The sequence below is a fragment of the Mesocricetus auratus genome, unplaced genomic scaffold (assembly GCF_017639785.1).
Source record: "Mesocricetus auratus isolate SY011 unplaced genomic scaffold, BCM_Maur_2.0 Super-Scaffold_100018, whole genome shotgun sequence".
NCBI lineage: Eukaryota > Metazoa > Chordata > Mammalia > Rodentia > Cricetidae > Mesocricetus > Mesocricetus auratus.
Window position 1 is genome coordinate 20,727,106 of NW_024429199.1, and position 72,089 is coordinate 20,799,194.

The 72,089-nt window shown below is 39.0% G+C and overlaps 1 protein-coding gene and 1 long non-coding RNA gene across 2 annotated transcripts; one reads left to right on the top strand and one right to left on the bottom strand.

The window, feature by feature from the left end:
- Nucleotides 1-17,362: 17,362 nt before the first annotated feature.
- Tmem244 (transmembrane protein 244) lies at nt 17,363-26,470 on the bottom strand. Its single transcript, XM_005065718.1, has 5 exons — nt 26,435-26,470; nt 26,237-26,322; nt 24,197-24,270; nt 19,443-19,568; nt 17,363-17,430 (listed from the first exon to the last, which is right to left on the bottom strand). Exons 1-5 carry the CDS (start codon nt 26,468-26,470, stop codon nt 17,363-17,365), a joined length of 390 nt encoding a protein of 129 aa, XP_005065775.1.
- A 24,391-nt stretch (nt 26,471-50,861) lies between these two features.
- On the top strand, nt 50,862-62,454 carry LOC121132916. The gene is made up of 4 exons (XR_005869625.1): nt 50,862-50,999; nt 55,800-56,091; nt 61,949-62,000; nt 62,424-62,454. It is a non-coding gene; the product is annotated as an uncharacterized LOC121132916 (long non-coding RNA).
- The last annotated feature ends 9,635 nt before the right edge of the window (nt 62,455-72,089 follow it).

The following is a 72,089-nucleotide window of genomic DNA, read 5'->3' on the forward strand; positions in this document are numbered from 1 at the left end:
AGTCTCTAAGTTACCTCAATTATGACAATGTTTACCAAGTTTTGATGTCTATGTTTCCATCATTCTATCTCCATTTGTGAGCTGCCACTCTTTCATAAGGCTGAGTTTACCTTTCCCAAGTTTGTATGCTGTACCGATGCATCCTCGATGCTTTAACAATAGTCCATAGCCCTATATTGTCTTCATTTTGATACTCAGATTGTTGCAGGCTTTGCCAGGGGGAGCTCCTTCAAGCTCCTGTGTTGCTTTGATACGTCTCATCAGCCTTTTGTTGCTTATTTACTTTTAAGTATCACAATGTTTTCCCAATCTGTCTTGTTCTTTTCCTAATGCAGATCTAGTCTACCTTTTCCTCAAAGATTTCCGGCTCCTTTTAGGGAAGTACAGCTTTTGGAAAACAAGGTTTTGTGTTAAGAGTGCAAGTGTGCTTACTCCTACTTGAGTATAAGTGCTTCTAGGTCATCTTGGAAGACAGGACTCAGGGAGTGGGTAAAGCATAAGAAAGAAAAGATAGGGAGACCCACATTTAACCACTACGTATATAAACATTGGAATTATAGACAGGTCATGTTCATACATGTAGAGACAGACAGACATATCTATATCCATTTATAATTACATGACTATCTTTGTCTCACTGGTTCATATGGCTATCTCTAATCCAGACTCATTGCATACTTCCCACTATCTTTTCTAACCACAAGATATCTCCCTCCCACTACTAACTATGTATATGTGTATTGATTTGTCCAATTGATAGTATGTATAAAAGATAATTAAGCAAGGTTGACTTACCTTTCATGAAGTGGTTATTGATTAAATTTTAATAGTTAGAGGTCTCTTTTGCCTTTAGTATGAAGGAAAATAATCCAGAGATTATGTTCAAAAGTAGCTTAATTTCTCAACTTCCCAGAGTAGTTCTTTGACTGATTTGACTTGTGAATTTCAGCTCCATTGGCGTGACATGCCACTGTGCTGTGCTAACAGCAAGCCTGGGAAAAATGCTTTGTTCTGCTTTGTCAGTACTTTCCAATGATGATTATGGCTTCAAAACTAAGATATATATTTTTTTCCAAGAAAAGAAAGTCTTTATAAATTCAGATTTTTTTCAGTGCTTTCATCAGAAAATGGTATTATTTTTTCTCAAGGGCTCCCCCCATACCAGAAAATGTGGATATTATCATATCATTTTTTATTACACATTTTTAATGCGGGTTGGCAATGCTGGTGCATGCCTTTAATCCCTTCATTCTGGAAGAAGAATACGGTGGATCTTTGTGAGTTCAAGTCCAACTTGATCTACAGATTAAGTCCCAGGACAGCCAGGGCTAAACAGACAAACCCTGTCTCAAAAAAACAAAACAACAACAACAACAAAAAAACCCAAACAAAAATCGAACCAAAACCAAAAAAAGAAGAAAAGAAAAAAGTTTACATGGAATCTTTAATGAAATTTCCACTTTTGAAATAAACTTGCCCTTCTGAGGTAAGTCCTATTTGGTCATAGTGTTATTTTGTTTGTTTGTTTGTTTTAATGTGATTTCTTCTGCTGATTTAAATTTTTATTGGTATCTCTAAGTTATATTTGATTTTTTTATTAGGGTCATCTGACTTCTGGCCTCTGAAATTTTGATATTGGTTTTCAGTTTCTCCTGTACAAAATGGGATCAGTTATGACACTCCCAGCAACAGAGTTGTCAGATCAATTGTGTGGGTGGCCTTGGAAGTGCTTTACAAACAGCAGGACAGGAGGCACACGCTCATTATTACAACAGAGCTAAGAGAAAAGTGAGCGACAGCATGGGTAATTAAAGCTGCCTCAGTCGAGAAGAAATAGACACTTGCAAATATTTCATGAAAGTTGTTTTATAGTTCAATTTTAATAAGTATTAAGGTTTGACTAAACCATGAAGTACATATTCTATGGGAAGGAAAGAACATAAGGATATTGAACCTTTGGTTGCAGAATTCTCTATGTTCCCAGAATGCTGCACTGTAGACAATTGGACACACACTGGTGTCTGCAAGTCTTTGGGGTGACAGTCGCATGTCGAGGTCAGAGAGGGCAGTGGCTTCACAAGCCGCAGAGCCTAACTTAGTTCCTGGCAGGAGCGCCTGCATGGTAAATATTTGGAGCGCATTCTGATGATAGGAAACATTAACAGCCAGCATGTTGTCTGATCCTCTTACCTTCATGCATTAGGTTATTTTAAAAAGCGTTGCTCATATGCAGGGTTTTACACAATGCTGTGTGCATTTCACACAATGCCATGTTTCCTATTCATTATTTCAACCATGTTTCTCCTTCAGTCAAACTACAGCTTCTTTTGATGAGTACAAAAGCCATTTGTTATTAAATATTGTTTTTCTGGACTTCCAGTGAGCTGACCCAATTTTTACCTTGATTTTGAATATATTTTCCGAAGTGAGACCAATCTTCTATTTTTCTCTTTTATATTTGTGCAATTTTTTTTTTGCATTGGTGCTTTGTGAAACTTGAAAATAAACTAGACTTCCTTTACCATTTTTGTATTCTTTTTGAGAATGTCATACATAAATATTGTATTTACATCATTCCTACTGCCGTGCTCGCTGCGCAGCCTGTGTCCGAGAATGTGGCGAGGGTGTCGGAATTGACGACACAGAGACCAGAAGGCTCCTCAAGAAGGCTCTCTTCTATTCCTACTCTGGCTGGTTATTATATACCCTAACACCAGAGGTGGAGGTGGGTGGGTCTGAAGAGGCAGATAGTCTTTGGGAAGGTGGAGGTCAGGGCAGTTCCATGGGCCAGCCCTTTTCAGGAACGTATTGCCCCGGGCATTGTATTGTTTTTAGTAAACATGTTTTTAGTAAACATTGTCTTACAGCTGCCTACTCCCAGGCCCATGGGAAAGTGGGTCTCTGCTCAAGGTCTGGTGTCCCCACACCTACTCCTATTTCTACCTACCTGTGCTCTATCCCCCACCAACTGCTTTAGTGCCCCAATTCCTCTCAATTTTGTGACCTCTTCTTCTATAATTATCACACACACACACACACTGAATTTAATGTAAACTTTTAAAATAAAATGATTTCATATGGGTTTTTCAGACATCCTTAGCATTATTCTCAGTCTCTTCCTCCCTGTTCCCCACATTCCCTCTTTGTTCTCCATAGTACCAGTATCCTACTGTCCCTCTCTGTAGGTTCTCCTGTCCTGCCCGACCCAATGATCCCTTTCTACTTTGCTGGTTTCTGCAGTTCCTCCAGATTATAGGCTCAGATCCAAAGGTTCAGAGCTAGGATCCATAAAAAAGGGAATGTAGTGTTTGTGTTTCTAGGTCAGGGTTACTACACACAGTATGGTATTTCCTAATTACATCCATTTACTTGTAGCTTTAATTTGTTTTTACAGCTAAATAGAATTCCATTGTTTATGTAATCCACATTTTCATTATCGATTCATTAATTGAAGGACATCTAAGTTGTTTCCAATTCCTAGCTACTGTGAATGGAGAGACAATGAACACAGTTGAGCATCTCTGTAGTAGGATGGTGAGTCCTCTGGGTATATGTCAAGGAGATGTATCGCTGAGTTATGTGGTAGACCTTATTTTAGCTTTTCGAGAATTCTCCACACTGATATTCAGAGTGGCTGCGACAATTTCCAATCCCACCAAGAGAGATTGAAGGTTCTCTTCTCGCTGAATACCCAGCAGCATTTGTTGTTGGTTTTTTGTTGATCGTGGCCCTTCTGATTGAGGTAAGATGAAACCTAAAGATAATTTTAATTTTCATTTCCCTGATTGCTAAGGATCTTGAACCACTTTTTGAGATATTTCTTAATCATCTTTCTTTTTTCTTTTTGAGAATTCTCTGTTCTCTGTTCAAATCCATAGTTTATTTTTTAATTGGTTCATTTATTTTCTTGATTCTTTGGGTTTGGGTTCTTTATTTGTTCTATCTGTGAATCCTTTATCAGACGTGTAGCTAACAACGATTCTTTCCCACTCAGAGGGCTTTGTCTTTAATCAGTTCATTGTTTCCTTTGCTATACAAGCTTTTTAGTTTTTATGGAGTCCAGTTTTTCAATTAAGTGACACTTAATTCCTTGGTGAATGGAAAAATCCTGTTTAGAAAACTCTGTCCTATTTCTGTGTCTGTAGGGCCTTGTCTATGCTTTCTTCTTAGCAGTTTCAGTCTTACATTGAGGTTTAGGACTTCTACCTATTTGGAGTTGATTTTGGAGATGGTTATAGGTATGGGCCTAATTTATTTCTTCTTTATGTGAACATGTAGCTTTCTCATCAATATTTGTTGAAGATGCTATCTTTCTTCCAGTATGTAATTTTTGGGATCTTTGTCAAATATGAGATGGTTGTAGTAACATGTACTCCCCTTAGGTCTCCTATCCTGCCTCATTGATCTACATGTCCATTTTTGTGCCAACACCATGCTGACTTTAGCATGTTGGCTCTTTTATATAACTTTATATCTGAATGTTAATCCCTCCAGCTCAGGGTCCCTTGTGCTTCCGTATAAATTTAAGTGTAACATGACTTAATAAAAGACACAGAGACCGACTTTGTGGTTCAACCTAAAGATTGGGAAGCAAAGCAGCCATGCTACTTTTATCTCTGAAAGGACTGAGACATTCCTATTCTCAATGTGGCTGGAGAATGAATCCCTGATATTGACTTCTAAAGACCCTGCTCCAGTCTTTTATACCCCTCTAGTGCTGGGGCTAAATGCAGGTAATCCCAGGTGCTGAGATCATCTTTGTGTGAGCTGTTTCTCTTTAGGATTGGATCAATCTTGTGTACATCTGAGTGGTCTTGGACTCACAGAGATCTGTTTACCTCTTAATCCTTAGTCCAAGGCTTAAAGGTGTGTACCACCACCGCCTAGTTTCTGGCTGCTGATGTGTGCCTGGCTTAAATGGGTTGTGTCTGACTTTGCTTTCTGAATCCTCAGGCAATCTTTAATTAATCATAAATGACCACATTTAAGGATGGATTTTTTTCTATTTCTGTGAAGAATGTCATGGGGATTTTGATTGGTATTGTATGCAATCTCTAAATTGCTTTTGCTAGGATGGTCATCTTCACCATATTAATTGTGTCAATCCATAAGCATGGGAGGTTTTCCCATTGTCTAGTATCTTTCTTAACCTCTATCTCTCTTTGAGAGTTAAAGCTTTCATTGTAGAGAACTTGCACATTCTTGCTTAGGTTTTATTCCAAGGTATGTAATTCTTTGGAGATAGATGTGAATGGGCGTATTTCTATGACCTCCTCAGCATGCTTGTTGTGGGTGTGTAGAAAGGATGATTTCTGCAAGTTGGCTTTGTATCTTGCCACTTGCCCTAAATTGTTGCTCATTTCTGGTTTTCTGGTAGTATTATGGGTATCATTTTCCATAATATCATGTAATCTACAAACAGGGATATTTGGCTTGTTTTCTGTATTTCTATTTCCTTACTTCAGCTAATGCTTCAAGAACTGTACAGAAATGGAGTAGAGATAGTTGATAGCCCTGTCTCATTTCTGGTTTTAATGAGATTGTATCGAATTTTTCTTCATTTTGAAAGATATTTGTAGGCCGAGTTTTTCATTGGGATCAGCAGTCGGTTCTGTCTCACCAGCCACTCCCAATTAATCACATTGAGACTTCTTATTGATCATGAAAGCTCAGCTGGGACAACTTAGGCTTGTTTTCAGCTAGCTCCTATAACTTAAATTAACCTATTTTTATTAATCTATGTGCTTCCCCGAGGCTCATTTACCTCATCTATATACTTTCCATGCTGCTGCTTCTGCGTCTGGCTGTGGAGTCCTGAGACTCCTCCCTTATTCTTCCCAGCATCCCCCTAGTCTGGCTCTCCCAACCACTCTCTTCCTGCCCAGCTATAGGCCAGTCAGCTCTTTATAAACCAAAGAGAGGAATGCATACTCACAGTGTACAAAGACTGTTCCACAGCAGGTATTGATTGTGGATTTATCACATACAGCCCTTATTTTATGTGATATAATAAAGTCCTACTCCCTCTCGTACTTTTATCATGAGTATGTTCAACTTTGTCAAAGGCATTTTCTGTATCAATTTTGGTGATGATGTGAATTTTGTCTTTAAGTCCGTTTATGTGGTACATTACATTTATTGACTTATATATGTGGAGCCATTCCCTCATCTCTAGGATGAAACCAACTTGGGTATGGTGGATGATCTTTTTCCCGTGTGTTTATATTCATCTTGCAAGAATTTTTTATCTCTGCTCATCAGGGATATTGGCCCACTGTTTTCTCTTTTCATTTTTACCTGATTTTGGTAATGCTGGCTTCACTAGGGAACTTCAAAGTGTTCCATCTGTTTCTATTTTTAAAAATAGTTTGAGGAGGATTGGTTGTAAATCTTTCAAAGTTTGGTAGAGTTCTGTGAATCTATCTCGCCCAAACTTTTCTTATTTGGAATGTTTTTATTACTGTTTCAATATACCTTTTCAGTTGTTAATCTCTTCTTGGTTCCAACTTTGGTGGCTTTGAGGAAGTTAGAAATTCCACTTCTTTAGGTTTCTTAACTTAATAGAGTCCAGCCTAGGTTTTGAAAGCATCCCCTTTAATGCTCTGAATTCTTTTGGCATCTGGTTTGATGCTTTCCTGTTTATGTCTGATTCTGTTAATTTGAGTTCTCTCTCTCTTGTGCATAAGTGGGCTAATAATATGCTAATCTTGTTTATCTTTCCACAGAACCAGCTCCTAGAGTCACTGATTCTTTTCTCTGTATTTATTTCATTAATTTCTGTTCTGATTTTTATTGTTCCTTCCTGTCAGTTGGGTTTGGGTTTGGTTTATTCTTGCTTATCCAAATTTTTGAGTTGCATTATTAAACCATTTATTTGTAATTTTTCTATTGTTTATGTTTGCTCTTGTGTTGTTGTTTTTTTAATATTTGTGCTTAGAGATACAAATTTTCCTCTTAGGATTGCTTTGTATTAAGTCTGTCCCAGAGGTTTATTGTGTTATGTTTTCATTTTCATTTCATTCTAGGGATGCATCGATTTCTTCTTGGATCTATTCATTGTTCTGGGTATGTTATTTAAGCCCATAAGTTTGTATGACTTCTATACTCCTTTACAACTCATGACAATGGAAATGTCAGATCTGGGAAGATCAGTTTCCTCTTTGTTATTTAGGGGTTGTAGTTAAAATCAGATTTTTGCTTTATAAATCAGATTTAGAATCATCAAGGCTGAATCCTTAGTTGATCATACGGAAGTTGGAATATGTGGGTTGGGGGAAATAGAACCGAACCTATTTATGGTAGACTCTGTGACTCAAGTTGACCACCATTCTCAAAAGGCTCACACTGCTTCCAACTATTTTATGCTCATCACTTTCTTATCTAATTTCCTTATGCTCTCTCCACATCTGAATGACATCCTTTACACATGCCACTTAGTTAAATCTAGAAGCATGTAGGCCTGTGTTTCCAATTCTCTTTCAGCCATGGTGCTCTACAGAATTTTCTCTCCTACATTTTTTACTTGTAGGCTCTATTTAAATGCTTGTTGATGTTTCTCAAGATTTCTTCCATAGTTTAAAATACCATCTATATTTTCCATCCCCACTCCCTGTGATGAATTTTGAGTGCACTTCTCGATGCTTTTTTATGTCATTAATTTTTCTCTTAAGTCATATTTATACCACTAAATATCTTGTGTACTTATCTTTTTATAGAAATGACTGAATTTTTCACTTCCATGATTTCTAAATTTATGTATATAGAAATACTCTCTCTCTCTCTCTCTCTCTACACACACACACACACACACACACACAGAGCTGCTTTTATATGATTACCAACTGTTCTCATTGCAAATATTAATATTCCTGTTGAAGGAAAGTATGAATATTTATATATTTGTTTTAAATTGCTAGATTTTTCTCTCTCTGTCGTTGAAATTATTTCCCATTTTAAATGTTCTTTCTTTCACAGGGTCATACTTTCCCAATTGACTTGTGATTTTGAGAGATCTGCGATGTGTATCTCATGCTGTCTTCTGACGTATGACACTATATCTCCCTCGAACTCCCTGTCCAGGTGTTCTGGAGGAGTTCTGCAGTAGCAGCAAAAAAGACAGAGGAACTCACCAGTGAGACTGAAGCCCAAACAGGCAAAAAAAAAAAAAAAAAAAAAAAAAAAAAAGGATTCTTTCTGCTCCCTGCTCCCTTTTATCTGGGCCCCTAGCAGAAGGCATCACCCACATGAGAGAGGGCCTCCCCACATCAATTAAGGCACTCCAGACAATCCCCTCAGACATGCCCACAGACCAACCTGATGTAGACAATCCCTCAACGAGGCTCTCTTCCCACATAATTCTAGGTTGTATCAAGTTGACAATTAAAACTAACCATTGCACACAGCTTCACTTGAGAGGGTTTTGAAAAAAGAGCTCCCCAGGCTGCTGGGCGGAAATAGGAGGTGGTGTGGGGTAGGGTGGGGTGGGGGCACAGAAGGTGTCTCCAACCCTCATGGCATTGAAACCACAGAGTAAAACTCAGTGCTGAAAGTCACCGTGATCCTAGGTCTAGGAGAGCAGCGCTTATGCAGGAAAGCGGAGCTAACTTCTGTTCCCACACGTTTCCTCGACTGTGATAACCTGGATACTGAAGGTGAGCTATGCAGAGTCCTTCTAGGCTGTGAAAGCCGTGTCAGTTGATCCAGGGACAGGGGTGGGGTGGGGCGAGGTGATAAAGGGTGAAGAAAGACGGCTTAGAGTTCAAGAGGACAGAAATCCTTTTCAAGGTTAAAATCACTAGCAGCTGATTGTTATTTTCTGTTTTGAAAATCAGGGTCAACACTTTTTCACATGAAAATCCAGTCATGAAAGAAAAAAAAATCAGCTTTCAATCACCGATCCAACCCGGAAGTCACCACAATGTTGTGTATTACTGGATGTCGCCACAACACTCCACAGCCCTGCTTCCTCTTTAGATGAAAACCGTCACACAGTAACAAACTGGGATGCATTTGCTTTATAGTTGCTGAACAACTGGGAATATTCACACAGAAGAAAGTACACATAGAAGAAACATCAGGTGAGTAAGTAAGAAATAACAAATAGGAAAAATACAAGTTTATTGTCTTTTATTAAAAATGTACAACATTCTCAAATGTTTTCTGGGGCCTTTGTGTGGACAGTAGGAGCTTCCTGGAGAGGAGTCCAGTGGACTCTGCATGAAGCCATCTCTCCTCCACTGACAATTCTTCTGTATGACACGTCTGCCGTGCCTTGGCTGTGTTTGAATGTTCCCGGGTATTCGGGCTCTAATGCTTTTAGAACATCATCTTCAGGAAGCACATTTATTTTTTCCTTGGGATGTTTGATGACAACAACAGAAGTACCTCATAAACCCATCTGCCGTCACTCTTACAGGACAGTCTCTACAGTTTCCGTGTCTCTAAAGAGCATGAGATGAAAAGGGTTCAGTTCTGTCAGTGAGGTAAATCTGTGTACGGAGCCCATGAAGCTTAAGATGGGATCCCAGGACAGCCAGGAAAGGAACAAACAACCTTCCTGTATATTTTGTTATTATCAGGAAACTTCTTTAACAACAGTTCTGTTAAGTAGAAAGTAATTAAAGGACCTTGTGTGGGGGATTACACTATAAATACATACATTTTACATTAGAAAAGACATTCAAAGGTATCCTTGTATTGCTAGCATATCTTTCCTGAAATCATGTGTCAAACACCAGGAGGGATTCTGCCCACTTATAACAATGGGATACCAGAGAAGTCATGAAATGAGGATGGCCTTTGCCCCCTGCGAGATTGTGTGTAGTATAAGGCAAGCAGATACTTAGTTGATTTGTTTGAAATATACATGTTTTTTGCACTAAAATATGCATTCTGGTTTATTTTTATTTTTTTGTGCATCAAGGACTGTCACGGAGTCATTTTAGCAAAGGAAAAAGGAAAACCATTATTCTTGGGAATCAGCAAGATTAACACGATGGTGATTACCTGAGCAGGCAGAGTTCTAATCCTAGAAATAAACACGACAATTAAGCTGAGCTGCAGAACAATGAGATATTAAGATTGGAGTCTGGAGAGATTGCTGTTCTGATTTAGTAGTGGAACGTAATTCTTATTATATTAAAAAGTACTTAATCAACCAAATCTTTCTTAATTAACAAATTTATTTAGGCACTTTCACTGTTTCTATAAATTTCCTACACGAGTGTGCATTTTGGAAGCTCATACTCCACCCTCAGAGTCTTCAGGGATGGTTGGGTCGCTACATTTCTCCTGAAGCAGGATTGAATTTTGTTAGGTCCCTGACAAGTCACTTTCCTGCATGCTGCCAATGGAGTTTTAATTAGGAGACAAATATCATCATTGGGGGGCTTTCACAGCTACCATATGCTGGGATCATTAAGGATTAAAAAAACAAAACCCTTCACTTCAGGTTTTAATTTGTTTTTAGATTTACTTATTTTATTTTATGTTGCATGACATATACATACATCATGTCCATGTAGTGCCTGGGGAGGTCATAAAAAGGCCCCAGATGCACTGTCACTGGCATTACAGAGGTTGTGAGCCACTGTGTGGGTACTGGGAACCAAGCCTGGGTCTTCTGCAAGAGCCGCAAGGGCTCTTTAATGCTGATCCATCTCTCCAGACTCAAGAGTCATTTAACGGGCTTCATTCCTCTTCCCTCCTTTTAAAAATTTAAAGATTATGTATGGTTCAGGTCCCTGTTCAAGCATCAGCTGGGTGTGGTCGCTCATGCCTTTGATCCCAGCACTTGGGAGGCAGAGGCAGGTGAAGGTGGATCTCTGTGAGTCTGAGGCCACCCTGATCTACAAAGAAAGTTTCAAGACAGCTAGGGTTGGTATACAGAGAAACCCTGTCTCAAAAGACAAAACCTTGCTACATGTGTATGGGCATTTTGTTTGCATGTGTGTGTGCCACTTATGTGCCTGGTGCCTGTGAAGATCAGGGGAGGGCATCCAATCCCCTGGACCTGGAGTTAAAAAAGGATTGTGAGCTGCCAAGTAGGTGCTGAATTTTGAACCCATGTCTTCTGGAAGGTCAGCCAGTGCTCTTACCCATCTCTCCAGCTATTTCCATGATCAAATGTTGTAGAAGAAATTAGCAGGAAGAATGGGAAAATGAATGGAAGTCAAAAGCTTATGGGAATACAGAGAAACTAAGAAGCAAAAGAGGCAATAGTTTGACGTGTTCACAGGTTCAGGGAGAGTTAATTTTCTAAGCCAGTAACTAGCCATCACAACACAGGCTACAGAAGGTCATCTGAAATATATAAAGTTAGAGCAGCATTTCTGAGTGAAAGAATGTTTTTATAAAAATGAATTTTCAGGGTTAAGAAAAAGACTTACCAGAGAGCATTCTAAAAGATGGTTTTGTTTCTTTTTTTTTTTTTTTTTGCCCCAAATGCATGTTTGTGTATGTGTGGAGGTAGGTTGGGGGTGTGTTCCTTCCCTGTCTCTCTTTGTGTGCATAAGTTTCAGTTGTAATCATGGTGCACTTCTTTTACATCAAGAGATATTTTAACTCTATTAACAGCAGTACATGTGCCAGGTGGTGATGAGGCACACCTATGATCCTTAGGAGTGACAGGCAGAGGCAGGCAGATCTCTATGAGTTTGAGGCCAGCCTGGTCTACAGATCGAGTTCCAGGTCAGCCAGGGCTGTACAGAGAAACCCTGTCTCGAAAACCAAAAAACAACAACCAAAAAGTGGTAAATGCTAAAGACAGCTAAACAAGTCAATTCATCTCAATTTAAATCCAGTTCAATAAGAGCATACTGAATGGCAATGATGGAATTAATGTAGAGCTGACAACACAAAGGTGTACACAGTTAAAAGCAGGCTCCAAACCGTGGAGACCCTTCTCACCCAGAATGCGGCCCACAGAACCATAGCACTAGCTAGCATTTTATGAGTATTTCTACAGATATAGAATCTTGGGCTCCAGCCCATCCTTTCTGAGGCACAGTCTGCGATGGTACAAGATCCTCAGGTAAATTAAATGTATGTTCATTTGTAGAAGTACTATAAGACCAAAGTCTGGTGACAGAAATAGAAACTGATGTTAATTTCAGAAGTGTTCTAGCCTAGAATAAATACTGTGCTTCAATAATGGAATCTAATTTTGGCGTAGAGATTTGCAGCAATTTCAAGTCTACCCTCTTCTGTAAGTGCTTTCCATCTAACTATGCTAGAAAAAAAACAGTGCACAGGGTATATTACACTTAAAATTCTCTCAACTAGTAACAGATTAGTGTAGCAGAGCCATGGGAAGGTTACTTGGAATCCATGAAATTAGCATGACAGCATCTGTGGGGAAATTGTTGACTTGTTCACATAGTGTGTGAAAGACTATGACGTGCTGAGACAAATATGTTCTGCTGAAGTCTGAGAGTCAAATAATTCTTTTTTAAGAAATCGTTTTATTTATATGTGTGTATGTACCTTAATATGTGTTGTGCAGTGTAACGTGTAGTCTTCCCGCCCTCTGCCTGGTTTCTACAGCTGTCTCAGCCCCCAAATAACACACAAAACACTATATTAATTATGAAGCTGTTGGCCGTTTGCTTGGTTTCTTATCAGCTAACTCTGACTTAATTATCAACCCATAACTGCTAATCTGAGTATTTCCATGTGGTCTTCTTTTATGGGAAAAAGTGTTCAGACCTTTTACTCCTCTGGTGTCCTACATCCTGACTGACTGTGCCTCTGTTTCCCAGAATCCTCGTAGATTCCTAGTCCCACCTATCTTGTTTCCCTATTGGCCAACAGTGCTTTATTTAATCAACCAATAAGACAACATATACACAGAAGGACTTCCCTTATCAGTGCATCATATGTTTGCAAGTTCCCATAGAGCCTGCAAGAGGCTATCAGCTTCCCTGGAACTGGAGTTCCAGGAAGTTGTCATCTGTTTGACATGGGTGCTGGGAATTGAATCTTGGCCCTCTTCAAGAACACAACATTTTCTTCAGTACTGAGCCATCTCTCCAGCCCCAAGACACGACAAATATTCTTAAATATTGAACATTTTTCTTTAACAACAACATTAACATTCTTCAGAACTGTTATTCCATGGAACACATTTTTCAGAAACGTCACATTTTAGAAGTTTTGCAAAATTTTGCTCATGAATTTTTTACTAGGTTCATTCTGCTCTCCATTAACTTCTGTGCTTTTTATAGTTATAAGGTATACTGAGTGATTCATTCTGGGACACAGCTCTGACATAATATTTATAGCATAGTGATTCCAAGGTAAATGAATCCAGTTGTACTGTTAAAAATTATCCAGATCTGGATAGATAAAGTTGTCTTTGAACAAACAGTATGCTAAAATCTGGCCTCCGCATATCATTGAAATTAAGCCGGAAACTGCAAGTAAAAAAAGGAAGTTCTGGTTAACTGCCAGTAATGAATAATTCATTGGTAAGAGTATGAATAAGAACAATTGCCATCACTAAAATAATGTTCCTGAAACTGACATAGCATTTGCAATGAAGTCATTTACAGAATCAGTGAAGAGAGAGTAGCATATATTCTGGGGCTGGTAAATCATTGAAATTTAGAACTTTCTTCGGGGAATAGGCACAAATCAATAGAAAGGAGCCCTTAAAACTCCGCAGTTCTGAGACGGGATGTCAGAGCTCTTGCCATATAATTCACAATTCCTAATTCTTTCAGTCTTTCTGCCTGCTGTGTGCTTGTGTTGTTACTGTTTTCTTGTTGTTTTAGACAGGGTCATGCTATGCAGCCCACGATAGACTCAACAATCCCCATTCCTCTGTCTCAGGGGTGCAACATTTGAGATGTGTTTTACCAGACCTGGCTGATAATTTTGTTTTGTGATATTACTGTTACTGCCTATATTGCTACTATGCAACACATGCACATACACACACACATGTGAGTATAAGTGATCTTTTTAATAGTGGTAGAAAACAATCCACATCAACTTTAAATATGGGAAGAGTTTTTAAAGCCAGAATTCAACCTATCTGTGCTATTTGGTTTAATGAAAACAGTTTTAGTTCTTGTTTCATTTGCCCGGTGATTCTTGTTTGCTTTAAAATATAGATCCAACCACTATTGATCCAATTATAGAGTTCTCATAAATCTGCTGCTCCCGCTATGCCAGTAACAGCACAGTGCCTGTGACAGGTAAGGTGCCCTGAGTAGTAGCCGAGAGGATTACTGGCTTCCTCACACAGAGACACAGATCCAGTGAAAGACTCATTCAGTGACAACCTACCCAAGATACCTAGCCATTTTAGTCAGCTATCTACATTTCTCCTTAAAGGAAAGCGAAGATGACAGTGCCAGGTGTCATACTGTGACTGCTGTCTGAACCATCCCAGTTATTAAAACAACCCCAGATATTAACACTGAAATCCCTTTAACAGTTTATTATGTCCAAAAGTCCACTTTCTCTGGCACTGAGTTAGCATTCTCTGTGTGCAGGAGACGGCCAGGGCCTGGTGCAGTAGACTGTGTGTTGTAGATGCAGTCAGAAGGAAATCATTGCTTTCACAGTGTTAGTTTCCTATTCTGGGGATAATACACAGGCCTGGCAAGCACTCCACAGTTGTGTGCATCCCTAAACTCTAGGTATAGCCCCCCATCCCCATCCCTTTTGTTCATTTCAGCACCTGTTTTTTGAAACTTAGTAAAATTTACATCTTTGAAAGACTTGTGTCAGATAAAACCTCAGTACTTTTTCTATGTGTTATCTGAAGTACTAAATGATACTGCAAAAAAGTAGAAAGTTAAGACTTTAGCCTTATGGATATGAAAATAAGTAGTGAATACAGATAATACCGGCTGGCACTAGAGATAATTCACTGTTGTTGACAACAGTTGGCTGAAGTGAAAGAAAGAGCTTGACTCCTTTTTGTTTTTTCTTATTTTCTAAAGATTCATTTATTTTTATTTCATGTGTGTGGGTCTTTTGCCTACATATATGTCCTGCACCACATGCTTATGGTGCGCACAGAGGCCAGAGGAAGGCATTGGAGCATCTGAAACTGGAGTTACAGATGATCGGGAGCTGTCACGTGGGTGCTGGGAACTGGACTCAAGTCCTCTGCAAGAGCAGCCAATGTTCTTAGCCACCAGTGTGAAAGCAAGTATTGAATACCAATAATACCGGCACTAGAGATATTCAGTGGCCATCTTGCCGGCCCATTGGTTTACTTTCTTACTACACACATGATCAGTGAATTCAGTTTCCTGTGTGAGCAGCAAAAATAGTTGTAACGTCCCCATCACCTCCTATACTATCGTGGAAATGACAATGTCTTTTTTTTTAAGAGAACAGAGTGTATCAAAAATAAATGTCCAGGGTTTGATTATGTATAACCTTGGAATGATACTTATTGAGGAGACCACAACAAAATTATCTTCATTCTCCCCCTTTATGTATAAGTATATAATTATATAAATATTTACATGAAAGTGAAGTATCATGTGACATAATCGTAGTAAGACATTTAATATTTGTAATAGTATACAAAATGATTATTTTTAAACTCTCCAAGAGTTAAGATTCAACAGCTTCCCTTAAAATACACTGAAATATGTTCCCGATTTGAAACACAAATGCACTGGCTACACTGAGGGAAAATCTCTGGTACTTCTTGTCATCTCATTAATTCTCTCCATATTTATACAACAAATACATATTAGCACTATTATGGGTCAGGTATCCTGCTGGGGGTTGTATCCTGAATATGCTATAAATAGCCCTTAAAAGTTGTTTCAAATACTTGAAAATAAATAAATAAAGGCATCCTATAATTTTCTTGTCAAAAGTGAAAACAGAAATGTGCTATTTTTCAACCAAGCCTTGTTTCCCAGGTATAATCTTGGATGTTTTGTCATTTGACTAGATGAGGAAAAACAGTTCCAGAGATGGGGGAGGCCTCCCACAGCAGCTGATTCCAATGACCATCCTACCTTCCGTTTGGCTTTCCTGAGCAATGGGCAATGCTGGAGGTAGCTGCCTACATACATTCTGTCGTTCTGCTCTCTCTCCTGTGCATCCTCAGAGAGCTCTCTGCAGGATAGTCCCAGGTATCTACGTGAAGGGGCCTTTGGTGGTGGTCTGTGGCTCACAAAAATTGTGCTACGTATAGGACTCACTGTGTGGATGCAGAAACTCACTCATCTTACTGCATAAGCTTCATTTGCCACATTTGAAAAATTAGAATGTAATACCCCACAGAACTGTAGTAAAGGTTAGTGAGATACATACAAAGGTCCTGGCTTATATTAAGTAATCAATAAACCTAAATATTTTAATTCTGTGTGAGCCATTAACACTGAGTAGCAATACCAGAATATGTTTGGGTTTGCCTGCTGTTTGCAAAACAGATTGAAACTATTAGACAAGATTATCGCCAAATCAAGAAGAATAATATTTCTTACCAATTACATAATCTTTGTATTTGGAAGCCAAATACAACAGATTTATAAGTAAATAGTTTCCATACTTGACAAACACTGAAATCTGTTTAGTGATGCCTGGCTTCGCTTTATGTGGTCGCTTATTAATATAAACAAATGGTGGAGCTGCGACACCACTTCTCCTTCCTGACTTTCTGATCATTCCATAATATAATTAAGAAAGAAAACTGACACCAACTGTCTCATTTCCTGCACATTTGCTGCTTAACTTGGTTTTCCTACTTAAGATTTCTAGGGGATCCGACTCCAAGACACTCAGATTTCAGATTCATTTGTTTAGAACTAAGGAGGACTAAATGTGGGCAGCTTTGGTTTTAAGTTAGGTGTTGCGTAATTAATTTAAAAAGGCTCGGAATGTTCTGGATTTGAACTTCTGTGGGCCAGCAATGCTCATGCTGCCTGGCCTGATGCCACCCTATCTAGACCAGCTGTACTTCATGTAGGTCGTCAGGATCGCTAGGAATGAATTCTGCTCTAGGCCGATTCACTTCCACTTCTTACATCACTCTTATGTTGTTTAGTACATAAAGGGAAATTTACAGAATTCCTTCATAGGTTCGAATTATATCAAAAAGAGAAGCAGAGTATAGGTGTGTGTGTGTGTGATCTATTTTTAGACTCAAACATATGCTAACAATGCAGCATATATGGTGTAGATTATATGTGGGCTGTCCTGTTCTGGGAGTAGGTATGAGCCAGAAAAGATAACCAGTAGATTCTATCCTTAACAATACTGTATTGTTTTTATTATTTAGACATCATCATTATTAACTTGAAAAAATGTAATAAAATTTATGCCCAAGGTGAAGTCTATTCCCAGCATTTATTCTACTTAACATTGTTTCTGCGCATTAGAGGATCTAAACTTGAGCCATTCCTGTACCTAAAGCAGCCCACCAATGTGAAGTCAAAGGGAACTCCAACATAACTGCAATAGAAAAAGGAAAAACCTAATGCTGTATTTCATTTACAAAAGCATGCATTTCTATTAACTTATCAAGAACTATTATGTTTGATCAAATATATCCATAAAACAACATTTTTTATCTAAAACCAGGCAACCCAAATTTGTTATGCTGTAGAGAAATAGTTCTCAACCTGTGGGTCAAGACATCTTTGGGGGTCAAACTAATCCTATCACAGGGGTCATATGAAAACACATATATTTACATTATGATTCACAACATTAGCAAAATTACAGTTGTGAAGTAGCAACAAAAATATTTTTATGGTTGGAAGTCACCACAAGAGGAAATGTATTGAAGGGTCACAGCATTAGGCAAGTTGAGAACCACTGCTGTAAAAGGTCATTTATTTACCAAGGTGAATACGTGCACACCTCCCATAGGAAGAGTACCCTTGAAGTGAGGACACCTGGAGATCATTCTGTAGGAATGAGCAGTGGTGATGATTCCAAGACTGTCGTAAGTGACTGGTACCTTGCATCCTAGGGATGTTTGAGGCACTTCTCTTTTGTTTTGATTATTTTGAGAGTCTTGTTTCATAGCCCAGACTGGCCTAGAACTCATGATCATCCTATCTTTGCCTCCTAAGTGCTGGGATTACAGTTGTGTACCACCACATTGCTGGCTTTGATCTAGATGCATTCCATTAAGCATTTGTTAAAACAGATTCTACGTGGCATGTGTCAGACAGCATGATAGCATTTTTTTTCTGGTTCCAGAGTTAATAACTCATCTTAAACTTATGGGTCGAACCATATGATGTTCCCACATGTTTCCTTTAACAAAATAACTATCTTGTGACTATCTTACAGAAAAGTTAGATCCCTAGGGCACAATGGAGAATCTGAGAGGGCTGTGGGAGGGGGGCTGTCCAGTGATTCTCTGAGAAGCTGATGGAGAGCTGGAGAGCTTGTGACTGATGATACTAAAGCTAGAAGATAAATTGACTGGGACTTACTAATGGCAGTGAATCTGGCAAGTAGCAACTCGTTTGGACATGTGTGCTATTCAGCTGGTGGCAACTCATTCTATCCATATATCAGAGCACTAGAGATACAAGACTGGTTTAACTTGGTGATAAGCAACAGTAACATTGAGATAGACCATGCTTGAAAATGATCCACACTTTGGCGAGTATTCTTTTATAAAATTAAATAATAATAATAATAATGGAGGGTAGAAAAGGAGACGAGACTAGAATGGTGAATAGATAGACAAATGAATGGCTGGAACTATCTATCATTCCCTGAGTAACTGTCATGTGCTAACTGCTACTCAGTTTCTCAGTATCTCATTGAAAGTTTACCACGTCTCCTCACCGTTGCAGTGAAGGAAATCTCTGCGAGAGATATGACTAGTTCATGACTACCCTCTCAGTAAAAGGTAGAACTGCAAAATGAGTGCATTTTAATTTTGACTCCCAAGATCACCAGTAAAAAAAATCATTTTATAAATGATATTCCTTTTTAATGTTTATCCCCCCATATGTATGTGTGTGTATGCATGCGTACATACACATTTTAAGGGCACCTAGGAGCATGCCATAGCACACATGTGGAGGTCCAAAAATGACTTGCCAGAGTTAATTCTCTCATTTCCATCATGTGGGTCACAGGAATTGAACTCAAGACTTCAGACTTGGTGGCAAACAACTTTACCTGCTGAGTCAGTCATCTTGTAGACCCAGAACTGGAACCATTAAAAACTAACCATTGGCTCGTAAAAACATTAGATTTTCTACATTTCCCTATCTTTGGGATCAGGGAAAGGTTTTGGAAAGAAAACATTTCTTAGGGATTCAAAGCCCACGGTAGTTGACTGTGAAGAGGAAGATTTGCATGTCAGTACAGCCCTGGATTGGAAGACATGGTCAGAACCATTCCCTGAGTGCAACGTGAGTTGAGCTCTTAAGAGTAGTTTTTGATACATTAGATGTAATGCACTTTCCTAGTGTCCACTGTTTTATCTTGCTTACCAGCTGATGTGATGATTACATGAAGAATCGTCATGGAAATCGCATAATCCCAAACCCATTCTTCTACAATCAGAGCAAAAAGCAATCCACAAACAAAGTAGGTGACTTCTGTTGAGACTGAAAGAGCTGCAAGCAGAAGAATGTGACATTTGTGTTTAGAGCATTTAACAATGTTGAAATGCAACTAACACAAGGTCATGATACCTTGATCTGCAAGGAATTATTTTAAATGCATTTTTTATTTTGCAAATTTTAGACTTGCATACCATATTTATACCATTTTCGCTCTTCCCTCTCATGCCTCCTACCTTGTCTCCCCATCCCCCAAAATGCATGACCTCTTCTTCTTTAATTGCTATTGTTACATATATATGCACATGTATGCATGCGTATATACAAATAAATATAACCTGCAGAGTTCATCGTCTGTGATTTATATGGTCACCTAAACAAGACCTGAGGAAGGGCATGATCAGTTGATCAGTTGACAAGCCACCATGTATGGGGAGCTACAGGCAATTAGTGCCTCCTGAGAGAGAGAGGAAGAATCAGTCTTCCCCAGGGGGAGCTGCCTGATAGGTTATCCAAGATCTAGTGGTCACTCCTAATACATGCACATATGTACAAAGAATTTTTGATAGAAAGTTTACAAATGTTCTTTCATCCAACTTCAAATATGATAAGAACCTCTGACATTTTATATCTTCATTATCCTTACATTAAAAAAATAACAAAATAGAATTTTTTGCAGTTTTTACAACACAGTCCATGCATGCATGTGAATCTAATTTTAAGAGATAATAGATATTAATGAAGTTAATGAAAGAATTCAGATCTGAGTTTTTAGAAATAAAAGATGAATGGGTTTATTCAGTGGTGATTTTCTTTTTTCTTTTGGTAGACACAGCGCTTAACTTGGAAATAAGTTCCTTTGTGCTTGTGGAATCATTTGGTATGTTCAGGTAGCCATCTGAGAAGCAATATTTATCACCATAGGTGAAATAAAGCCTCATCAATGATAGGTTGGAAGCACTTCTAAATCCGCATAGGAGTTTTCCTCAATGAGCATAAAAAGAGAGCTATTTACAGGTCAGAACCACAATTTTTGGTGCCTGGGACATGTGAAGAGACAGATGGCTTTTTGCCTTCTGTCTTTTGCCTTTTTGGTGACTTTTAAAGATGATAATAGTTTCAAGGGCAAGACCCATCCAACTTTAACAAATGTAATTGATATACCACCAAAGTCCCTTTGTAAATAATACCAGTCCCATAAAAATTCCCTTTCCCTCACTTTAAAACCTATCAGATGATTGGTGTGTTCATATAATCCCGGAATCAATAAATGTAGGCAGGCAAATGTGATACTTTGCAGAGCAGAAAGTAAAATAATCACCCTATTTCCTACCATGTGGAGGTAATCAAACCAACAAGTGCAGGAGATAATGCGAAAGACATCTAGCAAGCAAGTTCCAGATGATGTCTTCTGAAGTTATCCTTCATGTTCCTCTTCAGTCTTATTTCATTTAACTCAATAGGTTTTGGAAAGTGAATGGAGAAATGGAGAATTCACATCAGCCTTTTTTTCCTGTGGCATGGGAATCCCTTTGACTATTGTAAATCAGGTCAGCCTGTCCATCAGGTCAGCCTGTCCTGTACACTAAAACCGAGGAAGGAGTATTGTGCTACATCTTCTTGAAGTTACCTAGTACACATCCCTCCCACTTCCTCGGCTTTTTTTTTTTTTTTTTTTTTTTTTAGACAGGGTCTGACTATGTAGCTTTGGCTGGCCTGGAATTTGCTATGTAGTCCACAGCAGCCTCAAATTTACAGACATCCTTGCCATGCCCTCCCCCCCCAAAAAACTTACAGAAATCCATCTGCCTCTGACTCCCGAGTTCTGAGATTAAAGGTATGTGCCACTACATTCTGTGTTCTAGAGATATTTCTATTGTCAACATTTGATTTTATAAATTAACCTAAAGCTGCTTGGAGAAGGCCAGTTTTGTCTTGCACAAGATGTACTTATTTGCATGTATTGTTAAAGAACACTCAAGCTTTGCTTATAACTTGAAAGCAAACACAATTAAAAGTACAAAACCTGGGGTCAGGGTACCGGCAACTCAGTATCACCTTTACAGATGAAGAGTTCATGGACATCGAGCAGGGTTGGAAATAGTATACCGTTTTTATCTAGACTAACCTGTGCAATACAACAGAAAGATATTAGTAATCAAATAGTCTCACTGGATGCACATTTCCCAATGCCATTATTAAATCTGAGCTTCTGAGTAGCAGATTTGTTGAAACAGACCAGAACCTTGACCCTAACTCCAAGGCGAAAGCTTTGAGATTGCCAATAAACCTATCTCCTAATCAGACAAGCCTAGATTCTCCAAGCAACACAGCTAAAGAGGGCTAACCTTTATCCTGCAAAGTCCCCACATTAAAGATTTAATAGGTTAAGAACTCTGGTAAGTTTGGACAAATATTCATGTTTCCTAACAGAAACTAATAATGCAACCTGAGTTAGACACCCCAGGACCTTTACTGACCTCTCCTGTCTGTAAACAATCTCCTCCACTGAGTCTGTGGCATCCCATCTTCACTGTCCGTCCCAAAGGCAAGAATAAATAGGAACAGATGGGTTTTAAGTCTTTTCCCTACTCCAAACATATGTATGGTCCATACTTGACTCTTTTTTGGTTTTTGGTTTTCTGTAACTAGCTCTTTATCATTTTTGCAGAGTCTCGGTAGAAAAACTCAATTCAATAGGGAAGTGCATGAAGAGAAAGTTAATAGCATGCTTGACATCTTCTACCTTGTTACAATAAACATCTCTTGTTCTGACAGATTCTTTGCTACTGAAAATTGAATCAATAATGGCCCCCAAACAAGGTTATCCATTGGAAGAAGGCATTCTAAACTTTTTATTAGAATTCAGTAATTCTAGCTGACCAAGTTTCCTATACAAATCATATTTACTTGAAATCTGTTTTTTTTCTAGCTTCAGGCAAGTTTGTGCATTTCCATAGTTTTCCCCAGAAAAGATCATTCTGCAGTTTCCTAGTGAATTTTAATGTTTAAAGAATCAAGAAAACATTTTTAAAATGTAGGATGAAATTTAACATAGTATTATGAATAACTGCAATGAGAAAATGCATTTATAACTTATTTCCATTTTCTCTTTTCTATATCCAGGTGTTCTAAACTCTCCTGAATTGTATGTTTTATTTTACAAAGAAAAATGTTAAACTTGAGTTTTCTAAAAATGAAGCAAAATCTTCATGAATGCCCCAAAGCAAATGTGCTTTGTGTATGATCAGAACAAAGGGTTCACCTACTAACACACCAGACTTGCAAAATCATGAGGTACAGAGTATTTCTTGTGCAAACATACCAAATTTAAAAAGGGTAAGTTTTGTCTAAGTATATTCTTTCTTAATGTTTCCTCTGAAGTAAAGTGGATTTTTTTTACTTTTTAATTGGTGCATGATAATCGTGAGTATTTATGGAGTACAGAGTAGCATTTTGATTCACGTATGTGATGTGTAACGGATAGTTCAGGCTACCTGGTAAATCTCATCTCAGACACATATTATTATTTCTTTGTGTTAGGAGCATCCCAGTTCTCTCCTCCAGCTGTTTTAAAATACCCAATTAATTTCCCCCTCACCCCAGTCACCCGTCTGTGCAATAGAATATTTCCTTTGCTACAAAGTCGGCATTGTTTGGAGAAGAAAAATAAAACAAAGCAGAATGTGCAAAGCAGCAAATGAAGGTTCTGTCACCATCGCTGGGTGAGCACGGCTCGCTGCAGAATTCTCTAGGTGTTTTTCCCACGGATACTGGTGTCTAGCCCTCAAAAATGAAACGACACCATACAAACTCCTCTCCATTCTGTTTCATATCTCATAAAGACTTTATCTATCAGGACGTTGTCATTTCTCTTCCCTTTCTTTCAAATATATTTCCTGAAATAGGATACATACAGCATGAAAGCAGAATACATTAAGGAGAAGCACACCAGCTAATGGGAGGCAGGAGGAGATGAGGGAGGACAGTTGGGAGAGGTAAATGAATAAAAGTATAGTGAGAGGCGTGCATGGAAATGCCACAATGCTACATATATATGTGCATGTATATATGTATGATGTATTGTGTGTGTTCACCAATAATAAAATGAAATAAAATTTACATAAGAATGTGAGAATTCTAACTCCCTGCCTGCATTTATGCCTTTCTTTCTTTCTTTCTTTTTTTTTTTTTTTTTGGTTTAATGAGACAGGGTTTCTTTGTGTAGCTTTGGAGCCCAGGCTGGCCTGGAACTCACAGAGATCCCCCTACCTCTGCCTCCCAAGTGCTTTAATTAAAGGCATGCACCACCACTGCTCTGTACTTACGCCATTCTTATTCACACCCTAAGAACATTCACCTAAATGTCTTTGTGTTATTTATTGTGTGTTGCATGCATGTGAGGGTCAGACAACAACTTGCTGGAGTTGGTCATCTCTCTTTATCACATGGGGTCCATGCTTCCGCCTGGGTTTCCCGACTTCACTGAGTCACCTCGATGGCTCCACCTTAAATGTTTTGATGAGACTTTTCCTAAAGAAGTCAGATGTAATATACGGAAAATCAAAAGAAAAGCATAATGTTTTCCCACTTTCTGCTTAACAAAATATTTATTTTTGCTTCCATTTCATCCACTTATTGATGAAGATCAAAAATAAAAACAAAAAACAAAGATCAGTTACCTTTATAATTTGTGTTGAGCCATGAAGGGTGTGTTTTGAAGTCAAATGGTGCCAGGACATCCAGTTCCCACACCCTGAGAGTTTACAAATGAAAAGTTTGCTCTGACAGAGACCATTCGGAGCCAAACATTGAAGCTTTGTAACCTACCCTTCACATATGAGGACAGGTCGTTTGATTCACCTTTTTGAGCAGTTTAAAAATGCCTGGCAGGATGACCACCAATGAACATCTTATCCATATTGCTGTCTCTGCTCAACTAAATCTGCTTTGTCAGGACTGGAGAGATTGCCTAGAGTTAAGATTGCTTTATTGCTCTTGCAGAGGACCTAGGCTCAGTCCCTACCATTCACCTGGCAGCTTGTAATCTTCTTACCTTCCATGCCAGAGACTTCCCTTTGGCCTCGGTAGGCTCCTACACAAATGTGGTACACATAAACTCATTCAAGCACATACACCTATTAATAATGATGATGATGATATTTAAATCTACTTTGATCATTAAGCAATCTTAATTATATTTGAGGTTTCAGCTGTAAACTTGGTAGTTCTGCCTAGTGTGTGAGGAGAAATTTTAATATGGAGAGAACAGGGTCTTGGAAGCCAAAAGACACAAATCTAAGCCTGTGTGATAACTGTGAACTTGGGCAAATTATTTAACATCTCTGGGCTTCAGTTCTTTCTTAAAATTTTTATTTATTATTTATTTATTTATTTATTATGTATACATTTTTCCTGCCTGCATACCAGGAGAGGGCACCAGATCTCATTGTAGATGGTTGTGAGCCACCATGTGGGTGCTGGAACTTTAAAACTCAGGACCTCTGGAAGAGCAGCCAGTGCTCTTAACCTCGGAGCCATCTCTCCAGCCCCGGGCTTCAGTTCTTAACCATAAAGAAATTAATCTGTGAGATCCCTTCCTATTCTTAAACTGAGTCTATAAATTATACCCCTGGACTAGAGATTGCTGTGAGGATTGAAATCACAGACAGCTAGTCAACAGCTTTAAGATCCAGTTACCTCAAATTCTTCACCCCTGTTGGGAATGGTAGCCGTCACCCAAAAGCTCAGTTCTTGAAAAGTTAAGGCTGGAGGACTGAGTATTGGAGCTATTCTGATCTATGTGGCCTGAGTCTGTCTCAAAACAAACAATAACCAACAATTAGCCTAACATAACACTAATTCTGCATATAATTTGAGTTTTATTTCATTTAAAGCAACAACAACAACAAAAGCTATTATTTGTTTGTTTTTATCGAAACAGGGTTTCTCTGTGTAACAGCTCTGACTTTCCTGGAACTCTCTTTGTAGACCAGGATGACTTCAAGAAGATCCACCTACTTCTGTCTTCCAAATGCGGGGATTAAAGGCATGTGCCATCATGGCCAGTGATTTGTAATCCCAGGAATAGGGAGGTGCAGGCAGAGGCATGGGGAAGTTTGGAGCCAGCCTGGACTACAGAGACATTCTGTTTCAAGCTTCTACCCACAGAAACAAAGAAACAAAAATTCCTCAACATTGACTCATGTTAACTCAAAATCTTGAACTCCTGTGCTCAGAGAGTCATGAAGAGTAGCCACAGTTCTTACTATCTCTAGCCCAAGGCCACAGTTGAGATTGTGTGTATGCACCAGACATTCCTCTGTGGGTTTGTCAGCAAGCATGCTGAGTAACATTCTTTCCATTACAAAAGTCGGTTACAATCCAATCTTAAGTCCAGCATTTTTTAGAAAACTCTTAAATGAATGTGGGCTGTCTCTCAAGTGTTGTCTAGTACAAACGCTCTGATTCAACACCAGCCCTAAGAGCATGGTTTCTCTTTTCCTGAAGTATGAATAATTCTGCCCGGTTCTAGCTTTTGTCATGGTAGTGACTTTGTTCATGCTTAAAAGTAGAATGTTAGTTTATATTTACTTGCAAAACAAAAATTTAGGTGCCACTGGGAATCTACAAGTGATAATCCTTCAAGCCATATCAAGTATAAGCTCCTTTTATTTCATGTCCACTTTTAAAATCCCATTCGAAGACAATATACCATTTACTTGAAAGTCAGGCAGCACATGCTCAGTGACAGGCAGTAAACAGTGTAGAATAAGATGACACACACCAGAAGGTTCAGCAGCACGACCTGTATAGAACCAGGCAGAGAGATCTAAAGGTCTGAGCTTTTGGGAACAGTAACTTGCTTCACAAAGAAAAGAAAAATAATTAATGTGTGGCATTAGTAAGCTACATCTTACTTGGAGACTTGTGGCTGAAAGGGACTCAAAGTACATGGTGACAGTATGGCAAACAGAAAGAGCTGTGGCGTCACACCATGACACCAAGGATCAATGCAGTCCATAGATCCATACCACTTACCCTGCATTCTCCCAGGCAAACTTCTTACGTGCCAACTGTGTTAGTCACTCTTCTTGTAGCTGTGACAATACTTGACACAAAAAGCAGCTTGAGGAAAGAAAGGTTTATTTGGGTTCACAGTTTGATGGTACAATAATACATCAGGGCACAGAAGGCATGGTGGCAGGAGCCTGAAGCAAGCTGATCATACTGTGTCTGTACTCAGGAAGGGGATAGAATGAACACTAGCACGCAGATGATTCCTTCTTTAGGTACAGTCAAACACCCCAGCCCATAGACCTGTACTGCCTGCATCTTAGGGGGGTTATGCAACCTTAATCAACACAGTCTACACATCCTTCATAGGCATACTCATAGATTTGCTTACAAGGGTAATTCTAGATTCTCTCAAGCTGACAATCAATGTAGACTCTCACACAAATATTTATATCCTAACTTGACTTAAAATACTAAAAATAATAAGAGGTCATTTTAAAATAACAACCCTTCCTGCACACATATAATAACAAAATTAATGACTAAACCCATTTGCAAGAAATTTGAGGACAATTGATTAAAACACAGTAGATGATCTTGAAATGGACCTGTCCACATGTGAGCCTCACCAAAAAGCAATACAGATTAATGGAGACCAATGGATTATTCAATAAAAGATGTGAAATTGTCTGGCTTCCAGCTAGAAAAAGAATCCCATTAGATTCCAGTCTTGTACCAAACACCATAATAAATTTCAAAATGGATTAAAGGCTTAAATGCCAAGGAAGAGATTGGGAGAAAATATTTGAAACATATATATCACAGGAAATGGCTTGATATCTACACTATAAATTCCTACAAATAGAAAAGGCAAACAAACGAATAGAAAAATGAGCAAAGCATATAAATGGGTATTTCATGTGAAGAAACACTTAAAAATTCAAGAAACAATAAAAAACTCCTGAACTCATCATCTATCTTTAAAAATACATTCTTAAAAATGTCAGCATTTCACATGGGAAATTTTCTATTTATTCACCCTGCTTTTGAATTTGCTTAAAATCATTTTTTGCTCAGCCAACACACAATACTTTCGGAATCAATTTTCCCTGGATAATAGATTCACTGGATTCATCCAGTCTAATGGGCTGGGTGAAGAAGGCACTCTCCACTAGAAACAAGGGAAGTCCTCAGTGTTACTTACCGCATGTGACGTTGACATACAAGACAGACTTAACAGAATTACCGACGGTATATCTCTTTCAATTATCTAAAAATGAATGAGTAACCTTGTCTAAGAGGACATATGACATACAGACTCTGAAGTTCTGGGACCTTTCGGACTTATGCCTCTCAGACCCACCCCATTCTTCTCAACCCCTCCTAATCTCGGCCTTCGTTTCCCCTACACCTGCCCACCAGAATTCTCCCTTCTACCTTCCATTCTCGCTCCCACCCTGTCCTTTCGTATCTCTTACGCCCTACCCTCTCCTCCCTATTGACTCTGAGTCTCTTACTCCAACACTTAGTTTCCTTTATTTTCTCTCCAAAAGAGGGCCACATTTTGCACAAGTATATGTGTGTGTTGTACATACGTGTACATGTCTGTGTGTGCATGCGTATGCGTGCGCACATGGAGGCCAGAATCACTGTGAGGTGTCTTTTTCTGCCACTCTCCACATTGTTTTCTGAGTGAGAGCCTCCTACTGAATCCATTGATTAGCTATCTCAGCTCTGGGGATCAACTGATCTCTGGTCTTCTGCTGGACCTATGGAGGCACTTCCCCATGCTTGGCTTTTTACACGAGTTGGATCTGAACTCAGACCCTCATGCATGGGCAACACACACTTTATCAGCTCAGCTACCCCCCCAGCTTCTTGCACACCTTTGCACATGTTATTTGCACAAAATAACACATTTCACGCTGATATTGTCACATACAAACACAACTAGCTTTGATCACATTGCTGACATTCCTCTTGATTAGCCCTCTTCTCCACAATTCCCTTCTTATTCACTAACAGTGTTCTTCCTCCTCCTTTTTCCTTATATCTCTCTCCCCATTCATCTTCTTCAGATTAAATATATGAGAGGTTACATGGAATATATGTATTTCTGAGTTCAGCTTATTTCACTTATTAAGAAGAACTCAACTTCCCTGAAAAAGAGGTACACTCTTTATTCTTTAAGTGGATTTGTATCTCATTGTATCTATGTACCACATTTCTCTATCCAGTCATGCATTGATGGGCAAATAGGCTAATTCCAAACCATGACTGTCATGAGTGGTACTACCACAAAGATGCACACAGCTATCCACCCTGTGAGATGAATTTGGTTTCTTTGTATATGAGAAAGGCATAGCTGAATCATACATCATTTTTTATTTTTACATTTTGAAGACTTTGTAAGCTAATTTCTATAGTAGCTGTACTAACTTACATTCCTGAAATGTATAAAGATTTTTTTCCCACATACTTGCCCACATTTGATGCTCTTACTTCCATGGATTTTATTTCCTTTTGTTATAGCCATTCTGATCTTGGTGAGGTAAAGCTGAACATAGTTTTGGTTTGCGTTTCTCCGATGGCTAGTGTTATTGAACACTTTTTCATATATCTTGGGTCATTTGTACTTCTTCAGAAAGTATTCATTTATTTATTGATTAAATAGCTTTGGTCTTTTGACTTTTCAATTTTTGAGTTCTTTAGATAGTACCGATATTAATTACATCAGATAAATAATTTGTGATCATGTTGTCACATTCTGCAGTCAGTGTCTTTATTCTTGTTTTGCATGTGCTGTGGTGCAATTACTTTGCCAATTAGTCCTAGTATTTCTTGAGCTACGGGGGTCTTATGCAGAATATGCCTAATCATGTATCTTTTTTTTTTGGTTTTTATGAAACAGGGTTTCTCTGTATTGTTTTGGAGGCTGTTGGTCCAGCCCCACCCTAATCATGTATCTTGAATGGCTTGTTTCTGTTTTTCTCTGTTCGTTTCAAGTCCTACATGATGGTATTTATAGCTGACTTTTGTACAGGGTAAGAGAAAGGAATCTAGTTTCATTCTTCTAGACAGCCTTCCAAGAGCCAGTTTTGTTGGGTAGTTAAGAGCCTATTTCCAGGAGTAAAGTTACAATATCATAAACCTTTCATGGCATCTCCTAATTTTTTTATTATTGAGGAAGAAGACATTTGGATGGACAATTACCAGGGTCACTTAAGTGTAAGACTCAACTCAAAAGCAGTTAGAAGTGTTGGTTTCCTAGAGATGGATTGTGACCAAGATAATGTGAAACTTTTGACTGTGTCCTCATGAAAGCTGCCTTAATTAGTTCCCAACTTTTGAGATGAGTGTCAGCAGAAGGGAAAGGGATGTGTGACACATTGCAATTTTGGGTTTCTTTGGCCCATAATTCTCTTGAGTCATGTGACTTTGGTTTTGCTGTACTCATTATACTCTAAGTTAGCTATATGGCCTCTATTTGAAATATTTCTAGGTGATTGCTTTATTTCATTTTAATACAAAATGAAATGAATAATATATACTCTATGCTAGTATATTTTCAAACAACATGAATCTATTTTTATTTCTATGTTAACAATGAGGTTTCAATTTATTTTAATTTTGTAATGTAACCAACTTGCTATGCAATTTTGCTTTCATAATCCATCAGACTATGTGCAGAGAAAATTGACAAGTGCTAAATTCATATAACATTTTAGAACTGGCTTTTAGAAGTTAAATCATGTTTTGTGAGAAAACATATTTGTTTATAAATTTTAAAACACATGCTTTCCCCAAAGACTTATAAAACATTGCATATAAACATGATATTAAAAGAATACATTTTACTGTGAATATGTAAGTTTTCATAATAAGGTATCCTTTTGTAAGTAATTACCATTTCTATAAATTATGAATCCAAATAGTAAACTTTTATTAGGAGATTTATTTGCTTCCAGTAACTTCATTTAATCTCTGCTGTAGACAGTCTCCAAGAGCTAACCTAACAGACAGTCAGACCATGACCTTCCCCTGCTTGACATCAGTCTATGGCCCCACACTGTTATTAGGATTCACTTAAACCCCTTACACATTTGACAAATAGCCACTGAGTATGGGTAGCTGTGTGAGATGAATTAGACATACCCTATGCCAAAAAGACCCAGCCCAGAAACTCTTCTTAAATGTACATACATGGACTTTCCTCAATGATCTGTTAAAATGAAGATTTGGGAGTTACAGTCTGAATTATAGAATCAGTAGTTCTGAAGTTAGACCCAGGAATTTTCATTTCTAGTGAGTTCCCAAGGAATGTTGAATCTGTGCTTCTCTGATCATGTTTAGAAAGCCATGATGTAAAGGTAATGATAAGAAAAGAGAAAGCCACAACACAGAGAAGCTCTGTGACTGAGGGGTGTTCAGCATGCTGCAGAAGTCCATGCAAATGCCAAGGGTGTACAGATGTGGGGAGGCAGGCTTGAGGGAGGGGCATTTCTACAGGAAATACTTGACAGTAAAATGTATCATAGTTTCATTTTGTATCTGACATTATACGCGCATTACCTCATTCAAGCCTTGTAAAATTTCTGAGTTAGCAAGTTGTAAGTGGAGAATGGTTACTGATCTTAGAGCCATCAACAAGGTAATTCAGCCTATGGGGTCTCTACAACCTGGGATGCCGTTACCTTCTCTAATTCCTAAGGATTGGTCAATTATAGTTATAGACTTAAAAGATTGTTTCTTCACCATACCGTTACAAGAAAACGACAGAGAAAAGTTCGCCTTCACGGTACCTACCTATAATAATTCCCGTCCGGTACAGAGATTCCAGTGGAAGGTACTACCTCAAGGTATGTTAAACAGTCCAACTTTGTGTCAATATTTTGTGAATAAACCTCTAGAAATAATTCATAAAAATTTCCACATTCGTTAATATATCATTATATGGATGACATATTATTGTCTGATTCAAATAAGGATACTTTGGAAAAGATGTTTGAGGCAGTAAAGGAAATTTTGCCTCGCTGGGGATTACAAATTGCCCCAGAAAAAATACAAAGAGGAGATTCTATTAACTATTTAGGTTATAAAATAGATGCTCAGAAAATTAGACCACAGAAAGTACAGATCAGAAGAGATCGTTACTGGACACTTAATGATCTTCAAAAACTATTAGGAGAAATCTTTCAATTACAGACGATTATCGGTGTAGAAGGGCATGATTTAAAACACCTGAAAATGGCTTTAAAAGGAGATAAAGACCTAAACAGCCCACGAGTACTATCAGCTGAGGCTGAAAAAGAATTAGAATGGGTAGAAAAGAGAATATTAGAAGCACATGTGGATCGTGTGGATCCAAATCTGGACTGTATTCTGGTTATTTTACCATCTAGAGAATACCCCTCAGGAATATTAATGCAGAGGGAAGACATCATTCTAGAATGGGTATTTCTGCCACATAAACAGAATAAAAAATTGAAAACATATATATAGAAAAGATCTCTGATTTGATATTAAAAGGTAAATTAAGGCTTCGTCAACTGACTGGGAAAGACCCAGCTGAAATCATTGTACCTTTAACGAATGAGGAAATTTCCTCCTTATGGAAGGATAATGAGTATTGGCAAATAGCTTGCAGTGACTTTTTGGGAAGTATTAGTAATAACTATCCCAAAACAGAAAGAATCAAATTCATAAAGAAAACAATTTGGATTCTTCCACGTATCATGAGACAAACACCTATTTCTGGAGTTCTTACCTTCTACACGGATGCAAACAAATCAGGTAAGGCAGGGTATAAATCAGGAAATATAAGTAAAGTAGTTCAAAGCCCTTACAACTCCATACAAAAGGCAGAGTTATATGCCATTCTCATGGTACTTAAAGACTTTACAGAGCCTCTCAATATAGTCACGGATTCTCAGTATGCAGAAAGAGTTGTCTTGCACATTGAGACTGCAGAATTTGTCCCTGATAATACAGAATTAACCTCATTGTTTTTACAATTGCAGGAAATCATCAGAAACAGGACTCATCCTATATATATAACACACATCAGATCCCATACAGGTCTGCCAGGTCCTCTGGCACAAGGCAATGATGAAATTGATCGTTTATTAGTAGGTAATGTGTTGGAAGCTTCAGAATTTCATAAGAAACACCATGTTAACAGCAAAGGTTTAAAGAAGGATTTTTCTATTACCTGGCAACAAGCCAAAGAAATAGTAAGAAATTGTCCCAGTTGCTCATTGTACAATCAAACTCCATTACCAGCAGGTTGTAACCCTAAAGGTGTTCACAGAAATGAACTTTTGCAAATAGATGTATTTCACTTCCCAAAATTTGGCAGTTTGAAATATGTACACCATACTATAGACATGTTCTCAGGCTTCCAATGGGCTACTGCCCTCAGCTCTGAAAAAGCTGACTCTGTTATTACACACCTCTTAGAGGTGATGGCTGTTATGGGTATACCTAAAACAATAAAAACTGACAATGGTCCAGCATATGTCTCCAGTAAATTGGAACAATTCTTCAAATATTATAATATAAAACATGTAACTGGTATACCTTACAATCCCACAGGACAAGCAATAATTGAAAGATCTAACCAAACCTTAAAAGAGATGATTCATAAACAGCCAGGGAAAACAAAGACACCTAAACACAGGTTACACAATGCTTTACTAACGTTGAATTTTCTTAATGCTGATGAAAAAGGACAAACTGCAGCAGAAAGACACTGGACTACAGAGAAGACTTCTGAACTGAACCAACCGGTGTATTTTAAGGATGTTATGACCTCAGTCTGGAAACCAGGATATGTGTTACGTTGGGGAAGGGGTTATGCTTTTGTTTCCACAGGAGAAGAAAAGGTTTGGGTTCCATCAAAATTAATTAAAATTCGATCAGAACAGAAAACATCTCAGGAGGAGGAAGATAACAGCCCATCTACAAATTCATAGTCCACCATGGGTAAAGTGACCTCCTAAAAGGAAAGAGAAGTGTTTTGTTTTTTGTCTTCACAGGTAAACTCAGCAAAGAATACTGGACATATGGACTCCGGTAGAAGAATGAATAGCTACCCTGAGGACCATCAAACAAACAGTAATTCACTGTGTGGTATCAAAGTCTAAATCTCTCTATATTGTTTTTTCATAGTACCCTTTTATCTTTATTTCTTCACATACCTCAGTCCCCATTCATTTAACTGAAGCTGGCTTTGGAGTTGGATTGGCTCTCCTACTCTAAACTCAAGCATATTATTTAAATACGATTCAGAATTTCTGTATTATATCAAAGAGCCATTGCTATAAGACAGAAGAAATAAAATGAGGGACTGTTATCTGTGGATTTCTTTTTCTGAACAGTCTAATCTCCTCCAGGTTTTCCATCTTCCCTATTGTCACCTCTTCTGTATGCATACGTATGAAAGTTAACATATTTCTTTGTTAACATTAATGTTTGAGTTTTCCAGAGAACAAGGGATTTCCTGACAGCAATCTTTAACTGCTTCAGAAAGAGAATGAGGATCCACTTCCTTGACTTCACCTGATTCGACTGGAGGCATCTGAAATGCCCTCCACCTGACAAGCACTATCCTGAAACTGGCTTGAAACTACATCACTCTACACAACTCCGGACCAAGAAACTGAAACAGCACATCTTCTACAATCTGACCAGAGCTTCAGATGAGAGCTTCAATCAACACTAAAACCCCAGTCAGGAACTTCAATCAAGCATCTCCTGCCATACAGAGACTGTCTGATCTACTGAGATTTTGTTATACTAACATTTTCTTTTCACAGGTCCCCATGAGATTATCATCGTCCCATCTCAGCAGGAAGTAGTTTTGAGAATTCCACGCCCCCTCTCCCTACTATTGATATTATAAGATAGTTTACACCTGTTAGTGTTAGTTTTCAATTATTTTAGAGTTGGGATTGGAAGGAGGTGTTCATATTTGGGTGTTTCTTTCAGATAAGTCTAGGTAGATAGAATAGATGTTTGATACATTTTATTCATGGACACAAGTTAGTTGTCCTTTTTTAGACTAAAAGGGGAATTGTAGGAGGAAGTCTGCATGCCGCCATTAAACATGTGTCTTACTAGAGGCGCATACAGATGAGGTAATAAAAGGGCGGTTTACCACACCGCTAACCACACCCACTTTAGGCAGGACTAAAGACATATACGGCTGGACGTAAAGACGTATACGTACGTAGGCGGAACTACGTCACTTTGGGCATGGCTAGGGGGCGTTACGGGGAAAGGCATAAAAGACAGCACACAGGAAGTCTCGGTCTCTTTTCCTGGAGTTCGGCTTCCGGTCTGATAGCTGAAAACTGCTTGGCTCCTCTGGGTTTGGTATCTTGTGAGTAATTTCTACATTAAATACTTAGCTTTACTTTCAGTAATTGTGTGTCGCGTATCGTTACAGCGTCCATTGAAGCCTACAGTAGACAGTGTCTAAAAGAGTTGAAATCATGTTCTGAGGAGATGGCTCAGTCAGCAAAGCGCTTGCCATGCAAACCTGAGGACCAGAGTTCAGTTCCCAACCCCCATGTAAAAGTCCAAATCACAGTGGCATGTGCTGGGGAAATATAGACAGGTGGATCCCTGGGGCTCACTTGTCAGCCAGAGTGTCTTAGCTAGGGTTTACTATTGTTGTGAAGAGACACCACGACCACGGAAACTCTTATAAAGAAAATGTTTAAGTGAGGGTGGCTCTCTTACAGTTTCAGTGGCTTAGTCCATTATGACCATGGAGGGGAACATGGTGGCCTGCAGGCAGATGTGGTGTTAGAACTGAGAGGGCTACATCTTGCAGGCATTCTCAGGAAATCCAATGAAGTTTGAGAAAAAAAATCTCAAAGCCTGCCCCAACAGTGACACACTTCCTCTAACAAGGCCACACCTCCTAATAGCGCCACTCCTTTGGGGGGCCATTTTCTTTCAAACCACCACACTCACCTAATCAGCAAGCTCCAACCATGTCCCTGTGACACACTCTGTTTCATAAAACAAGGTGGACCATTCATGTGAGATTCACCGTGTGTGTGTGTGTGTGTGTGTGTGTGTGTGTGTACCACACACACTTTCTCACACAGATACACACACACATGTTGAGATCAATTGCAGTGTATGCCTTGTTGAATTTCGAGAGCTATGGAGAGATTAAGAGCTTAAAGGAGGGACCCATAAAGTAGGGAAAACATTTAAGTGGCTTTGTGATAACCTTACCCAGCAAAGAGCTGGACAAGAGGACAGATGTATGAACTACAAAAGAACTAGAAGCTACCAAGAAATTTGAAAAGTATTGAGTAGAAAGGGACAGAGACCTAAGGCTTACATCACCCAATTTCAGATTGGATAGACAAGAGGAGAAGGAAATAGATGGGTTTCAAATGACAGGGATGGTAGTGGTTGATGGATCCCAGTACCATCTAAAAGAAATAATGCATGCCCCATATGGAATCTAAATTGTTTTGTGACCATTCATTAAAAACATGATGTTGCATGGTTGTACTTACTGTACTCACGAGGTCAAGTTAGGAAGATCATGAATTTGAGGCCAACCTGGGCTATGCAGCAATTTTCAAGACAGCCTGACCCATATAGCAAGACCTTGTCCCAAGAGGAATGTAGAGAGGGAGAAAGAGAATGTGAACTTAATTTTAGTAATATTTTTTATTTACTTAACCCAATATAGTCAAGATACTATGATTTCAGTGTGCACTAAACGTTAACAATTGCTTTGTTGTATATTCATGCCACATTTTAGGCATCAAGCATGTACTTTACATATAACACATCTCGATTGGGGGTAGCCATTTGTGGCTAGCAAGTGCCATAGCTAACAATGGAGCTCCAACCACAGCCTGGTCTTCTAGCTTTGTCCATGCCACAGTTGCTAGTCAAGCTATATTTATTACAGCCGGGGGATTGCTATTCAGTCATCAATGTACCCACATGTCCTCATTTCATTCATCTCTCCCTGTACCCCAACACTGTTAATATGCTCACACAAAACCTCCCCAGATTTAGCTGATGACTCTATGTTTCACAGATTCAAAAACTGTGCTGAAAGTCAGTTAAGAAAGAAATCCCAGCTCATGTGGCCCATGTGTGGCAGGGTTTGGCCAGATTTTACTTAGCGATGTGATGTACCAATTCCCACATAGTAGACTCAAAATAAAAACACCACCAAATAATCAATTCTAGCTCAAACTCATCTTTCCTTAAATTCTGAAACTGATATTTAGATAGTTTGAGTGAATGGCTCATGGACATAATGATTAATTAACAGCACAGTTGAAATTAGAAGAATAATGTAGGGTGGGGGATGGTTCAGTACATAAGAATGCTTGCTGCACAAGCATGAAGACCCAAGTTTGAATCCCCATCACCCACATAAAAAGCCAGCTGTGGACGTGCATATGCTTGTAACTCCAGTGCTAGACAAGACAGAGACAAGAGGATCATGGGAATTTGCAAACTGCCAACCTAGCTCCTGGTTCAGTGAGAGATCCTGTCTCAGAGGAAGAAGGTGGAAACTGACAGAACAGCATACCCAGCTCTCCCTTCTGGCTTCCATGTCTGTGCATGGAATGCACACCTGGAAACACATGTTTGCACACACCACACATGAACTCATATGTACACATACAGAAATCATACAGATAATGGAAGGCACTTAGTAACACCATTCAAATGGCTTAACACATAAATTTATTGTGCCATTAATATTTTTACTGCATTGTAATAACATTCAAAACATACAACTAAGAATTTGTAACAATCTAGATATCCACTGGCTGCCAAAATTTCTATTATTATGTATAAATATATTTGGATCTATAGCAAACAGACCATAAAAATACAATGGCATTTATGAGATATTTGACTATTTAAATAGTGATTAAAGTAGTTTACTTCTTTTCAAGTGTGATAATATCTCATGTGGCCTGCGTGTGACAGGGCTCAGCCCTCTTTCATTTATTCTTTTGATGTTCTGATTCTCACAAGGAAAATTCAAAATGAAAGCATGTCAAATAATCAATTCTAGCTCAGCACATTCTAGATCATGCATATCGTGTTTTTAAAGCCTTTACTTTTAAAGATATATGGAGAGAGATTTGCAGATATAATAGCATAAGAGGTGGAAAATTTTCAAAATGAAAAGTACAAAGAACAGGTGCAAAATTGGAGGAAATATAAATGAGATAAGACTGGAAGTGAATTAATATTTGAGAAGTTAGGTGAGGCATAAATGAAATCCATTATGTTGCTTTATTTAAGTCTAAGTGTTTACTTTTTCACAATAAAAAACATTACTAAACATGATCAGTGAGCAGCTTACAATATCTGCTGTATTCTGATGATGGAGACTTTGAGGAATTGTCTTAATTTCCAGTGGGTGGAGTAATAATCTTTGTTTAACACCCTTGTGTGCAAGTGCCAAGAAGGCACTTTGCAAACTTCATTGCCTTTCATTCTTACAGTAATGCTACCAGGCAAGAATTGAGATTCACATTTATGATAAGAAACATGTGACCTTCTGGAGTCAAAGGTCACAGTTTCATGGGATGTTAAGTGTTCTGGAGGCATTTTGATTCGTTGGAGGCAGAGAATTGTGGACTAGTAAACTCAAAACCTCAGGGACCAGAAAGCATCTTGTAGCACCAGACAATGCAAAGGCAATGAGGAGGCTATTAGCTATGTCTGCTAGCAAGAAGGGCATTTACTGTGTACCCTTGGGATCAATGAGGTCTTTGACAGCATCAATGGCCCCCATTACATCAACAGCAAAAGGTTCTATGTGGCCTACCCTCATCAACTCTCTTTGCTCCATGTGCCCCAACCCATGATTCAGTCTCAGACAAGAAGAAAACACAAAACCCTGTCACCGGGTTGTTTAGTCACCAGATGGTTGTCCCTGGCTTCTGCAGGCTCCTTCGTGGTCTTCTTCTACTCTGGAACACAGGCCCCACTTAAGCCCTTTATGATTTCTGAGAGAAGGAAATTCTGCTCCTGTTGCTAGAAGAGAGTGTTCCATGCTTTGGAAAACTAACTCTCTTGTTTCAAGTCTCACTCCCATCAAGAACTTTCCCTGCAGGATTTAACAGCCTCTGTTGGGTGCTCTCTAGAACCCTGTCCACTCTCAAAGACAGCCCTCGTGCGTCTGACACTGCATGCGAAGCAATCAACTGGAACAGAGCATGTGCCATATTCTACCTAATGCAGAACATTATAATTGTACACAAGACACCATAGGATGAAGCCAGACAAAATCCCAGTGTGTAGCTAGGCATGAGAAGAATTCCAAGACTTCTGCCTTCTTTTCTTTTCATTCTATTGTACAATTCTTCTGAAAGTGGGATAAGTGTGGGCCAGTCTGCAGCTTGTGACACTTGGGGACATGGCCAGAGCTTTGAAGCTGCTTTCCCAACCTCTCTTCTCTTGCTGGTCTTTGCATTATCATCTTCTGTGGGAGAACAAAATGCTGGTAGTCAGTGCCCAGGCCTCCCAAGCTAGGAAAATGCTCTGCTAATTCGTACACCTCAGATGAACTATCATCTTTTTTTAACAATCTTTTAATGCTGGCCTCTCTTCCACCCTCTAAACAAGCACATCAATGTCGAAATGAAATTAAGGAATGACTATATCTACAGAAAGAGACTAATTAAAGGTTGCATTAGTTTGAAGTTCTTGAATCCCCAAGAACCAAAACATAACCCCAACAAACTCTGAGCATGTGCAAGGCTTTAGGGGACCCTGAGCCCTCCAGCTGTATGACCTACTAGGTTGCTGCCCTGTCGACTTGGCACGGGTCCTACAACAGTCACCTTTTCATCATGTATGTCTTGAATTTCTCTTGTGAGATTTAATAATAAAGCAAAGGGCTATCTTCCACATATGGCTATTTAAATAAATGCTAAAAGATTCCTGGCCTAGGGGTTCTACATACTTATTAAGGAAGAGTTGGGTGTGAAGCGATATGTCTACTTGGTTAACTGATGTGTGTATAATTGGTCCCTGGCACATAGCAGATCCTCAGCGATAAATTGGATGACTGTGTTGTTTAAATACTGACAGAAGCACAGATTACCAGGACACTCAAATTAAGGAGCATCTGTTCTGACTGGTCACAGTCCCAAGCACAGGCCACCAGCTGAGGTAAAGCAACCTTTCTGGTACAAAAAAATCATCAGAAAAGCAGTTTCCTCATGTGGTGCAGGCCTGTATTAGTGCATTCATCAACCCCCATCCTTCTTTTAACAATAGATGGAAATTAACCCTGAAATTCACAACTGGCCAAGGTGAGGAGAGAAAGAATGGTCCTAAAGGGAACATCTCTATCATACTTCCTCCTTCCAAGACGAGGAGATCCTTGTGGACGGGGAGTAGGTGGGGACAAAAAGATGGTTAGAGCCAGGGTTGGTAGGTGACTACAAGGAAGCATTGTTTTCTGGACAGTGAATTCATGACTATGAGGTAGCATGCACAAGACATGTACAGGCTGAAGACAGACAAAATCCTGTCATGAAGAGGGGAAACAGACACAGGAGGAAGAGGGAAAGTCGGTTTGCTTTAAGAATGTGACCTCTGATGGACTGACTATTTCCAGTGATGGTCATATATTGAGGGTAACACAAACTGTACTTGGTGGATTTAAAAAAAGAAAAGTACTAACCTGGGTGGGTGGGAAAGGAAGAAGGATCAGGGAGGAGTGGAAGAGGAGTGAATATGATCAAAATATGATGTAGAAAATTCTCAAAGAACTAATAAAAATGAGGAAAGAAAGGAAAGAGAGAAAAGTAGTTCCTGTGGACTTTCTGTCCAAAGCAGTTTCAGGCTTTCCTGGGAAGGAAGAGGTGCGATGAGGGCAAATAACTACACAGTAAACAATGGAAAGAAAAAAGAGCAAGTGTAGCTAGCACTCTCACAACACTTTCACACATACTTCAAGCAAACATGCGGCCTAGGGTTACATTGGCCCTCATAAGAGAAGAAGCAGGGCTCACACAAATGGGTGGCTTTCACAAGGCTGATCATCAGAATATCTGTTATCCATTAATTTATTTACTTCTTTTTGTTTTTGTTTTTTGACACACGCTTTCTCTGTGGCTTTGGAGGCTGGCCTGGAACTAGTTCTTGTAGACCAGGCTGATCTCGAACTCTCAGAGATCTACCTGCCTCTGCCTCCTGAGTGCTGGGATTAAAGGGGTGCACCATCAATGCCAGGCTATGCATTTGCTTTCAAAACAGAGTTTATCTGTGTAGTTTTGGCTGTCCTGGGATTCTCTCTGTAGGTCAGGCTGGTCTCGAACTCAGAGATCTGCCTGCCTCTGCCTCCCATGTGCTGATATTAAAGTCATGCGCTATCACCACCAGGCAGATCTAGGATATTTTAAACATTTTTTTGACACCCAAAAGTGAAGTACTTTTTTCTTCTAATAACAAAGACAAAACTACCTCACAGATGAGATTTAGGCATCTTAAAATCCTAGCATGCTAGTGGATGTAATATTGGCCCATAATCTTCATATTTGGTGTCAGTCTATATGTTCTTTCTCAGATCTTATTTTTGTTTAACCCAGGAATCTCTTCCAATACCGCAGTGCAAAGATATGCTGAACACATAGGAACTAATCCAGGTGATAAACAGAAACTTGGCAGAAATTCTAAATTGGAATTGGACAGGCAGCTAGGAGATTAGGGTTTCTAAGCTAAAACAGAAAAAAGCAAATTTCCATGTGAAATGAACAAATACCATATTTTATTTTACAAAAAAGAAGTGCACACTGAAACAAAAATGGGACAACATTGTTCTCCTATCGAATCAGCCAACAGATGTTTCCATTTGAAACTTAGTAACCAGAGGGCATGGGGGCATGGTTCAGCGGGGAAAGTGCTTGCCAAGCTACTGGACTCTGATCCCCGGAGTACATGGAAAGGCTGGATTCGCTAACATGTGTCTATAATCCTCTGACTCCGGTGTGGTGATGCAGGCAGAGACAGGAGAATCCCTGGAAACTTGCAGGCCATTAGGGACCTACCTCAAAAAAGGTGGAAAGTGAGGCCCAACACCCTAAGACATCATCGGTGTACTAATTACACCCAAGACCAGCCATGTGCCCAAAGCTGCTTAAACCTTATTTATAGGACTACAATTTGAAATTATATTTCAGATCTCAATGTGACCACTAGTCTCCATCATGCCACATGGGACAGAAAACTTCCTCTGTCTGTGAGGACAATAGAATGAATTTCAAATTAACTAAGTGAACTGTCTTCACGGCCACTCAGCTCGTTTGCTACCATTCAGGACCCACAACAACTCAGCTGATGGGTGCATGGTGTTACTGGTTCCCACTGGTACAACTCAGCTGATGGGTGCATGGTGTTACTGGTTCCCACTGGTACAACTCAGCTGATGGGTGCATGGTGTTACTGGTTCCCACTGGTACAACTCAGCTGATGGGTGCATGGTGTTACTGGTTCCCACTGGTACAACTCAGCTGATGGGTGCATGGTGTTACTGGTTCCCACTGGTACAACTCAGCTGATGGGTGCATGGTGTTACTGGTTCCCACTGGTACATTTCTCCAGTCCATTTTTTTTTCTTTCAACTTCATGATCAACTACCCAACTTTTCTCATGCAAACATATTAAGAAGGAAGAATCAGACCAGCTGAACCAATCGATATCTGTATGCGACATCGTGTTGGGGGTAGCTCTGTCAATGGGTGCTGAAGGACAGCTAACAAGATGGCGGGTAGCTGCCTGTGAGCCAAAAGTACTTGTCTACTTGTCTAAAGCAATCAGGGTGTTTGTTTTACAGAGGCCATCTGATACAGCATATTGTTTCAATGTAAAGTGAACTCACAGAAGGACCTTAAATGAGGCAAGAGAGAGAATCCAGGAAACTTTTTTTTAAAAGGTCCAGAATAGAAACAACAGACCTGAGCTAGTAGGAGCTCACTGACTCCAGACTGAAGCAGGGAAACCTGCATAGGATCAAACTAAGCCCTCTGAATGTGGGTGTCAGTTGTGTGGCTTGGGCAATCTGTTGGGCCACTGGCAGTGTGACCAAGATTTATCTCTAGTGCATGAACTGGCTTTTTGGAGCCCTTTCCCTATGGATGGACACTTTGTTAAACCCAGATAATAGCGGGGAGGGCCTTGGTCCTGCCTCAAGTGATGTGACAGATTTTGCTGATTTCCCCATGGGAAGTCTTACCCTCTCTGAGGAGAGGGGGGCTTATCAGGAAGAAGGGAGGGAGTGGGAACTAGGATTGGTATGTAAAATGAGAAAAAGTTGTTTTAAAATTTAAAAATGATTTTTAAAAAAGTAAAGAAAAATCCAGAATAATAAGGATAATTCAGAATACTTGCTTTCATTAGACTGTTGGTGAGACAAGCATCAGGAAAGCACTCCAGATATAAACATCTATGTCTATTAAAACAAGCACAATTACCCTAGTTCTAGAAGCTAGATTGCATCTGGGAATATAGAAAAATAAAATTAGATTTCCTATTTTCAGCTACAGGATAGCAGTTTTCAGTAAATTCCAGACTTCAAAGTTCCTTTCCCATCCTCCAACATTCAAAAAAGTCTAAGACACTTTAGGGAGCATGGTGTGTTAGCACATACCGAGGAGCTAAAGCAGGAGAGGTAATGAGTCTGAGGCCAATCTATGCTACATAGCAGATTCTCTCTCAAAAAACCAACGACAAAAAACAAAACAAAACAACAACAACAAAATAGACCCCTTCAGAAACCCAGTTTTCTCTTTGATTTTCCAATCTAATCAAACTAATGTTCATTCTTTACTTCGGTTCCTACAGTATGTGATATGAAAAGTGAGAACAGAAACAAAGCTAGCTACCAAATTAGTAGCCATTGTGGAAAATCTGAAAAACAACAGCATGAAAGACAAAATAAAAACTGTCCGGAACGTCAAAATTGAGAGAACAGTACTAGGCCTATTACACAACCAAACCCCAGGTTCATTGCTATACACAGCCCTCAGGCTCTTCTGCACAATGGTGTAGCATCCAGAGGTGAAAAGTGAGGCTCTCTGTTGCTCTCCTCAATGTAGCACCTCCAAAAATACAACTCCAGTTAGGCAGACAATGTCTAAACATGTTTGTGTTTAGATACTCCAGCATGGATATTCCCTTCTCTTTGCTGAATATTTTTCAACTTGCAAATGAAGGAAAGAGAAATGAAAACATTTTACCTGGAAGTTTTATCAAGCCCTACTTAAATAAGCAGCATTTAAGTCCTGCTTAAAGTTATAGTATGTCAGTGTTTATTTATGGACACAAAGCTACTTGCACAATCTGTTTTGTGTGTGTGTGTGTGTGCGCGCGCATGTGTGTGTGTGCATGTGTTTGTGTGATTGCTGTTTGTTTGTTTTGTTTTTAGAGACAGGGTTTCTCTGGGTAGCCCTAGCTGTCTTGGAACCCTCTTTGTAAATCAGGCTGGTCTTGAACTCACAGAGACCTGCCTACCTCTGCCTCTCGAGTGCTGTGATTGCACAATCTGTTGTTTTGTTTTGTGTTAATGTAGCAAGGTCTCCTCCTCTGTCTTTAACAATGATTTTAACTTTGTCACATTTATTGTGGGACATCACAATGACATTCTGGAGTAAGGATCAGTCATCCCCACAGTATGAATGACAGATTTCTCCAGAATATCGATTGACAACAGGATGTAGAGGTTGAGAACCTAGAGCATCTCTCATCATATTCACCCTACTAGGCTTTCTGGATTCTCATATTTTCTTCATGTACAGATATTGAAGACTGCTCATTTTTGTATATTTTGAACAAAATTCCTTTCATCAGTTAAATTACAATGGAAACTGTAATTCCCATTTGATGCTCATTAATAAAGACATGTAGTTTTCAACAACAATACTGTTTAACTTTCTGAAGATCTACTCAAAGAAAGGTATTTCAGAAATCAACAAACAGCTACCAGGATGTAGATTAACATTAATTCATTCACATACATGCCTCATGGCATAGTATGCCTAGTTTCAAAATAGTCTGCTTTTATGCTAGTATGTATTTGTTCCCCCTTTAAAGGCTTTAAAATTTAGCAACAGCCTTTGCAAAACATGAGGAAGTATAAGGTACAATGTTTGTGTGAAAATGTAACACATTTATTATTCAATGGCAGAAAATAAAGATGGATTTCTCAAAGAGCTTAACTGTTTTCTTTAACATCTCACAGAAACAAGACTGTTCTAAGAAAACCACATAGCTATTACCGTGCACACAGTTGTATATGGACATAAAAGGCTATTCGTATGGAGTCCATACTTAAATGTCTTCAGTTGTCCAAAATCTGAACGTCCTAGGATTGATCAAAGTTTCAAAATGCACATTTGTTTGTCATTTCCATGCATGTCATACTTAGAATTTTTCTGATGGATTCCTTGTGGTTAGATTTTTTGGAAAGAACTCAATAGAGGCGATACTGTATTTCTCTCACAGTACCTCAGGAATGCGGTGAACCATCCGAAGAACCTGACTGAACTCAGAATCACCTCACAGATGGAGTGTCAGTAAGGAAGCTTTGGTGGATGATTAACTGGGACAAGGGAAGACCCACCATGAATGTAGGTGGCAGTATCCTATTGTCTGGGGGTCCAGAGACAAGAGAGCCAGTTGAGTTCCAGAATTCTGCTCTCTGCTTCCTGGATTGCCATAATGTGAACTCAGCAGCCCTTCTTGCCAGGCTGGACATTGTATTCTGGGCAACAAAACACTGTATTGTGAACAACAACGATGTAGTAGTCCTCATACCTGGGCTTTCTTCCCAGTTTCTGTGCTATTTCCCCAGACGGCAAATTAATTAAATGGCCTTTGGCTAGGAATTTCCCTAGAGTCAGCTTATTCTATCATTTAAATTGTAGAGATGGGGGGGGGGTTAAGTAACCCAATGCCTGGCACATCATGTGCACTTAATATTACTTTTGGTGAGTCTTAGGGTTATCTTTGGATAAAGGTCACTTTTCATTACTATTAATTTATAAGCACATTGGCAATTTTGTGTCGATGATATTGACAATGAGCAAAGATTTCCCTCACAATCTGTGGTGATCCAGTGTGAGAATTCAGCAGTCAACTCACATATTTTGAACTCTTCACGTTAGTCTAATCTTCTAAGGCTGTTAGTCTACACCTGACCTCTGAGATTATAATTATCTGGGTAAGTCTGCAGCAAATAGCCCCCTCTTTTCATGTGTGTGTGTGTGTGTGTATGTGTGTGTGTGTGTGTGTGTGTGTGTGTAACCCTAGACTAAATATAGGTTCTTTATTCTTTGTGTTAAGCTACTTAAGGGAAAGAATATTATCTTTTCGTTTTCTTTAATCTCACCAGCAAAAGTTATTATTGCTAGTTCCATCTCAAAGCTATGCATAAATTAGGATCCATTTTTTAAAAAACTATTTAAAATAAGTTTATTAGAAATATTCTTCCTGAAGTAATATTTTTACTGACCTAGAAATTTTTTCTTAGCCATTGCCATACTCCGCATAATTTTTATTAATGATATATGTGATGCTGACGGCAGTGATCAGTAAAACGCTTGAGGAAATATGCACAATGTTGAAATTATACTAAAACAAATATAGCACTAACTTATAATCGTAACTTATTTTCAAATAGCATTCTGATATTTTTTATCCCATTGTCATTTCTTCAAACCTGGCTCTTTATAGTCCAAGCACCTGTGTAAATGTACACAGCTGCTTTAAGGCTTTGTGTATTTTCTTGTTTTTAGGCTTTTTGATTTTTCAAAAGATATTTTTACACTAAACTAAAACATAACTAGTACTAGCCTTGAGAAACTCACAACCCCACACCTTAAAATGCCTCAATGCTCTTCCTTTAAAATCTTGCATGTCCTTTAGAAGGAACAAAAATAAAAGCCTCCCATGCAAGAGAAAAGGATTGAGGACAAATTGTCAAGATTTCAGAAAAACGATAGCAGAAATGCAGGTGTCACTACTAAGAGCCAGCTTCCAAGTAGAATGGTACCTGGAAACAGCCAGTAGTCAAACATTTCAGAATCCTTCCTCAGACACCAGCGCCTTTGCAGTGTCATCATTATTGCCCAGTGCAAGCAGCAGAGGTGGTTTTCTCTGTGGTACCCAGCCAAATTGGAGACAAGTGGCCTCCTGACAGAAGGGCCATTTCTAGGACACAGTCCTTTCCACTGGCTATAGGCAGTGCAAAAGGCAATACTACGATGTCGTTTCTTTACCTTGATTGGAGGAACTCTGAGCTGAAGAGCCATAGGCACATCCCGTGTCAAGGGAGTGGCGGCAGCCACACTTCTTGTATAGGTGACATCTCAGAGAAGAAAGAATTGTCACGGGAGTTTTTCAAGGACTCCTGGAGACTAAGAATGAGACACAGGCAGGCAGGGTGATTGGATTTCAACCAAAGAGACAGCAACCATCTGTGAGCCCTGCATAAGCTTCTGAGTGTCAAAAATGAGCATGGATACTAGACGGCTGACTCCTCATCCCGTTTGCAGTTTGGTCTAATCTGGAAGATGTGTTGATAGTTTGTAGACAGCTGCACACAGGCTGGAACCTGCATTTTTCCCCCCTGGCCGGATAACTAATTACCACCTGAAGCTTTACATCAGGAACGTGGGTTTCAGTTAGGAGTTTTTGAGATTGTCCCTAAAGGAAGCTGTTGCCATTCAAGAATGAAATATTGTTTCATTTTCAAGCACCACAGAACTTCTAGAGAAAGAAATTGCTAGTATCTTTTTTAATGTTGTGGCAAATAAAAGAAAACTTGAGACTTTGTGTGAGGAAGTTTTAAGACAATGGCCATTACTTGTTACAATGTAAACAGAGAAGCATTTCATGAACTGTCAGGACGCAGAACTGGGGCTCTGGGAGCCCCAAGGGTCCAGAAGCAATCCTTCATTTACCACTGCTCATCACCTCGCCCTTTGAGTGGTACAGTTTAGCTGGGAAATTGCCTTTGCCTGGTAATCTTTTTCCTATTACTACACTATCTTAAACTCCATAAACAGCCCCTCTTGCAGTAGGTACCTTTAAAGACATGAGTCTAGTGAAGGATCAAAGACTATCTTTTAGCAATTCCAGAGGTTGGCATTATTCATATGGTATATTATTAAATTTGATATTATAATTCATCAATGTTTTTATTAATACACCCGACAAGTCCTTCAATTTATGCTTATATAGTTCTAAACTGATACTGTGAGTTCTTACAAAGAACAACTCTTCTACCTGCCAGTAACAACTCACAGAATTTGCTTCAGATTTTGACACATAACCAGCCTGCAGTAAGTGTTGATTGACAGTCTAAACCCACTGCTCTGTTTGTAATAACAATAAAGAAACTGGGTAACACCTTGGAAGTCAAATCCAAAGAAAAGCAAAAGACTTAGCCTTGCGCTGTTCCTTCCCAATACAGAGCATTTCCTCTAAGTACATATTTCACCTGAATTATTCAGTTAATAATAGATGCCCCCAAACTATCCTTTCTAGTACCATATACAGGGAACCAACTTTAATTTGATTCCAATCAGCTATGCTAATTTGGCATAACTGGGAAAGTCAGGTGACCGGTGGCCTCCGTTGTGTGCAGATGATGTGTGTGCATGTGAGCTTACATCTACAATAATAAGCAACCTTTTCTGAGCTGCTTGCTATGGTTTGAATGTGGACTGTTCTCCATGGGCTCATATGTCTGAATATGTGACCCTCAGTGGGTGGTAGTGTCCAGGGAGGGTGTAGATGGACTGGGGGGACATGGCCTCTGATGGATACATGCTGGGTTGACAAGTAAGACCCAGTTCTGGCCTGAGTAGCTCTTGCTTCCTGCTATGTAATAAGCAGCTCATGCATCTGCCACCATAGAGCTCTTGCTTACCAGGATAGACTGTGTCTCTTCAAACCATGAGCCAAAGTAGGATTTTTTTTCCTGTTTTACCTTGCCTGTCTTATATTAGGTTGCAGCAATGTGTTAAGGGAAGTTTTTTCCTTGCTAGCCGCTTTGGTTTATCACCTGCCAGTCACCTGGGCTCTGCCACGTTGTAGTCCCCAAATAACACACAAGACGCTGTATTAATTATGAAGCCGTTGGCCTTGCTTGTTTCTTACTGGCTAGCTCTGACTTAAGTAATTACCCCATAATTGTTAATCTAAGTATGTCTCTTACCGGAGAAATTTCCGGGCCTCCTACCCCATGGCGTTACATCTCGAACTCTCTTGTGTTTCTCCTTCCCAGAGTCCTCCTGGACTCCTAGCCCCTCCTATCTTGGTTCCCTATTGGCCAGACAGTGCTTTATTGACAAATGCACAGGACTTCCCCAACAGCAATGAAAAATGGTTTATCAGACATACTATGCCTATGATCGACCTACTATAAGTTTACACACCACACACACACACACACGCACACACACACACACACTCCAATTCTTTTGTTCAAGCTTGCTCTTAAATTGACAAAAGAGAGACATTGAATATTGCATGTACTATATGCATATACATTTATATATATTCATTATAGAATGGTTATATATTCATTATGTATGGTAGTTAAGGGGTAAAATGTATAAAACTCTTCATATTCTTAAATTTTGAATTATGTCTCTTGTCATTTCACTGTGGCTAATTTGTTGTTTTCTTTGTGTTAGTGGCAATCATGAACTTCAGATAGCAGAGAATAATTGTGAGAACGATAGTACATTCTTGAGAACTTCTACCTCATAAAAGAAGGAGAAATGAGTTCAGATTCACAATTACTAACATTCAGTCACTAGAGCCATGTATGATTTCTATTTCAGAATATTTTGAATGTTATTATAGATAAGGGTAAGGAATTTTACTCTGTAATAAAAAAACAGTACAAACATGAAAATATATAACTATTACCATAAATGAGATAAAGGCTGTAAATATTTATCTTAGTTTCATTTTCCCACCAAATTAGTTTAGACCAAGTAATACACTGGCATTTAAGGACTATAAAAATAGTTTCCACAACTTTTAGGTTTTTAAATCACTGATAGGGAATTGTGGACCAGGATGGATTTAGTCATAAGAATCTGCAGATGTTTGAAGATCTAACTTTTCACTTCAATTTGCCCTGAAGCTGCTTCTGTTCCTAGCAAAATGCCTCCTAACTTAGTGTGTAACTAACAGCAAGCATATTCTTGAAACAAGTAGCTGAGGCTTAGCTAGCAACTGGAGCTGAACTTCAGCCAATCACAGGTTACCAACTGATCAGGCCATGTCCATATAAGGTAAATGTCTCATCACACCATTCCAAAATAAGGCAGAGCCCATGCAGCCAATCAGACTGATTTGGTTCTGTACTGCCTTTTTCCATCTGTGATACTGCCTGCTTACAGTGCTGCATGGGGGCCCTCCAGACCTCTCCTGCTTCTTATGGTTGCCCAATTCATAAATCTTCCTTTGCTCAAGCAAATTGGGCTACATTAAATTTGCCAAAAGTTCTTCCTTTTGTGTTCCAAATGCAATCTTAAATGATGTGGTGAGGATAGAGTCATTGCTTTCACAAAGTAAAATTACCCAAAAGAAACAAAATCTATAAAAATCCCCATGTTCTTTTGCCAGGATTGAATGGAATGGATTCTTGTTAATGTTCTCTGTCCTGTTTATCTGGCTTTGCCTTAGGATGTCTGGCTGTGTATTGTTACGTTTACTGATTCTCACTAACCTGTGTCCTGTTTTGATGGTCTTCTTCCACATCAGCTGCTCACTACCTTTTAAAAATTAAAACATGAATACAGGACATTGTTAAATCAAAAATATCTCTTAAAGATAAATAGATTCATTTTATTTCAAGAAGCCAGGGAAATAACAATGCTGGGTTTTTTTTTGTTTGTTTTCTGTTCATAGCTTCAATGGATCTTTCTATAATAAGGAGAAGATATATATCTTCAGATATATGTATGTAAATTGATTTTACCTTTTTAGATTTCTTGATTAGCAAATTGTGTCCTGAAAGATAATCATAATAAAGGATAGTTCTTTACATGATGATGATGTAGAAATTGGTGGCATAGATGATTATAAACATCCATATCTTACCAGATAAATCTAAGACACTACTAAGAATCAACTGAAATTTTATCACTCATTGTCTTACTTAACCTACTTATAAGTTAGCTGACCGTGTGCTGGGTCTTAGTCTATGCTTAGGAACTAGGCTAAGGAACTGATGCAGAGTGTTGCTTACTGGCTTGCTCTACTTCCTACCTCTAGGTTTCTGTCCTGAGTTCCTGTCCTGGCTTCCCATGGAGATGGACTTTCAGCTATAAGGTGAATTAAATCCATTTCTGTCCAAATTGCTTTTGTTCATGGTGTTTGACCACAGCAATAGAAAGCCTAAGTGAGACAAACATTAAGAGGCTCAATGTGAGTACTTACACTGTACATACCTGAAATAATGTTGGGAAAGGAAAATAAACTGTTGCAGCAAATTTAATATACTGATCATAGAGTAAGAATAAATATTGATAAGTTAGAACTCTGATTTGTGAAGTGGAGATTTTAGTAGGAGGAGAATATAGAGGGATGGGAAGGCACAGCAGGCGAGAATAGTGTCTGAGCTGCATGATGAGAATGGGGGAGAGGTGAGTGCTGGCCAATGAAGGCTCCTTGCTCACATAGGAATGCTGGATTTGGGTTCAAAAATAAAAGGCCACTATTACAGGGCAACTTTGGGGGAAATAAAAATCTGCCTGTGAGGAAAATATTTTAATAGCAACAAAGAAAAGAGGATATCTGTTGGAATTTGGGTTTGCTCCTGAGGGGGGCCAAAAAAGAACTGTGTTTTTAAAAGCATTTAATAAAACAATATTTGTATGATAAAATGAGATGTCATTGTGGAAGAGAAGAAGAAGAAGAAGAAGAAGAAGAAGAAGAAGAAGAAGAAGAAGAAGAAGAAGAGGAGGAGGAGGAAGAGGAGGAGGAAGAGGAGGGGGAGGAGGAGGAGGAGGAGGAGGAGGAGGAGGAGGAGGAGGAGAGTTAAGCATGACAACTCGAGTCTGCAATCCCAGAACTTGAGGTGTGGGTAAAAGTAGAAGGATCAGAAATTTATGTCATTCTTAGTTACGGACTTTGAGGCCAGTTCAGCCTGTGAGGAAGTGACTGTATCTCAAACAACAGCAAAAAAAGAGGGGTGAGATTATAAAAAGGGAGAACTGTAGCAACTGTTGAGTTAAACACATTGAATTGTAGGACAAGGCAGAGATTGCTTAGCCAGGAAAGTACCTGTCGTTTTAGCACAGGGCCCTGAGTTCACATCCCATCACCCTTGTAGAAAGCCAGGCACAGCACACATGCCTGTGATCCCAGTTCCAGGAGGCAGAGACAGGAAGATCCCCAGGGCTTGCTCACCAGTGAGTCTGGTCCAAGCAATGAGCTGAAGGTTCAATGAGAGGCCCTTTCTCAAAAAATAAGGTGAGGAGCCATTGAAGAAGTGCTTCATGTTGACCTCTGACCTCCACATGCACATGGGTACATACACAAACATATTCACACACATACACCACACACATTTCAGGTCTGAAGGTCATCCAGAGGCCTTGTTCAGACATATATCGAAGTTCTTCACATCACAGTTTCTGATTCAGTAAGTTAGAGTGGGTTCAATGTTTGCATTTCTGGGCACATTGAGAGAGCTATTCGTTATGTCCCCTAAGACAACTGATGATGAACAGTGGTAGTGGGAATGAAACTGATGACAATGACCCAAGAATGGGAATTATCCGTACCCATTACTGAAACTGTTGTAGAACCTGATTTGCACCGCCCATCATTTTGATACACTCTGTCATTCATTTCCTCAATTATTCTATGGACATTCAAATAAATAAGTATAACATCTCTGGCACTTGGAATGAGTGGGACTAAAATTTAGGAAACAAAATCACTCTGAGAAGAAAGTGGGTGTGGAAGGAAGACTGGAGCATCAAGGGAAAAAAAGAGATGTAAGAGAAGACTATAGTCCCAGATTCAATGACAGAAACAAACAAACAACAAACAAACAAATATACACAATTCCCAGGTACTTGACAATCCACTCTGGATATCACTTCTCATTCTCAGTGAAGAAACAAAAGGGTAGAAAGTTAAAAGGGAAAGTTAATAAGACTACTTTGTATTTTAATTATCGTCAAGTACTCAGGTGCAGAAATGAAGTGTTTCATGTACATATAAATTACTTCTGTGCTCTAGCATATTTGTAGAAATCAAAATGAGATGTTGTTCCATTTAAAATTTAAATAATTCTCCTGAGAAAATGCCAACCAGATTGCTTCAACCAGGAGCCAATACATAAACATCTATTATTATTTATGTGTTAATGTCTTTGCTATCTGGAGTAATTTTTTAATGAAACCTAAACGCCTCCATAATGAGACTTGATGTCCCCAAAATGACATTAAAAAAGCAAAAACAACTAAGCAATATTGTACAAGAATGAGAGAAAGTAGTTCCCCCCTTTCAAACAAAATCCTTGCCAAATGTAATACTTCATTGTACCAAACGGACCCAGACATGCTTTAGCTTGCATTTTTTTACCAAATGGCAGGTTTGTAGCCTTGAAGAGAACTTTTTTAAAATAGTGAGTCAGTGAAGGAAGTTTCTAGTACACTGCAGTGATTAAGAGGGAAAGTTGGATTTGTTCCACAGGCTCACGCTGATTGAGTCAGCCTGGGTTTGGCAAGGCAGCTGCTGGCAGAAACGCACAATCATTTTACATTCTATTGCTGTTGGAAGTTACCTCTTACCAGTCTATTTTGAAGTTAAAATGGGGTGTGGGTGGGGGTAGGAAGACATGAAGTAATATTTAATACTCAACAATATACACTGCATATGCTCCAATCGAAGAAGGACGTGGCCAAAACCATATTATATGTACTTTTCAAAATGTCCCTTGAGTTTCTTGGATGTGAAATTGTTTTTTGAAAACAACAGTATGATGAGTTAAGAATGAATGAATCAGAAACATACGGATTAAATTTTCCTGAAATTTGCATGAATTTTGAAGTCATGCAGAAAAGGACACTTGGCAAGATACACTTGGGATTTAACCGAAGTAAAAACACTAGAGATATCATCTGAAGGGCTCTGGTAGGTATAACCATATCAAATAATTTCACTTTTATAAGCTGTACTCAAACATAAAAAAGAGGGACTAGAAGTTAGCTAATTAAAATTTAAGGAAGACCTAGACTCCTGCTTGTGTAGAAACTACCAAGCTTCACAGATAAGTACCAGATCCTAGGACTTAACCTGAAGGTATTTGAAGACTGCATTGCCCATTGATGCTCAGTGCCCAAACATGAGCCAGAGGACAAAGATGATTTATTTCTTGGCCATTTTATACCATAAACCTAAAAGAAATTGAAATAAACAAAAATAGTAACTGAAATGTCATTTTAAAGAAAAACCCACAGTGCTGCTCATCTGTATACATTATTGGATTTTGATTTCTTCTGTCTCAGTTCACAGCATGTCACTAAGATGATACCTTTGGTCAAATATTGAACCACACAAAAGACTTGAGATACTTCTCATAGCAAACAAGAAGAAGCCAGATTTATTCTAACTGGTATGTTAGCAGTTGAAATTAAGCTTTAAGTTACTTTATAGGCATCAACAAGGTCATTAGTCAAATGATAAATGAGGGCCAAATAGATATATTTAAAAAGCAGAAATTTCTGTTCTGTCATGTTGCTAAGTGTTTTTCCACCTTCACAAAGAACTTAATGGAGCATTTTCCTCCACTGCCTTATTCTGGGGAATCAAAAATTAGCTTCCCTGAGGTTCTGTTGTTGTTATTGTTGTTTTGCTTTTCTTAGCAGCTGAGGGTACTAAGTAAGCACTCTACCACTGAGTATACTACATGCCCAGTCCCAAACTAGATTCTTCTTCTTATACCATCTCATTGGTAGCTTAGACAATCCCTCCCAGCTCCAAACAAACAAACAACAACAAAACCAACCACTTCCTAAGCATTTTCTGTTTGATGTTCACTTGAAAGGAGATGATGATCATACATTGAATACAGCCAGGGCTTCTACAGGAATGGGAAGATGTGGTGATTGCTGTTGTATTTAATCCATGAACCTAAAGTTTACATTTGGAATGTAGACACATGGAAGAAGACTAGAGATGACAGATCACATTTGTTCTTTTTTGATCCTCCATGAATACTCTGTTTTGGATGGGAAGATGGGTTCTAACTCTTCAAAAGAAAGGTTCCCAGGAGTGTCAAGTCCCTGATAAGCACTCCACCTCCCGGCCAATAGGCTGGGAATAAGAATGAAGTGGAACGTGATATGAATTGGGGAGCTATTTATGGAGCAGATGCGGCCAGGTGTGCACACTATCGCTTGAGCAAACTAAATTAATTGCACACCTAACACTTGAGAGAAAAACCAGCCTTCTGATTTCTAACGCTGTGGATGTTATATCATAGTCTATACAGAAAAGCAGGGCTTGGTAAGAACAGACAGCAGGGGAGGTTTTGCCGAGAATGCAGTAAGAGAGACCCATGACACAAATGCAGAGTTCTCTATAGGCCTGCTTTTAGAGAAGAAACCAAATCCATTCAGGGTGGACGGCCTTTGTGGTTGCAGAGAAGAAATCCTGAGGCCTTTGTGAATACTCAGCTTTGTGCATTTCGCTGCATTATACCCTTTGCCTGCAAAGCAAAAGCCAAAACCACAAGTGAACACATATGTACCCTTCAGACACAATGATTTATTTCTCTCAATTAATGAGTGTGTTACTGGCTCTTGCATCTGCTGTTCTTGTTGCTTGGCTCCTGTTTTTATTTTATTTTGTTTTTTCCTTGCTTCTATACAGCAGATAATTCTGTGAGACTGAATTACCTCCCTGTTTCGGTCCAGTGTGAATGCTGCCCACTGGTTCATTCATGTGCTGCTGTATGTTTGGTACCCATTTGGTAGAGCTACTTTGGGGAATGTCTTAGGTTGGTGTCTATAGCTGTAATAAAGACTGTGGCCAAAAGCAACTTTGGAGGAAAACGTTTGTTTGGATTAGGTGTCCCGTTCTAGGTCATAATGAATGGAAGCCAGGACAGGAACTCAAGGCAGGAACCTGGAGGCCGGAACTGAAACTGAAGTTACTGAGAAAGTCTTCCTGGCTTGCTGTTCACGGCTTATTCAATTTGCTTTCTTACAGACCATCTGCCCAGGCTTCGTAATGCCCATAGTGAGCTAGGCCCTTCTTTTACGATCTTTAATCATGAAAATGTTTCACAGACCAGTATGACAGAGATATTTTCTCAATCAAAGTTCCCACTTCCCTGATGACTCGAGCTTGTGTCAAGTTGACAAAAAAAAATCAGTGCCACAGTGATGTCCTGCCCAAGTGCATAAAGCCAATCAGCTATGTGCAAGCCCTCTGAAACCACAAGCCAAAGAAACCCTTCTGACTTGTAAGAAACCACAAGCCAAAGAAACCCTTCTGACTTGTAAGTTGTTCTCTCAGCTATTTTGGTAACACTCCCCTAAAGGAGAGTCACAGTAAAACCCATTGTGACATTTTCAATGAGTCAGAATTCTATTTTTATTACCTTTTTAAAGCTTTTAACTCTTTTTACCGGCTTACTTCTTTGCTTCCATAGTTGACCTTCACAATTATTTTTCTACCTAGAGTTCAGTTTTAAAAATAAACACAATCCTATTATCTTTGTGAGATTTATGACATGTACCACATTGGAGAGAGAAAAGGTGTGGCCCCTGAATGAGTGAATAGCCAGATTCCCTTGTAATCAAAGTTGCCACTGCTTACCAATGAGCTCTTCAATGGCAAAAACATATCAGGCTTGGGCCTCAGTCAGAGCATTATCCATTCAAGAGAGTTTTCCAAATTCCTCTCCCACTCCACCTCATGCACCTTAGTCTTCCTAGCAGTGTTCATGAGGCAGCCTGGGCAAGCCCATGTCAGCGGTGGACACTTTTGTGATTGTCTGCTTACATGTATGTACACACACTAGACCATCAGTCCTAAGAAAGTAGTGCTGCATCTGACCTAATCTATTCTTTTTATAACCCCAAGCTAGTATGTAGGATATAGTGTAAACAAATAAATGTTTTTAAAAGCCCTAAGAAACATTCACAATAAATAATGTAGTTCTTTAGAATTCAATATGTACAGATGGACTAGCAGCATTGCCAAGTATGAAGCCATGAAGAGTAGCAAGATAGTGCTGAAGTTTAACAATAGACTTAGCTGTCATCAGCAAATATCCAGAGGAAAGAGATTTAAAAAAAGCTAAATGTAGCCTTCTTTTCAAAACAAGATCCAACAATAGATTTATACAGTCCATGCTGAATCTTTGATTTCCTTCCCTGGACAACATTGAATGTACTGTTAACAATTTTAGATTTGATTGAGAAACCAACTAACGTTAGCTTTAAACATACCGAATGGGGTAGCCATCCTTAAGTTGAGATGTCATGTTTGTGAGACTCACACTTTATTGTTACTACTAACATTTAGACATTTCCAATTTTTTATTGTTTTACAAAGAAAGAAGAGAGAGGGCAAGGAATATTTGAATGACTGTATACATAATACAGTCTAGGCCAGGATGGCGACAGTGCCAAAAGAGTTGAGGTTTGGCAGGAAGCCTTCCACATGCAATTGGTCAAGTTCCCAAGGGTCCTGCCCCAAAGCATGCTTTGTATGTATTGGCTTCTCTTGCTCTCCATTGCCACCACCAGCCTCTCTGTACTACAGTAGATGTAAAACAATCCTTTGCTTTCATTCTGCCTGCATCTAATACCGCTTTTTCTAGATACAGAGCACCCAGCAGGTTAACAAATATGTCAAATCACTGGTTTAAAATTCTCATTGCATTCTGAGTGCTCTTAGGAGAAAGGCTCCATTTTTGCATTTATTGTAGGAATATCTGACTGATCTAGGCTTCTCGCTGATGGTCCCGTGATCCACCATTGGATACTCTTCTCTCCTTCACTTTCACTTTGCCACAAGTCCGCTATGCCTTTTTTGTACTTTGTGCTTTTTTTCTGCTTGGGATACACGTTTCATTTTCTTCCTGTGCTTTAGACCTTGTTCTATCTGTCATCTAAATTACCCATGCAACAACTTTAACACATCACTTTATTTTATGACTCTGCGCAGACATTATTGCTCTTGAGGAATTTCCTTCTTTCTTGCTTATTGTAATCTTTCTCACAAGAATGAAGCTCTCTGAACACAGGGCTTCCCTCATGGGGGAGTTAGAGCTCACAGTTGATGGGTGGTGCTTAGGTCTTCCTTATACACACCCAAGGCTGATTGCATCCTTAGCGAGAAAAATTATGTCAGAAAGATGGTAAATCCTAAAATAAATAAATGCTTTTGTCCATGAGATTGCCCCCCTTCCCTAATAATTGGGCTAATTGGGAAGATTAAATGTATGTGAAACACTGTAAAAGGCTCTGTGCATATTCAAAAGGCTTACACAAGTGGAAGAATCCAGACCTATAACGGGAAAACATTTAACACAGAGTCTGAAAAGTTAAGTGACAAAGTTGGTTCATTGGTTCATATATTTATCACTCATTATTCACTAATCCCTTTCCTGGGGTTACCATATGTAGTCTCCAAACTTAGAAGGCACTGTTGACAGTAGTTATAAAAAGAGCATATCTTTGGAGAAAGACCAAAAGTAAACCCACCCAAATAGTTAAGGTCTAGAAAAGTTGTGCCCAGAAAGGCCACACTTTGCAGCCTTCCAATATTAAAAGGTAACAAAACCAGCAAGAAACTAAAACCAGGAACACAGGAACATTTCTAAGGAGAAATATTACATGAGATCTTGTTGAGGAGGAAGCCTGTCCTTAACCTTCAAAACACTATTGGTTTTCAAACCTTTTAGGCAGGTAGAAGGCTCTTTTTTATAATCCCAGTACTTGGAAGACTGAAGACTGGTGGGTCAAGAGTTTAAGGCCAGCCTTGTCTACATAGCAAGGTTGGGATAAGTCTGGGTTATATGAGACCCTGGCTCAATGAAATAAAGCTAAAACTAAACCAGAACAAACAAAATCTCCTAAAAGCAAGAATTCTACTTGTAAATATTAATCTAGCTACTGTGTCTTCAGAACAAATTAACTCAAAACTTGGTATCATAGGATAATGATTTGATATGCTGACTCATTTTAGGTTAGTTTTCACTTAGGACTGTTGTAGCAGTCACTTTAGGGCTGGAGTCACTGACTGTCACCTAGAGGCTTCACTGGTACCAGGTGTCCACTGCCAGGTTGGTTCCATCTAGTGTTTCAGTTTCTTTCCATATGAGCATCTTACACGACTTCTCATAGTATGGTGCTAATTTCTTTTGGGGTTTTAACAAGCTGGGAGCTCAGGACTGGGGGAGATGTAAGATCATCACCAACTTTGAGAGTTTTGCATGATTCCTACTGTACTCTGTTGGTGATGAAAGTCCTGCCTTCATTCGATGTGGGAGAATAGGGGTATGGATAAAAAAGGTTGTATGGACCACCGGGGTCAATTTTGAAAGCTAACTAACAAAAATATCGTTAAATGTCAACACTTGATTTACAATGTGATTAGAGGAGACTCGAAGATTTAGAAAAGGGAATTTCCAAAAAGAAATGAAAGTAGAAGTAGGACTATTAGGACAGAGGGACAAATTTAGGGAGCAGAACAGAGGCAAGGACCATGATAAGAACATACTGTGCATATATATGACAACTTTATACAATAATCCATTATGTACATTCGCTTGTACATTCACCAATAATTTTAAAATTATTTATTTACTCATTTAATTAAGTATTGCATGTATGTGTATATTTGCATGCAAATATGCAGGCATACCAAGACAAAGGGACCGTGTGGCAGTCAGAGGGCAAGTGTCAAATCAGTTCTCTCCTCCACTTTGTAGTATCTGGGAATCAAACTCATGTTATCCAGGCCTCTATGTAGGCAACTATCCACTGAGCCACTTGAGAGTCATAAAGACACTTACTAAAGGTATTTTTATGACTGTATTAAGAAAAGTAAATTGGGGACTGGGGAGAGGGCTCCAAAGTTAAGAGCACAGACTGCTCTTCTAGAGGACCTGGGTTCAATTCCCAGCACCTACATAAGATCTCACAACTGTCTATAACTCCAGCTCCATGGGATATGGCACCCTTAGACAGATGTACATGCTTGTAAAACACCAATTCACATAAAAATAAATCTTAAAAAGAAAGAAAGGAAAGCAAATTGATCTCAGGCATCAACAAATAACTAGCAATATAATTTTTATATAAAAATGCACAATGTGGCATATTCATTAGACAATTCAAAATTATTTTAGTCATGAAAAATTCCAAATATCTTCATAGACAAGACCATTCATATAAAAATTCATTTCATGAAAATTAATTAAATAACTGTTGTCCTTGCTAAAAGCACCCATAAAAAAAATACTATTTCCATTATGTACACTCAACCTGAACCAGTACTAATGGTATTAATGCCATGACCAAGAAATCACAGAAAGGCATGAACTCTGCATGGATTGCTGCCTTCAAAAACATGCCAAAAGGGTAAAGTTCTGGAACACCTGGACCCATTTGCTAATAGTTTTCCACTGTTCCTTCCAGTGTGAACCCACAGTGAGCACCAGGGCAGTGGGGGCACTGAGACTGGGTTTGAATATCACTAGTTCTAAACTGGTTCATTTTTCATTTAAGACACATACATGAGCATGCCCCATAGACACATGCATAGCCCCTGCGAAGTCATGAGTTAGCAGCAATCTGTGCAGCTCAATGTTGGTCTTCAGGGTCTCCGAAAATCAAGTCCAGATGACTGCAAATCAAGCTGATTGTAAGAAGGAGAAAACAGGTTGTTCTGCTTTGTTTTGTTTTTTAAACCAAATTTAGATCTGCTCAAAGCTCCATGGAATCTAAATTTAGAATAAACTATGTTTTCCAAATCTTTCTGGGTTTTGCTTTGCTGGCACTGGGAAGTACATTGCTCCAGAGGTGCTCAAAATGGAGGGTAAGGAAGGAGGAGAGTGGACCTCTGTAACAAAAACTCCAGAAACTTTCAGAAAGAAAGAGAGAGAGAAGGAAGAAAGGAAGGAAAGAAGGAGAGAGAGAAAGAAATAGAGAGAAGAAGAAGGAGGAGGAGGAGGAGGAGGAGGAGGAGGAGGAGGAGAAGAAGAAGAAGAAGAAGAAGAAGAAGAAGAAGAAGAAGAAGAAGAAGAAGAAGAAGAAGAAGAAGAAGAAGAAGAAGAAGAAGAAGAAGAAGAAGAAGAAGAAGAAGAAGAAGAAGAAGAAGAAGAAGAAGAAGAAGAAGAAGAAGGTGAACAGGTTAAGAAAATAGCATAAAAATAGCTTGACTGTTAACTCCATATGTGTCTATAGAAAAATTAAGGTATGAGCTCCAAATGGTTAGGTGTGTAGAGGGGAGATTGGTAAAGTTCTCTTGAGTTTTAATAAAGCCAATATGTTTGAAAACCATCTGAAAGGAAACTAGCCCAAATTACCACTAGACTTACAGCAGGGGAGACCTGCTACATGGGTCTGCAGGTGCAGACCTTTGCAGCTAAGCCTGGTGACCTGAATTTGATCCCTGGCACCCATGTGGTATAAGGAGAGAACCAAATCTGAAAGTTGACCTCTGACCTCACAGGCACCTCGTGTTGTGCACATACTTATATACATAAATTGCCACCCATACACACAAAACAAATATATACATATAATACAGAAATAATTGTGGAACTAGATATAGCAAGACAGGTACAGAACTAAACATATTCAAAATGCATTTAAAAAGAACCATTCACTATCATTTCATGCACTATGATGCAGACAGGTGTCCCAAGAGTAACTCTATTCCAGTGGTTATCAACCTTCCTAATGCCGCAATTCCTCATGTTGTGGTGATGCCCAACCACAAAATTATTTTGTTGCTACTTCATAACAGTAATTTTGCTACTGTTATGAATCATAATGTAAGTATTTGATGTGTGTGGTATCTGATATGCAACCCCAGGGAGTTGAGACTCACAGGTTAAGAAACACATGGTCTATATGCTCAACATCTGCATTTCCAGCCAGGCGTCTTCTTGTGAAATTCAATCACAATGGCTCCTAAGCCTCAACTAAGCACATAGTTGACTACATACAAATTTACATGGGAAAATTTGTGCCAGTATAGGATATTTGTATTTGTTTGCATGTATCAATGACACTGCTAGATAATTTGAAGTCTCCCATAAAAATCACACTTGCAATAAAGCCTGATACATTCCTTAAGTTAGGCTGGTTTGAACAAATTGCTATGATCTATTACAGGAAGTAAACTTAATTGCACGGAACGGAGCCCATGCAAGTTGAAACTACTCAGGTGAGTTTTCCTCCTAGAATGCTCTGCCATGCTTTCTCCTAAGTCACTAAATGTTTAGTGCTGCTAAGTCTTAACCGTTCCAATCAGAGGTCCAGATTTGTGAGAGGCATCTGTTACCTATCCTTCTCATGCAAGGTCACATGTTTCCCTTCTCCATGCTCCCACACTATTATATTAGAGGAACTTGGGGGAAAGTCTTAACAGAACACACTCCTGCATCCTCAAGGTCGATGTAAATATCCACTCACATCCTTGTCACATTCCCAGGACTCCATCTACTTTGACATAAGAAGGATTAATAAAATTCTTGAGAGAAAGATTCCTACAGTTAGACCAAGGGTTTTTGTTTTGTTTGTTTGGTTTTGGATTTATTTATTTATTTATTTATTTATTTATTTATTTATTTATTTATTATGTATACAGTGTTCTGCCTGCATGCATGCCTGCAAGTCAGAAGAGGACACCAGATCTCATTATGGATGGTTGTGAGCCACCATGTGGTTGCTGGGAATTGAACTCAGGACCTCTGGAAGAGCAGCCAGTGCTCTTAACCTCTCAGGCATCTTTCCTGCTCCTGTTTGTTTCTAGACTACATTAGTCACTTAGCTCCAATGCTGAGAAAGTGTTCAAGATCACCGACTGAAAGGAAACAATCTTCCATCAGGCCATCCCCTTGACCTTACCAACAGAGCACAGATGACAGAGACCCAATCCAAGACAAGAAGCTGCTACATGATGCCAGGGAGGAGACGGATGGCTCAGAAATCACACTTGATGCCCGGAGTCAGTACTTACAGAGAGATAAGACCAGAAAATATGTCATTGTTCATTGGGAATGTCAGAGGAAAAAGGAAATCTACACAGAGGCTAAACCCTTAACTCTTCAGGAACAGTCTTTTAAACTGGGGAATATTAATTGTTATATTGATTTTAGTTGATTTTTTTAAATGCAGATTACAACTAGTTAGAAGACTCAGTAGTTAAATTACCAGAAGAACTGAGTTCAGTCCTCAGGACCTACATGGTAGAGCGACAGAAACAATTCTTGGAGGTCGTCCTCTGACTACCAATTCATGCCATGGATTGTGCACACAGCCACACAAATACATGCACATATGATAAATAAAACAAAATTTTCGGGTGGTGGTGGCGCACGCTTTTAATCCCAGCACTTGGGAGGCAGAGGCAGGCGGATCTCTGTGAGTTCGAGGCCGGGCTGGCTGACAGCCTCCAAAACAATACAGAGAAACCCTGTCTCGTAAAAACCAAAAAAATAAAAAATAAAATAAAATGGTAAAGTGAAAAGAATACTGATGGCATTTTATAATTTTTCCCTGTGATCATGTGTCTATATCAGTATTTGGTATTTAGAACTGCCACAGAATACTGCCTACTATAGAAGTTTACTTTCACTTAACGCATCCCTTATGTCTGGAACTTTACCACATACATGTTTACGTGCCGCTGTTGCTGTTTTGTTTTAAACAATTAGTGCTATTTTTTTCATGTTTACAAATAAATGTTCAAATGAGGTAAGTTACTAAAAGAGAAAAAAGGCAATTTTGGTTGAGTATTGAACAATGCTCTTCCCACAAGGTTCTGTGGATTGAGGAGCAGCTGTACAGACAATGTGTGGTTCCTGGCTTTGGACCCAGCTCCCAGCTCCAGCACTTGTCACTCAGTATATCATCATGCTTGCATCGCTGGACTTAGAATTTGGGTCAAAAGGAGAAGCCAGGCTGGCCCGGTGTATGGCCACATCTTCCTATCCTTGCTTGTTTCTTACACTCTTGTAAGTGGAACACATTAATTTGGAGGAAGTACAAAGAATCAGAAATCATGCTTGCTAATTTTTATCCTGGGACTGGAAGATATTTATTGACTCTTTGAAGGTTGTAGAAGCAATTGCAGGCTAGTGACTATTCAGATAATTACCAAGCCAGTTTTTCTCCCTAATAAAAGCAACTTTAATTTCTAGGTTAATTTCAAATTAATAAAAAAAAACAAACTCAGACGACTGGCTCAAAAAGTTCTACCTCTTAATCTATGATACAAACAGTGACATGCTTCTAATGATCTCATTTACAAATAAGCCAAAATTCTCCTGTCTCCACGACTATATTTCAGGACTATGGTGAAAAAACAAATACCTTAAAATATAATTAATTTTAACATTGAAATGTTAATTTCCTGAAGCTTCTTACAATGATAGAGAACTCTGGGGATGTGGGGAGACCCCCCTCCAGGCAGTCCATGTTGATTTAAAAGATTCTAACATTTTGGACATTGATTATACTGTAGTCATTTTCCCACTGATTATCTTCCTGAGTTTGTAAGTTTACTCTCGGCCTTTTTTTGTCTCTTTTGTTTCTTTCAAAAATTTCATACACACATGTCTTCAGCAAATATATCCTGCATTCAATCCCTTCCAATTCTTCCTCTCTCTCCACCACCACTATTTTTCTCACACTTCCTGTGTTACTTTTTTTTTTTTAACCCACTGAGGGCCCTGCCTGTTTGTTCTTGGGTAGCCTCTCAGGGGCCACAGGACTGAAGAAAACCTACTCTTCCTCCCACAAGAGTCATCAGTTGTGAATCGTTCCTCAGCTATTGAAGGGATTGCATAAGCCCCTCCCCCATCCATGCTGGGATTTGACTGGCTTGATGCCATGCAGGTTTTATATGTTCAAGCATAGCTGCTGTAAGTTCATGTATGCAGAGGTACTGCCATGTGCCACAAATACAAATTTACTACCAAAGTCCACACATCTGACTCTTAGACTCTTTCTGCCCATCTCCCTCTACAACAGTGATCCCCGAATCTTCCACTTAGGGGATATGATATAGGTATCCCATTTATAGCTAAGCACCCCAGGCTCTTACTTTCTGCATGCTGACCATGTGTCTCTATTTATCATTCACTGTTGAGATGCAATAATCTATGGTTATGAAGATGGAAATTTAGGGGGAGGTTCATTATCATTTAAATTTAGCGAAATAACGGTATTAGGTTGTCCCCTAGCCAGCCAAGTTTTTTCTCACTTTACAGTACCAGGCATGAGTTCCTTCTTGTAGAGCAGGTCTAAAATCCAAGCATAAAGTGGCTAGTTTCTCCTACAGCATTTGCACCACTATTGCACAAGTAGGTATATCTTCCCAGGCCAGTCTTTGTTGTAGCTTGCAGGTTTCACAGGCCGGTAAGATTGCCAATACTTTTTCTGCCCATAGCAAACATGGTACCTTCCAATGATAACAAAGCTAGCCAGTAGGAATGAAGCTTCCAGATTAGACCCAGCTTGATTTCCTCAATGTTTCCATGTTCTAGGACCCAATAATGTAGTGTCTTCAGCAATCAAGTCTTATCATCAAATTTGGGGGGCGGGGGTAACTGAGAAAACTGGCAGTAAACTATAATATTTAGGTAGTGTGTAAAGACCCCATTAACCAACAATTCAAAAAGAGGTAATCCATGTCTGGTGCTGGGATTTTTATTTGGTAGTCTATGGTATCTGAATGAAGCAGAGACCACCTATTTAATACAGGGTAACTCCATTTAAACACCATGTATAGGCGTATGCATATGTACATGTATATTATATACCTGTGTATATATTAGTATATATTTTAAGTAGCTTCTACAGTAGCAGATATCCTTATGGCATTTTCAAAGGTCTTTAGTGCTAGTTACCCTTCCTCATAATCTCTTCTTTACCTTGCCCTCCGACCCCATCCAGTTTAACACTTCCTGCTCAATTATTCCCCCTTTCCTCTTCATACTCCTGAATTCTATTCCCCTTCTTAGGAACCCTGCCCTAATATCCCCCGTCTCCAGGCTTCTGCTGGTACTACATTTAAAGGTGCATATCCAAAGACTCAAATCTGGCCTCCACATATGAGAAAGAGTTTTCAGGGTTTGTCTTTCTGGGTCTAAATTACCTTGTTCACAAAGGCTATTTCCAGTACCACCCACTAACTTACTTCCTTAATCTATTGGAATTCTTCAAAAATTAACTGAGAGTTATAGTGTTAGATTTCAGGCATCTGTACTGGCCTGTCCTTGGGGTTCTGACAGGATACGCCCTCGGCTGCAGCCACTAAGAGCACCACCTGTGCACATTCACTGTGTTCCATTTAAATGGGCCCTGCCTATCTCCCATCCTTCACCCTCTTTCTTCCTTTCTCTCTCTCTCTCTGTCTGCTCCCCTCTCCTCTTCCTCTCTCTCTCTCCCACTCTATCCTCTCTCCCCCTTCTTCCTTTCTCCTCTCTCATGCTGCTCCTGTCTCTGGAGGCTGGTCTCCCCGCTTCCCTTTCCCCTTTTTATGATCCCTTTCCCTAATTAAAAAAATCCTCTGCTTGAACCCTGTTGCATGTGTCTGTCTCTTGTGCACCGCTTTTCTTAAATCAAGCATATAGAAGCTTCAAGGATAGCACTGGACAGGAAAATGAGAATGTTTGTCTTTGTGATGAACTAATCTAATTAATCAAATGACTTAAGACAACTCAGTTAGCCCCTCTGCACCCACCATTTGCCATGCTACCACATAACATATATTTACTACACAGATATACATATTTGTAGTTTACCCTTTTGTTTTTGAGTTTTAGCCTGTAATGGGCAAGCCTTCTCTCCAGTCCTGCATTTATATCTATACACATAAGTCTTGGATTTGTCTGGCATAACTTCGATTTGTACACATATATATGCATATGTATTCAGCATCCTCCTGCCTCAATATCTCAATTGTTGAGATTACACACATGTACTACCATGCCCAGCTGTAATAACATATTAATAATAAATAATAACCACATGGCACTGCTAAAATATGGATATGAGCCCTCTGAGCATATAGGGTAGTTAAGACCACCTGACAACAGGGTCAAATTTCAGATTTGAATTCTGGCTGCATAACATTTACTAACCACACATTTTGGAGCTTTGTTGGACCTCCTGTAAGCCAGTACTTTCATCTGTAGAATGTGAACAATGACAGTATCCACTTCTGAGAATTCCTATGAGAATTTAATAATATGATCCTATCTTTACATATAATAAATACTCAGTGGGAACCACTCATAGTTCATATTCCTTATGGTGGAATGGAATTTATGACATGAATATCTTACTTCACTAGTCTGGGAACCATTGGATCTATGTCTGTGATTCATCTATTTAAGAATCTCCTAATCTAGCTCACTGCCTTGACTAGCAGCGAGGATTTGTTTTCATGTGTTATGGTTAAATTTACCATATTTTGCAATTTTTTTACACATAGGAAGGCATTCAGCCAGGGCTTAGGCACAAGCCTGTAATCTTAGTTACTTAGAAAACTCAGGCAGACGATTACAAGTTCAATATCTGTCTAGGTAGTTTCACTGAAAAAAAAAAGGGCCCGGTGTGGGGGCCCATGCCCTTAATCCCAGCACTCTGGAAGCAAAGGTGAGAGGATTTCCCAGTTCAAGACTAGCAGCCATAACTACATTTAAGACCTTGTCTCAAATTGCCTTACCATCTCACACCAAAATTGGGGAGTTGGGCATGCTGGCACACTCCTAATACTTAAGAGACTGAAGCAAGTGGATCTTGAGTTCAAGGTGGGACCTTGTCTCCAAAATTGGATAGATAGATAGATAGATAGATAGATAGATAGATAGATAGATAGATAGAATCTTACCATGTATAAAGCCCTGGATTCAATCACCAATCATACAACACACAAAATAAAAATCCTTCATATTGCCTTTATTCTGTTGTCTCAGATCTCCTTTCAAAAAATATTGAATTGCATACAATAATAATACAAGCATATTCAATTACCTTTTGAAATCTGCTTCAAGTTTCATGAAAGCCTAAAGCATGTGCCTACTTTTAAAAGATTATTTTGAATCATATCTGTTTATTAAATAAAACTCTAGACTGTACAATCCACTATAGTCTTGAAATTCGGCCTTATGACTCCAGTTTGGTTCACCTCCAAGAGTGGCTAGTTACCAGTGAGTGAGACAACCCCCAGCCCAGTGTGAGTCACCTTCTGCTGTCCCCAGAGGGCAACAGAACTAGCAAGTAAGGTTTTAATATAAAAAGCATTTTTTATACCACCAAAGAATTTTTATCGGTATCCAAAATGGAGTGCCTCATCTGAAACTACTTCAGTTCCTATGTGAAAGAGGTCATATTAAAATAGGCTGTCATCATAAATGCAGGCACAGCCTTGCACAGAGCAGTGGGATCCCATGGCAGTACAGTGGAAAGACTGGAGAGAAAGTAGAGGCAAAAGAAACACAATCGTAAAGACATAGAAAGCTCTGTCTGGAGGGCTGGGGATGGGGTTCAGTGGGTAAGAGCACTTGCTGTGCAAGCATGAGGACCTGCTATTGAATCCCAAGCAGCCATCTGAAAAAGCTGTCCTTGCAGTGACTATACCCCAGCATTGGATGGTGGTGGGAGATCCCAGACACCAGCAGACCAGCCAGCTTAAAGGAAACACAGAGCTTCTGTTTCAGTGTCAGACCGTGTCCCAAGGGACAGTGCAAGATGTCGGAAGGTGTTCTCTTCTAGCAAACCCTTGAACACGCATGTGTACATACTGAGCATTGATTTACATGCAACGCACACTGCAGAGACAGAGAAATCTGTAGATAAACACAATAATCATTTTACAAGTTTTAAGTGTTTTTATTTTATTATAAAATTAGTAATTTATAATTATAATAAAATATTGTAATTTTTAATATTTTAAGACCTTGCAGTGTTCAGTTCTCCCGGGTTTTTATCAATGAGATAAAGGAACAAAACTAGATATTGGGAAAAATTCTTTTAGGCTTATAGCACAAGAGATCTTCCTTTAGACTATTACGATGCTTATTTAGTTTATTTGCTGTATGTGTGAGAGTGCAGGTGTGTAGTTGCCACGGTGAGCACATGGAGGTCAGAGACAGCTTTCACGAGTTGGCCCTATCCTGCCACCCTGTGAGATTCAAGGATCCCAGTCAGGTCATGGGCAAACACCTCCCCTGATGAACAACCTCGCCAGCCCTGTATGCTTACTTCTGAGATGGCTTGCTGAAGTGATTGTATTTCAAAATTATTAAATTATCCAGTTCTAAAGCAAAAGAGGAAGCTATCTTATGTATCTATAATCCCCCCTTTTAAAATCATATCTGAATAAATAAGATTTTAAAATCCAGTTTTAGAAGAGATGACATAAAGAAAATCAGGGCAATAACTCCGTTTTGACATCAAACATTCTGATGAGACAGCACCTCATCACTTGAAGTGCTTTCTAAATATGCAAAGTGATTGGAACGTGTAAGCAAATGAAGTATTTCAACCCCTGTTTCCGACAATAAAGCATTTCTGAATGTCATGTGCTCATAGAATCTTAACTTTATGTGTTCTCATAATGCCTTAGATAATTTGAACCACCATACTGATTTTGTCTAAAAGTAAATTTAAAAATAAATTGTGTCTGACATTCATATATTGACACCTACCGATAAAAGGGAAATATGTATACGGCACTGGATCCAATCAGTTAGTGAGATATGGATTTCCCAGTGTGTTATGCATGGGTATAGTGAAATAAAAAATAGAAAATATGCCCTCTATCTCAAGACAATACACCCTTACATACAATGTATGACTTAAGACAACAACTCAATGTGAGTAGAAAGCTGAAGGCTTCATAGTGGAGGAATTGCAAGAGTAAAGTGAGTAGATTTCTCTCAAGAACAGGCATCATCTACACTTCCTATTTATTTATATGAATTCTATTCATGTCCAATCATCCAAAAGTCATGTATCTGGGCCATGTTGTTTTATTGGCCCACGAAATTTTAACTGAATTATATTATTACCTTGTTTACTTCTGAAATAAATTCTAAGGGATGTGCACATGAACCACCGTTTCTAAAAAATACTGCCTACTGTTACTCCTACTGCCTCTTAAACAGACACAAGCTCTTGGCCCCAAAGAAATTTTGTTGGTGTTTTTTTACCCTAAGAAGACTTTCTCAATCCCATCCAATTCACTCTTCTCTATCTACCCAGGAGATAATAATTAAAGATGTTCTCAAAATGTAATAGATTCTGGCTCTTGGAATGTACTCACACATACACACATTTTCTCTTTTCTCCTCCTCCTGTCTCCATTTCAGGTTTTATAATTCCAGATTTTCTCTATTTTCTGTTTCTTACTTGAAATCCTTACATGTACCCTACTTTGTAAGAAAGGTCATGGATGAATAACCAGCTAGCAAGGTAGATTTGATTGACAGATCTAAGGAACATGGGAGGAATCAAAGTTGTTTGATGTTAATAAACAACATCTACTGGGAATGAATAATATTAAATTTAATAATTTATACAGGTGAGAAAAGTATATTCATTAATAAAATTTTAATGAAGACAGTTAAAGAAAGGACATAAAACAAAATCCTCACAGCGTATTAGTGAGAGACACCTTCTGACTATATGTTGGTGTCATTCTCTCATGTTTGGTCTCCATACATGAAACAGAGAAGGTAGAACCTTGGCTTCCTCTCCAGCCATCTTTAGGGCCCTCCATACTGTTCTGTACATGCAGGATTTGATCAGAAAGTAGCCATCATCCTGATATACCACATGGGATAAGACACAATCTTTTCCACCAACCACATGTGAAAACTGAGCTACAGAGAGACCGAGATAGTTATATCAATGCACTATGACTTCAACAGATTGGTGTGTGTGTTGGGAGTGGGACTCACGGTGCCTGTTTGGCCCATCAAACCTGCAGTAGAAATCCTATATTCAGTACATACGACCTTAAAGTCCTTGGGTAGCTGAAAGCACAGTCTTTTCCTGACTCTATGACACCCACAGCCTTGACTTTCATTTTTTACTTTTTGGGGTGACACTCCTGCCTCTTTACTATAAAAATTTATCCCAGGATCTGGCAAGCTTATTCATTGTAATGCGTAAATCACTGATATGGGGGTTGATACTGATAGTTTATGGAAAAGAAACCCCTCCACATTTTAGCAAGGAGTGAACCATATGCTGGAAGATGACATATCTAATGGTAGTTTTTCACCAATCAGCAGGAATACTGAGGGGAGCCCTGAGTGGGATCAGAGGAACATTAGACAGTGCCTACAGTCTTGACTCAGAAAACGCTGCCTGAATTGAAATATTTGGAGATTGGCACAATAAGCATTCCAGCTAGTTTCCCTTTATTGCTGCAAATCACTACGGCACATGAACCACCAAAGGTCAATTGAATCATAGCAGGATCTTCTTGAATATAAAATGCTATCTTCCTGATTTTCCCCACTCATGGTTTCTAGTGTTGCTGTTACCTTGGTTGATTGCATTTAACTTTTGTACGTCTCGCTTTTTATGATCAACTCCAGAAAGATAACGTGAGAAGCTGTCAATCTGAGTGCACTACCCTTATCCTTCCTGGTGCTCTCATAATTCCCTCCCACTCCTTACAGGGAAAGATAGATGTCAGAGTCCATGGTGTGTAACATCACAGAGGGGCACTACGTCAAGTCTCCCCTCAACTAACTTATATGAGCAACTGACTCATTCTGCTGACCAATATTACATATGGCCAACTCCAGAATATAAATTTCCATCTGCACTTAATTGAATGTTAGTATCACCTGTGCCTTTTGCTGGGTGTTTTTATGGTATTGATGTTGTTGGGACACAATGAGGTTAAATTTCCAATTACCTCTTTTAATCCAAACCACAGTTATCTAAGCAAGTCCTCCATGTGTGGACAGACTCCAGTTTAAATCTCATCAAAATGCACACAATTCAGAAGTAGTACGGCTACAGTTAAGATTCAACAGCTAACTGCTGCTGGGCACGGCCACACAATCCTCAGAGCTTCTGTAGAGGCACAGACAAATTAAGCATTATTATTGTCACATTACTTAAAGGTTATGAAACCAACATTGTATGAGTCACCAAAATGGGAGTGATTCACCATCTCTATTGTGAAGAATTTTTGTTCTGCAAATCTTCCCTCAATATAGAAGGAACTAATTTATGATGAAGTGTTTCATAAAATAAAACCGTAATGTACTAATGTCGGTAA

Bases quoted from the DNA above. Each gene is read 5' to 3' on its own strand.
- Tmem244 (XM_005065718.1), bottom strand. From the start codon at position 26,470: ATGTACTTTGAGTCCCTTTCAGCCACAAGTCTCCAA. The intron at 24,271-26,236 runs GTAAATGGTATA...GTAAACTCTCAG, and splicing joins ATGTGCTGCCTGACTTTCAA to GGTGTGGGAACTGGATGTCC. The intron at 19,569-24,196 runs GTAACTGATCTT...TTCTGCTTGCAG, and splicing joins GCTCAACACAAATTATAAAG to CTCTTTCAGTCTCAACAGAA.